This window comes from Ostrea edulis, chromosome 6 (genome assembly GCF_947568905.1).
Source record: "Ostrea edulis chromosome 6, xbOstEdul1.1, whole genome shotgun sequence".
Taxonomy (NCBI): Eukaryota; Metazoa; Mollusca; class Bivalvia; order Ostreida; family Ostreidae; genus Ostrea; species Ostrea edulis.
The window spans coordinates 86,342,140-86,414,228 of record NC_079169.1 but is presented as its reverse complement, the minus strand read 5'-3'; the positions used below and the strand labels follow the sequence as shown (position 1 = coordinate 86,414,228).

Genomic DNA, 72,089 nt, shown 5'->3' with positions numbered 1-72,089 from the left:
ATCTATTCTCTTATACATTGTATTTCTTGCAAACCAGTTCGATCAAATTTTTTGTTACCATCTGTCCGCGTAATCATTACCAAATATGGGGCGTCGTCAAGGTCAAAGGGTACATTGGCTGTTCCGTTTAAAGTAACGACATGGTCAACGATATATTTAAGTACTTAAATCTAGTTTATATTTTTATATATAAATTAACAGTGCAGAAAAAAAATTACGCGGGTTATGATTGTTTTCTGCAATGTTCGCTACCTTCATCACCCAATACAGCAACAGAGAAAGCATTTTATTGTTTAGATAAAGAACAATTAAGTTCCTGTTTATTATATGTTTATTTCCACAGTTTCCCAAAGCAATTGCTTATCATGAACTTCCCAGTATAAAAATGTGTCAGTGTAAGAGTAATTCCTGCAAACATACAAAAAGAAACAAAACATCCAGACGTCAGTGGCGTAGCTTCCATTGAGGCAACCGAGGCAGCTGCCTCGGTAAAAAAAAAACCCACACCTTTTACGTTGTTAAAACCCCCAGACCCCCTGCCTCGGTAATATTCGAACCCAAGCTACGCCTATGGACGTTTTATGTTTTACACACAATGTCAAAAAACTGAATTCAGCATAATTTCTATAAGGTAATAGATATTGCAATGATTGCATGATATATATATATATATATATATATATATATATATATATATATATATATATATCGTTATTTTTACACATTGAACATATCATTACGTATTATAAAAATAACACCAGCAAAATTTACATTACATATATTTAACTACTGAAAACCCTTACTATTAAAAAAAAGGATCAGACTTGAAAAACATCAATATCTAAAGCAATACTATTAACTGGTAAATAATCGTACATGCACTAATCTTTTTCATAAAGTAAATGCTACCGTGTTTCGACATATAACCTTTTTAGCTCACCCGAGTTGATGTAAATCGGTTAGTCAGCACGTCTGCGTGTCATCAGCTTTTCTTATTTTCTTTTCAAGAACTTTGAACTAACCATACTTGACACATAAAGCACTCTTGGGTAAAACGGATTCCAGTCTGTTCAAATGAAGGACCAAATTGCCTTCCAAGAAAGATCAAATGACAAAAATATGGGAAGAAAGATAAAGTGTATTGTGAATTCTTCTCAGGAAGCAATAAAAGCATCGGGGAAGCCAACATGAACATGGGAGGATCCAGGATTTCAGTTTAGGGCGTATAACAAAAATGTTGAGACTGAAGGCCGCATGTCGGCTCAGGGCGAAACCTTAATAGAACCAGGGGATGAGGCTCCCGGAAATTTCCGTGTTTTATTGTAATTTGATAATGACATCTGTTGTGAAACTAATAGCAATTCAATACACATGCTGCAGTCTAATTTGGGATGTCATGTTTGATAGAACTGCTGGCTCCGTGTCTAACATCGGGTTTTTTGTTGTTGGTTTTTTTTATCTGTTTTTTATAGACAGACTTGCAAAAATTTATTGATTTATATATTTGATAAAATGTTAATTGGGAATTGACACAAATTTTAGTCAGCCTATTCAGTATGTAGAGATATTCAATTTCTTCATGAAAAAATAAACTGATGTCATCATTAACCTTCACGAAACACGAAATCATTCTGTGACACGTCATTGCTAGGTACAAGTACTATGTCATTCTGAATTTTTGTTTTTAATATCCCTTAATCAAAACATAAACATTGGAAACAGAATTCATCAGGATGAATTTATAATTAAAACACAGAGGTGCTATGGTTGAATGACAAACACAAATCAGACTCAAATGCAGGAAAACCCTATCGTAAATATTTTAAATCCAAGCAGCCTATTGATTCAAGATTTTTCACTAGCCAGACAGTCTAATGCTGAAACATTTTCTACAATCCAATCGCTGTTTTTAATGTTCCGTTTCATTTTCAACAGAATAAAACCTAAACCGGTTTATAAACAGTGAGATTAAAGAAGTGATACGATTTTGATAATATTTTTAAATGCTCTATTCCGAAGAATTGATTCTAATTATTCATGTTCTTTCGGCTTGGGGTAATTTATGGAGTGGAGCGAAGTGGAGTCGTGGAGTCATGGAGAGGAGTCTCTGTGCTTCATAACTTTACTATCCCCCAACTGTCACTCTTTATTTTAGAGTAATGTAACTCAACACCCTCATCCGGTACAAATAGGTGTGTTGCATACACATCTGTCAAAGCCCCTTCATCCAAGGGAGAAACATGAACTTTTATTTCCATTCATCTTCTTTGTTTGGCTAGTTATGTACACTGTATTTATTTATTTATGAGGGGGAGGGTAAATTATGAAATAAAAATGAAGAGCATTAAGTATGTGTTGGGTTTTTTTTCCATTAAATATAAAATTGTTTTTACGTGTATTTTCTCAATTTTTTTGAAAGTATACTGGTTTATAAAATATGTTATAAATAAATATATAACTAGTTTCTGTATTCAGTAATGCATGTTTTTTTTATTATTTTATTTGTATGCATTTCTATATCAAAGTCCTGTGTTGTGGTTTGTAAATGTATATTTTATACATGATAAACATGAATATTTTATTGATTGACTCCACTCCACGATTCCACTCCGCTCCACTCCATAAATTGCCCCAAGCCGAACATGAACTTCATAAAAATTGTGAATTTTAAAAAATGTCTTCTGATAAAGGACACATAATACGGGATATCGGAACTAGAAAACTTTGGAACTCTTCAGAAAAAGAAGTTTGGAAAATTTGGGCAACTTTTGATGGTTAAAAACGACTCATTCCTAATACAAACATATCTGCCTAGTTTGAAGGTTATTTTTCAGAATGTTGCTAGTGAACGCCATAGTAACAAAAACATGAGTTATTGGATTAAATTTCCGATGTTTGGTAGCGGAGATGACACAAAAGAAATTATTTCCTCTACCGTATGCACGTATATACATATGTGGATATTTACTTCATGAGATTTATTTTCTCGATTCATTAAAACAACTGACCGCTATGAAATGATATATATAATCACAATTTATGCATCGATCTCCAAACACGTAGCAACATGTAACACCCCCCCCCCCCCCTTCCCGTTTTCTTGACGCGTGACATACTTATTACGTTATTATCACATACAACACTTGTTATTAGTCACTTGTTATAGTTGCGATGAAAGGTAGTAGAAATACAAGGTTGAGCCGATGTATTGAACTCATACATGTACTGAAGGAAACCCCCTCCCCCTTTGAGTTTACGATTTTGGGGTTTGGACAGAACTGCTTTTCTTGCTAAGATTTTTTTTCTCTACAAATATAATGACACCTTTCTTCTGTTTGTTCGCCACCCCTTAACTTTCAAAAATAATGCTAAACTATGCTGAACTCACTACATCTTATACTAATCATAAATAACTAAGTGCTTGTCTACTGAAAGTTGCACAAGTTAACGCAGAAGACGTGATCTCGTTGGGCATACTAAATATCAAAACCCCGACGGAATTGGAGACGAAATAATGGTTCCGACATTCCGTATTGCATCAAACTTTGAAAATTTTAGGAGCAGCACCCTTCTCCCCTCTTAAGTAAGTCAGTAATGAAGTTTCAAGTATGTTCAAGAAATGACCTCAGGCTAGTGTGAATCAACAATCAACTGTACAGATTCACAGATTCAAAGAACTACAGTGTAGGTACGGTTGTAATGGTACAAAAGCCTAAATTTCCTACATTTTTCATGTTGTTTACTTTGAATAGATACTAGCATAATCGCAAAGTAGATGTAAAGTGTGAACAATAAATCTATAAATAGAACCTTTAAAAGCCTTGCTAAGCAACATACGTAATAGTTAATCCCACCATATTTACCAGAAATTCACATTTTGGAGGCAAATTTTGCCATAAAAATGTAAAACTCATGTAGCCCACGTAACAGGGGATGCAGTTCTATTTAACTTGTAGTCATGAGGCAGACCAAGTAAGAAAAATATTATATTTTGAGCAAGTTTCAACACGTTATATAATTAAATCTTTTATCATTTTGATAAGAAAATGAGGCTGTAATTAACACACGACACATCGGCATGTGTGCACATGTAAGTGAATTTTTTTCACTCGTAAACAGTAAGAAGGTGTGGACGTACAGGCTTCCCGATTCAGTATAGAAGAATATGTTTACAAAAGTATACGATAATAAGATTGATTGATTAAATATTGTTTAACATCCCTCCCGAGAATCTTTCACTCATATGGGGACGTCAACACTGCTGGCGAAGAGCTGCAAAATTTAGGCCTATGCTCAGCGCTTACGGCCTTGGGCAGGGAGGGATCTTTATTGTGCCACACCTGCTGTGACACGGGACCTCGGTTTCTGCGGTCTCATCGGAAGGACCGCCCCATTTAGTCGCCTCTTACGACAAGCAAGGGTTACTGAGGACCTACTCTTACCCGGATCCTCACGGGACACGATAATAAGAATGTTTTACATCTTTAATATAGTCCTTATCAGTATTTATTTTTCTTTTCTTTTGAATATATAGGTTTACAATTAACAACATTTATGTTCAATGCAGACAGCCGAAAATTAAGTCAGATCGATAATGTCTTTATGATCGGCACTGAAGTATATGTCTGTAACCAACGTACACTATATATAATAAGTATATGTCTGTAACCAACGTACACTATATATAATAAGTATATGTCTGTAACCAACGTACACTATATATAATATTAATACTTTTTTTCACTTTCATGATTAAACAAACGTAGCAGAAAGTATTATGAATAAACTTCTTATGCCTCGTGTGTTTGTTTACAAATATTTGACTGGTTCCCTATCGTACTAACTTTTGACAAACAGTCAGTTTATGTTTCCATGAATGTAAAATAAAATGAAAGAAATAAATCCTTGATATATTGCGTTTTCATTCACAAGCATAGAATGGCATAGTTCCAAAACTTGGAATTCACAACCAAAATAACTTTGTCTCACATAGACACACCTGCAGGCCTACCTCACATAGACACACCTGCAGGCCCACGACTACAAAACGCAGGATTATTCCACTGCACACATATTTGAATATTACACTACATTATTTTATGAAGTACCATACTTATATCTATATTTTGGTACAATAGTGTCCATATTTGGAGATTAGGTCTTTTAAGCTATATATCGTACCTAGTTCTTTGCTCAAACCATAGTACGGGTGGGGTACAGTGAAGTTTAACGCATGATCATACTGGGTATATTGCAGACGTACAAACTACATTTATAACCCAGTGGAGAATTACAGACGTACAAACTACATTTATAATCCATTGGAGAATTACAGACGTACAAACTATATTTATAATCCAGTGGAGAATTACAGACGTACAAACTATATTTATAATTCAGGGGAAAATTACAGACGTACAAAGACAGGGTACTGCATATAACAGAAGTCGTCTTTCCAGTTAGTTGTAAGTTTTCCTGTGTCTATTTTTAGCCAGCTGAATGGTTTTCAAGACTGGCATGGACCTTCTGGGACAAATTGTTGAGACCAAACAGAATCTATAGTCGTCAACAAATCTCTTGTGTGGCAGCTTCTGTACTTTTGTCTTACATGTAGACAAATAAAGCAATCTTTTTAATAAACCCAGTTAATTTAGATAGAACCTTTAACGCAATTGACATTTTATTTGTACATCAATGTGATATGTCCGTTTAATGACCCATACCACATCAGTTCCATAAAACAATTACACATTTATGATGAATGTCCGCCGGACATTGATTGACTATGAAAACAGATTCGTCAAGACCATTAACTCGAGAATGGTTTAAAAGAGTAACTTTGATCACAGACAGTCACAAGACGTGACATGATTAAGGTAAATTGTAACGGTATGGCAATATAATTTCCACTATTACACTTACTGCGTGAATGTAATGTTGAGGAGAAGCAGCGCTGACATATTTATACAGACATAATTGGTGGCTGTTACATAATTTCTGGAATATCTTTTGTTGGTCAAACAAGATCAAGCTATTCCTTTTACGTGCGGGTTTTAGGTCTTCTAAATCATTTATTTATTTTGTTGTTGTTCATTATTTGTTTTAGGAAGATAGAGGTTTTGAATTCAGATACATGTATGTTAAGGAAAAGCGTGAAATTCTTGGCTGGGAAAATACGGATCAACAATATAGCATCATGATTAAAATAATCTATAATACTATATACATGTATGCATATGTAAATCATTTCCAATCTAATTGTCCAGTAAATGTTATTTATGGAAATTCAATGGAATAAACAATATAGGTACTAAAATTAGAAGAAATACAAATTTCCTTCTCCACCTAGTCATTTGTGATACACAAAAGCTAAGAACGTTATGGTTACAGAATTTGTGAGATGTGCAGAGTAGTAAATGTACTCTAGCGACCAGTACAGAGGGAACTTATACTGTTTCGCTAGTGAGCTAGCTTTTTTCTAGTGATGTAGTAGAGTCCCTATCTTGATCACGCAAGTTAAGCAACGGCGAGCGTGATCAGTGCTACAGGTACATCAAAGAGCATGGCATAGTGTAGCATGGAACATGTTCGTGGAATTATAAAACTTTATTTATATAATGCAGGTATATTGATTTTGTTTAACAAGAAAAAGAGGGTTTATTTCGGTATTTCGGTCGGACTTTCCTTTGTCATGCACTGATAGAAAACTACAAACAATTAAAAACCACACAGCATACTCTGAGGTCTTGATACACTGGGTGACAAGTATTAAACTAGTGTACATAGAAAGTGCTGCTAGAATCATATGTTCAGAAGACTCTGGGATATCGGTAAAACTAAGGTTTCTTTTATACAATGAAATGATTTTGTATATAACGAAGGTGTCCAGTAAAAGCTGAGAAAATCCATAACTGGTTCCCTGTACTAAGTTCAAATTCTGGGTCATACGTGGCAGAGATGGAAAAGGGAGTGAAATTGACCATCGGTAAACATGTGATGTACCTCTTCGTTATAGTTACATGTACATGTAGCGTCAACGGTATTTCATACAGTGTTCGTAATAGGAACACACACACAAAGAAGGACACGGTGGAAAACAAGAGAATCATTCCGGAATCAGTGTCACCCGCGTTATTTAATTACTGTCAAACAGCTCGCAGTTATCAGTGACAGCCAACAGTCATGCGCAACGGCATTAAGCAGTGACTGCTAAAAACTGTCATCATATGACACAATGTCATGAAACAGTGATGCCATTATCAGACAATGTCATTAGATAGTGACGTCATCATCAAACACAATGTCCTTAAGTATCAGACACAATGTCATGAAGCGGTGACGTCATTATTAGACACAATGTCATTAATCAGTGACGTCATTATTAGCACAATGACGCAATAGCAAAACTTGACACTAAATTGTGAACTTATGTTACTATAACTATGTTGAATATTAATTTTGTTCATATTATATCATAAATTTTGAGAAAAATTCACAAAATATGAAATAATGAAAAATTTCAATTTAATGGGGTCTTTTTTCAAAAGGTTAGTTAGTTGATTGTATTTTGTTTAACGTCACTCTCAAGAATTTCTCACTCATATGGAGACGTCAACATTGCCGGTGAAGTGCTGTAAAATTTAAACATATGCTTGGCACATGTTTACAGCCTTTGAACACGGAGGGATCTTTATCGTTCCACAACTGCTGTGACTCGGAGCCTCGGTTTTTTGTGGTCTCATTTAGTCGCCTTTTACGACAAGCAGGGATTCTGAGGACCTATTCTAACCCGGATCCCCACAGAATTTTTCAAAAGGCATCTGAATTAATTTAGTTTATATTGATGCGTACATGTATGAAGAGGCTATACAGACATGATGATTGAAGCATAAATCTCCACAAATGGATTGTTGTAAACCAACATGCTAATGAAGTAAATATGACAGTGGATCGAGTTTCCTCGGAGTATGCATCAGGAATAAATTTCGTAACCATCTGTAAGTTCAAGGGTTCCACACCTGTGATGATCGTTATGATTGTAACCATTATTTTGCTACTACACGTATCTAAATAAATGGAATTGCTAATGAATGGCATTGGTGGTTTTGCTTGATTTTATTTGAGCACAGAAACAGTTTTCTTCTTCCAGGGAGTTGGTTTGGACTTTGAAAATACCGGGGATGACGCGGACTCGAGTAAAATTTGGAACCTCTTGGCTTGTACAACTGATGGGACCAACAAGTGAATGAAAGCTTTGTAAGAACCTCCATTAGATTAAAATGTTCACCAGTGGCGGATCCATTAGCACGTGTTACAGAGAGTTTATTCATGAAACAAAATCAAATTATTCATATGCAAGTATAATTATACTGTATAGCAGGATACAGATAGGAATTGTAATTTATCATTGAACTACTACAATTGTGCGTAAATCTAATTATTCAAAAGAAGAGAAGCGGGTACATTTATATCTTTACAAGTCTTCAGTCTGTAAATGGTTGATTCATCGAAGTTTTAGCTGATCATTACGATGTTTATCAAATTTTAATCCAACGACTGAACAAGAAATGTAATATGGAGTAATATATATCCCCAAGAAAGCAAATCTTAATACCCTGCTTGACAAGAACATTGACTGTCGTCAATGACATAAACATTACAACATGAGGATCCCCGGCCTAAGTCCACATTTCGTTGCGATTTCTACGATTTTGGCAATGGAATGGAATTATTTGAAAGCAAATGAATAACCATGAATTCGAAATATTAACTCCTCTCCTTTACATAGAATGATTCGGTGACACAAGTAATCTAACAAAATTTCAACCAGGATTGTCTCGAAACGTTTGCAATCGACGCCATTGTTTACTTTTTTGTTCGAGTTTCGGTTTTTGCTATGACGTAACTACATGTATGGTGGGCGGAGTTTACGCTTCGGCTGTGGATCGGTGTACTGTTGCCTTCGGGCCCAGTCAATAACTATAACCCCTTGCTATATTGTGTTGCCACAACGCTTTGACATAAGACACCGTATATATCAAAATAGGAATACAGGTGTATTTGTAATCAGTACCGAACATGTATTATACTTACCATTTCAATGAAGCGTATTATAAAATAAAATATTTTAAAGAAACTAATAATTTCATATAATACATATCAAACTCCACTCCGTACTGTTATTGCAGAGTAAAAACCAAACGTGATAGATCTATTCAATCCAGTGTAAACTTTATTCACTTTAGAAAACTCATTTTTTAAACTAGAAAATGAATCAAAACTTTGTAGAACAAATAAGTCCTTACCTCAGAGTTCTTCGACACAAATATTAGTTCGTGGTTTGGTAAAATGTCTGTCTTGTTAATCTCGTCAAACGCCACTTTAAAGAGTATATTATAAAAGTTCGCGTACTTCGACCAACTATCACCAGTAGAGCCCAGTATTCCTCCCACATGAAGAGGCACTTTAGTTTTCACGCAACCCAAACTTGTTAAGATTGCAAGAGCGTTGATGACCAGATAAAAGTACATCGTTTACAGCTGCGCACAGAGGCTGCAACTCGTACAATGAAGATGTTTGGAAACTAGCTCGCCTTTTAACACTAGCCTAAATCGATTATCTGTTGGCTTCTATCATTGTCGCCCGTTATTTACTCTGTATATACGAAGTGTCAAACAATGATAAACAATTATTATACTTTTCTTCTTTTCTGTCATTTTCTCTGCTTTACGATTGCTGTTCTCTTATTGGTATTTTTTTTTTACTTATGTATTTTTAATCAATTTTCAGAGAATATGTAATATGTTTGAGGGCATGAAAAATAATATGTTGGGATTTACGACTTCAAGTAATAAGTCAACACTGACTTGGGTATTTTAGAAATATCCCCTTTCGGAAATACATGAGAACACGAACTGTGACTCGTCGTGCCGACATATGTACATAAAGCTCCGCGAATAGTAGGGGGCGTGAAGCGTGGCAGTTCATATCCTCTCATGCCGACATATGTACATAAAGCTCCGCGAATAGTAGGGGGCGTGAAGCGTGGCAGTTCATATCCTCTCATGCCGACATATGTACATAAAGCTCCGCGAATAGTAGGGGGCGTGAAGCGTGGCAGTTCATATCCTCTCATGCCGACATATGTACATAAAGCTCCGCGAATAGTAGGGGGCGTGAAGCGTGGCAGTTCATATCCTCTCATGCCGACATATGTACATAAAGCTCCGCGAATAGTAGGGGGCGTGAAGCGTGGCAGTTCATATCCTCATGTACAAATGTATTTTCCAAAATGAAATGCAATTCTTCTAGTTACATTCTACTTTCGTTTCTGTCGGAATTCCCTGTCGTAAAAATAGATGTAAGATTCATCCGCTCACTGTTCACAGCTGTTGTGCATTCATGAGGAAATGGCTGTCATTACAATTTGTGACGATACCAAAGACTAAAACATTGAAAATGTAAATACCATGCATTGAACGTGATATTCTATATAAATATCATGCATTGAACGTGATATTCTATATAAATACCATGCATTGAACGTGATATTCTATATAAATACCATGCATTGAACGTGATATTTTATATAAATACCATGCATTGAACGTGATATTCTATAAAATGTTTTGTACAACAAGCGAATAAAACAATGCTGGAGAACTAGGTGAATATTAGCATTTTCCTGCTTGATTCACTGATAAAGGATCCAAAACAACAATTGATGTAAAATATAAATGTACCTGTAGCGTCCTACATATGTAGGTATGAATTTAACTTGTACTTTTTTATATGTAAATCTCCTTACATACTTGTATGTATTTCTTCCACCATTGTTACATGTAAAAGTTATAGCTGAACCCTGGTAAATGGGATTTTGTCCAGATACCGAACCGATATCTTAGAAGTCACGATGGCTATCTAGCTGACATTACACATGTATGAAAGTTATGTTAACTTGTTGAGATAGCAGTAGTGACTTGGTGAAATAGTAATAGCGACTTGTTGATATAGCAACAACGACTTCTCGAGATAGCGATAGCGACTTTTTTGAAATAGCAATAGCGACTTCTTGAGATAGCAATGGCGACTTGTTGCAATAGCAGTAATTTTGACCAAATGTAATGTTAATGTCAGACCTCTTCCACCATGGTGCTGGGTTTGTGATGGGGAGGGGTCTTTTGATTGTGTGTTTGTGAACAGTCATATATACATGTATGTATGTTTTAGCAGTTATTTACTATGAACGCATTATTGTTCAGAAATGTGCAAAAACCTAAAATTCAGTTTATGTGAAATTCAGAAATATGTGAAAGAGGCAATATCGATAGTGATCAACGACACCTTTAGAATTAGACTTTCCCTTCGTTATGACTCTTCGAATACATGTAGTATACATATTACGTGAGTTGTTGCCTCTGGTAACTATGTGAATAAACAAAGGTCAACAATCATGAGCACCTGCTCCATGTCCTCGGAGCGTTTTATTTTCAATCGGCTGTAATCACATAAATTGATATAAATGAGATATTTCTAATTTCTGCATGTATAAATAGCTACAATACGAGTGTGGGAAACATACTTTATTTCTGAGAATATGTTTTCATTGTGGAACTTTATTTGCACCATGGACATATCATATAGATACTCGTGACAATTGAAACACGACAAAATTCAAAAACAAAAATGTATATGAAATGCTCAAAATTAATATTACAGAGAGAGAGAGAGAGAGAGAGAGAGAGAGAGAGAGAGAGAGAGAGAGATTTATGTAAATAATTCATTGCTTGTAACTTGATGATATGGAAAGGTAGAGAACTCATAGTAACACCACCCTTTACTAATTTGATGATATGGAAAGGTAGAGAACTCATAGTAACACCACCCTTTACTATAATGAAGATCTAGCTCCGTCACTTTGAAGGTATTGTATTCTAAATAGATGGGCCGGGAATGGAATGTATATGTAAATTAGCAAGTATACGTATTAATTGAACGCGCCTATTTCACTCTGTACGTGCATCTATCAAATACAACACCATGTTAAAGCTAGCAGGCACCAACCAGCGGCCAGTAAGACAGAAGTTAACAATCACTTAGGAAAATCTTCAATGAACTCGATACATGAACTCGATACATGTTTATATTCATCATGCAACATGCATGTAACGCATGTAAAACTCAACAGAGAACGAGGTTTTATTACAAAACCCAGGGAAATGCCATTGACATGTACTATTCATTTTCTGAAAATTGCACCCATTCATCCCCCATTTATTTTAACATAATAAATGAATGTTATAAATAATTTTGGTTTTGACATTCAAAGTTTTCTAATAAAGTTATCAAGGCATTACTACTCTCTGTTTCACAGTGATGTTTTAGTGGATTAGATTCGTAGACCTCGATAAGGGATACTCATACTTCTAGATCAACTGTATGCAAAAGACGTGCTTGCCAATGCGATTGAAACCAGATCCGCTCCAAATTTGTGATGTCGCTAATACACCGATCTGATTAAAACCAGATCTTAGATTCTGATGTCCGTAATATATTATTGTACGGCATCAGAATATTCGAGGCGATCAAAGATATGTTTTTAATCAAAATTGACGTGCTCGCTAAATGTATTTGCAGTAATTATTGGAAAAATTGGATTCAATGATCTTCTTACTAAATCATTGGTATTGAAGGGATAATTAAACACATTAAGCATGAACGGAAAAACTTACGATATTCATTCTAAATTATAAGAAAAGATTAATAATCTTAGTCATTGTAGTTAATATCATTTGGTGGGCGAATTTTCTTAGTTAAATACGGGATATTGGAACTGATAAATTTTGGAACTCTGCAGAAAAAGAAGTTACGAAAATTATTTTTCACATGGGTAACTTTTGTATAAAAATTTAAAGTTATGGCTAAATATAATGCAAATTTGATACGGAAATATCTGTAGTGCCTGTTTTAAAGATTATAATTCAGAAAGTTGCGAGCGAATATCCTTGTATCAAGAACATGAGTCATTATTCCTGATGCTTGGTAGCGGAGGGTGACTTTAAGATACTTCACAGCACCGTGCATTTCCTGTACAGTTTTTGGATATATACTCAGTTTATTAGATTTTCTCGAGTCATTGCTTATAACAACCGCCAGCCTCCTTGCAAATGCTATAGTAAATATTCAAATTATATGCATCAATCTTCAGGCACCTATCCACAGGGGAAGGTACCCACCACCACCACCACCACTTTGCTTCATATGTGACGTACCTTTATTATCACACACAAAGCTCATTTTCGCATACAAACTTTAATATTTTAGCTGGTTACTTTTTGTTAAAGTGATAAATGGTAGTGTAAATCCAAGGTTGAACTATACTGAGTATACTGAAGGTCACCCCCACCCTCCACGATTTTGGGTTTGCTTTTCTTGGTAAGTAAGAATTTTCAGACACTTGTGAAGACCACTTTTGTCTTCGTTTGCCCCCCCCCCCCCCCTCCCCCCCACTGCTTCCAAAAACGACGTTTAGTGCCTGAACTCATAATATCCAATACATGTCATGTAGTGTGTTTTACAAACTTCCGTCAGAGTTCATTTGCACAAAAACCAAACTCTCCCATGCAGACATTGTGGAATAGGGAATTCCCACAAACTACATTTCATAAAGATGACGATAGGGTCATCAGAAAGCAATGGCATCAACTGTAAAATGATACTTTTTCCATAGCCAATTGGTATTAGGCACAATGTCTCTTGCCTCTACGAAGCCACGAAGTGCAGCGACTTGTTCCGACTCTAATTCATACGAAGCCAAGAAGTGCAGCGACTTGTTCCGACTTTAATCCATACGAAGCCACGAAGTGCAGCGAATTGCTCCGATTTCAATTCATAATTCTCAATCGTGTTCCATGTTCTTTTCTCGAAGTGAAAATAGAAAAGTTGCATACAGTATATATGACATTTACTTCAATGAAAGGTGAGATAACGAACAGTGATCAATCTCATAACTCCTATAAGCAATACAAAATAGAGAGCTGGGCAAACACGGACCCCTGGATATACCAGAGGTGGGTTCAGGTGCCTAGGAGGAGTAAGCATCCCTTGTCGACCCGTCACACCCGCCGTGATCCCTATATCTTGATCAGGTAAACGTAGTTATCCGTAGTCAAAATCAGTGTGCCAATAAAGGCCTAACAATCGGCATGAAACACGTCGGACAGCATTTGACTCAATGGTAGGTTGTATTGGCAAATTAGATCGTTATAACGACCATAAAATTTGCAAAATGCTGACTTTAAATGAAACTGTTGGAATCCCAGCACCATCAACTTGTTTGTCAGTAGCCTGCTTCGATTTAAAAACTGACCATACGCAGAACAAGCTCCTGCGTATCGAAGCAGTTGAGAGATATAAACACCATATGCAGGTGATAATGGAATATTGCTACATAATTATGGGAAGTTGACGATGGAGAAGTTGAAATCATCTCGTTTGTCATCAAGTTGAGTTGTTAGTTTGACGTCAATATCTACTTTTAATAAAATATTTAATTATAAAGCAGAAGTGGACGACTCTGTGGTGTCTTTTATTTCGAGTTCACTGGGATATATCAAATCGACATATGAATGGAAATTATTATTGTTAATAAATAATACATCGTCGATATATCTAAATGTCAAATTGAAGACCATAGCAAGATATTGTTTTCTTCTCACGTAGAAGTTATTGAATAAATTCTGCTCCATTGGAATATAAAACAGCATGTATTGAAGCTTTTATAAAAAAAAAAAAATCCTGGATCATTGGTTCTGCTTTCTTTTCCCACTCGGGCAGCTCTCTTCTTCCTGTGATTCTTCGATATACTAGTAAATTGTTTTGACGATTGTGGATGCTCTTCTAATTTCCCCCCAGATTCTTTGCTATCATTTATATCTCTTTTTGGAGTTCTGCAATCTTTTTCGATGTGACCTTTTTTCCCTTCGGTTATGGCAAGTTTCTTTCACCCATCTAAATGTTTTGGGGATACCTTTATAGTCTTTTCCCGTCAGTTTTGTCTTCCTCCAGAAAATGTACTCTGTTGACCTCCGTCAGTTGAGTAGGACGGAAGTTTATTTCATCTGCTCTCGACTCTGATAATCTCTTCGATTCAAACCCAGAGTCAGTAGAGGCTCTTAAACTACTCACTTTTGGGGTAGAGTGTTCAAGGCAAGCTTGCTTCAGAATTTCACCTTCGAGCTCAAAACGAGCTATCAGGGTCTACATATCAGCAATAGTTTTCTCATATGCAGACTGGTTCATATCACCCATATTAAACTTTCTGCAGTCTTAATTTTTACAATAGGCTCAAAACACTCTTTCGCCTCCGACCAGCTCACTGTCTCAAAATTTCTATGTTACTCAACAGGTTTCAATTTGTTTTTGGTTTGGTTTTTTTTTTTTTTTTTTTTTTTTTCAATATGTGTTTTTGTTTATCCCTCCACTGCCACCATTAAATGTGGCTTGTAACCGAGCGGTCACCGAAAATATTAAAAGAACAACTAATACATTTAAATGAAATAAACCTAATATCCACAATCTATGTTGCGTTTACTGCTCAAAAAATGATTTCTTCTGATTCGTGGAATAAGCCCTGATAACTTCTGAGTACCGTTATAGAGAAAAATTGACAAAACACTTATTACAACTTTGAAAGATGATCATGATTAATTCTTAGCTAATACAAATTCTTAAAGGGGTGGGTACTTGTTGATTCAGTTGCTGACTTACTTAAGTAAGTATGTATCTTTTAAAATTAAAAAGATTATCCTTATTATTAGCGAGATTGAGAGGAAAAAGCTTGTTTAGCCTAATCCGTGTCTTACCTAACTTGTTGACAGCTTTCTTCTAACAGAAAAGTGAGGAGCTACAGTGACTGCGTTCTATATACATGTATATATGCCTAGACTGATTTTGTTTGGATGATTCTTGGTTTTTATTGTATAAAAGAGTTTTAACATTTTAATCTGAATTTTCTCTGATCATCACATATATTACATAGAAGAGTGATACACAATACATTGATGGGTGTTCAGCATGACTTAAACGTTGATATGAAAACGAAACATCACGACAGAAAGCCCTAGACATTTTATAGTTAGAAACAATCAGTCAGTCGAAACATTGTGAATACTTTGAAGATGTAAAAAACCGATTGCATTGGAGAAATAGAGCAGTAGAGAACAGTTAATAGAGATTTTTCATAGGAAATAACGAAGTGTATTCTGTAAGAAGACCAAAAAACAAAATCAGTGTCCTCAAACACAATCCAAGTCTGAATATAATTGAAGCTGAAATGCCTTCTACCTTTCACAATCGCTCTTCCTCACCGACCCATTCTTAAGAAAGTCACATTCGTCTTTAGAGTCCAGTAGCTAAGTACTTCGTTACTAGCTTGCAAATACGGATGTACAGTGTATATTTAATTGCTGTGATAAAATTTAGAAATTCATTTCAAAATTAAGGATTATCTCCCTCATGCATATCTCTGATCCTTAGATGAATTTGACTACAGTCTTTGTCACGTAGTTTTTCTTTTTAGTTCGTACAAGTTTATTGTTATTTCGAATTTTCAATATTTCGGCTTGAGCATCACTGAAGAGACATTATTTGTCGAAATGCGCATCTGGTGCATCAAAATTGGTACCGTATAAGTTTTACATTAGGAACTATTAGTTTTGTTCAAAACAAAATCGACAGAGGCTGTTCAACATTACAACCCTTTCTGTAAGTTGGGTTGACTTACGGAATGCGAAATGAAAGGTGAAGATAACGAACAGTGATCAATCTCATAACTCCTATAGACAATCAGAAGTGGAATCAGGTGCCTAGGAGGAGTAAGCATCCCCTGTCGATCGATCACACCCGCCGTAAGCCCTATATCCTGATCAAATAAGCGGAGTTATTCGTAGTCAAAATCAGTGTACCAAGAACGGTCTAGCAATCGGTAGGAAACACGTCAGACAGCATTTGATCCAATGATAGGTTGTACTAGATCGTTATAACGACCATAAAACTTGCGAAATGCTGACTTTAATCGAGACTGTTGAAAGCCATGTATCATCAACATGTTTGTCAATACCTATATGATGCGTTTTTATTGCTAACAACTTTATGAAATGTCTCTACATCATGTGATTGTTTTGTATGAACTATGGTTGGAATGTGAATTGCTTGTGCTTGTTGCTGCTCAAACTGTTTTAGAAGGAAAGCATAGTTGCTGTGGAATTAGGACCCATAAAACCACTGCCCAAATCCCTATAGAGATTCTGCTTCCCAGTTTTTTTTTTTTTATACGTAGCTAACAAAACTAAGGCTCATTCACGAATATTGAATGACATTATACAAGAGAAAATAGAATTTGGCTCTAGGTTAGAGAAACTACAGAATGCTGTATCAAATTTCATTTTAAAATATGAAATCCACTTCTGCTTCATACTTAGATATTTTATTGAAAGTAGACATTAACGGCAAACTGACAACTCAACTGTATGACAAACGGGATGATTTCAGCTTCTCCATCGTCCACTTCCCATATTTGTGTAGCAATATTCCATTATCACCTGCATATGGTGTTTATATATCTCAACTGATTCGATATGCAAGAGCTTGTTCTGGGTATAGTAAGTTTTTAAATCGAGGTAAGCTACTGACAAACAAGTTGATGGTACAGGGATTTCAACAGTCTCGATTGAAGTCAGCATTTCGCAAATTCTATGGTCGTTATAACGATCTAGTTCGTCAATACAACCTCGCATTGGGTCAAATGCTGTCTGACGTGTTTCATACCGATTGTTAAGCCGTTCTTGGTACACTGATTGTGACTGCGTATAACTCCATTTACCTGATCAGGACATAGGGCTCACGACGGGTGTGACCGGTCAACAGGGGATGCTTACTCCTCCTAGGCACCTGATCCCACCTCTGGTGTGTCCAGGGGTCCGTGTTTGCCCAACTATCTATTTTGTATTGCTTGTCGGAGTTATGAGATTGAACACTGTTCGTTATCTTCACCTTGCACAATCCAAATGTGCTTTTTTGTGGCCATTTATAGACTTGTTTCCCATTCTTTTCGTGTTTACAAAATCGAAATGAGAAGACTTGTGAGATGTATATTAATTTTGTTCTGTGCAATGCTTCCATGGTTCTTTAAATACATATAATGTATCATAGGTGAAATGGTGTTTTGCTGATTGTCACCACTTGCCTCGAGAAGTGTTGCAGCAAGGACATTCAGTAGTGAAGAGATTTAGTCAATTAAATCCAGATCAAAGTCAGGAATAGCTGAGCGCTACAAGCAAGAAAGGTGGTGCTATAGTTGGGATCACTAGGACTCCCTCTGCCCTCAGTAGATGCTCTTTTCTACAATTTAAGATAAGTCTTCTCACCAGAAATGCATACGATGTCAATCCAGACTCATCCCCAAGAACACATAAGAGAGTCGACAGGTCAGTGATTCACTGTTTTAAATTCACTTGTTGGTGCAAAGAAAACGTTTAGAGCACTTGACTGTCTCTACCAAAGAGATCAACCGTTCAATGTTGTTACAAAAGACAACTCCACTGATGTTGTCAGGAATACGTTATTGCCCTCTGTCCAATTGGGGCAAATGCAGTTGGGATGTTCCGTTGAAGAACTTTTAATTTCAAACAAAGAAACAGGTAGGTACTTGAACGTTCCTATGCGTCGGGTTTTGAAAAAGAATAGTCAATTAACATTTGATTGCTTATACAAGGTACGAATTCTGCAAATACTTCTTGTACACAAATCTGTAAGGAGGTTGATTTGGAGCGAATACTTAAGCCCGACCTCCTGTCAGTAACCATTTCAATTGCCGATATCAGGGGTTCATTGAGATCTGAGAATAGTACAAGAGGAATAATTCACTACTGATGGCATATTCATAGGAAGAGCAAACAGTCAATATTGCAGATTGCTAATGCTACACATGTTTCAGTTGTTTCAATGTTCAGGAATATTTTAAATTCATAGATATACGCGTGGAATTTGATATCTCGTAATTTCGCGAGACGCATCAACCGCAAACTAAAATCACTTAGTTTTGTTTTATATTGCTTAAAAATACATGTAAAAACAGTTGATCAATAGACCAATCGAGAATTCATGGTGTCGGTGAAGTTATAGTGTATTAACTAAAATATATAAACGGCTACACACCTGAACCCTTTATGAGTTTTTGTTTCATTTTAGGGACCTAGCACCAATTAACACCCAAATACTTAAACGGTGCTATAACGTAGTGAATTGACACCGAACTCCACCGAAATATTTACCAAGATGAAAACCTATATAATGTATAATACTTCCTCAGAGATTATTGTTAAATACGATCATAAGCCAAAAGTTGGGAATTTCTTGTGTTCATGTTACTTCTTCCTTGTTTCTGTTTTAATGATGCAAATATGCAAATAAATTGTAGAATACTATTGTTTGTATTTCTTAAAGGAAAATTCAGGTACATGTATATTTAATTGCACATCGATTTATTGAATATCGAGTTGAAGGCCAGAGCATGAAAATTTTTCTTCTCATGTAGATTCTTATGAATAAATTCTGCCTCATCAGAATATAAAAAACAGATCAGCTAACAAAGGAGCACAATTCGTGTCCATGGGAATTCCAACATGAATATGGGAAATTGATGATTGCGAAGCTGATGTAAAACTTAATACGGTACCAATTTTGATGCACCAGATGCGCATTGACAAATAATGTCTCTTCAGTGATGCTCAACCGAAATGTTTGAAATCCGAAATAACTATGAAGTTTTAGATCTAAATATAGCCAAAAACAGCGTGCCAAACAAGTGGAGCCAAATTCGTCCAAGGATAAGAGCTGATGTCAAGGTTTTGTCATAGAATTGAGTTGATAGTTTGCTCTTAACATATAACTATGGTCAATAATATATCCAAATTGTATCCAAATATATGAACCAGATGTGGAAAACGATGTTGTCTTTTATTTTGAGTTCCCTGGGATATATCTAATCGACATATGAATGAAAGCTAGTAGTGTCAATAAATAAAATGTCGCTGATGTATCTACAAATGGTGTTGAAAGTCACAGCAAGAGATGTTTCTTTTTGTGTTGAAACTTTCGAATAAATGGAATACAAATACAGGTTAGCTAATATCAATTTTCAATTGCATGTCGAATAACTCATCTAAATTTTTAGACGTACCTAATTCTTCATATACGTGTCACTCATTTCGTATTGGAGGGGCATCTTATTTGTACTAGAAAGAGGTGTCTGAATTTGGGAAGACGGAATTCTTCTTTGTTTAAAACTTAAAAAATATCGTATTAGGTTCGAATTTCATACTTAGATACTTTCAGATTCATTGCATCTTCTATTGTTCATTGTGGCCAACAAAATACAGAAACTGCTCTCAAAATCAATCAGGCCTTGGTGTAAAGCAGTTAGCCATTATATGGACGGGTACAATGGTATTGTTATCAAATGCAAGGTGAAGATAACGAACAGTGATCAATCTCATAACTCCTACAAGCAATACAAAATAGATAGTTGGGCAAACACGGACCCCTGGACACACCAGAGGTGGGATCAGGTGCCTAGGAGGAGTAAGCATCCCCTGTTGACCGGTCACACCCGCCGTGAGCCCCATATCCTGATCAGGTAAACGGAGGTATCCGTAGTCAAAATCAGTGTGCCAAGAACGGCTTAACAATCGGTATGAAACACGTCAGACAGCATTTGACCCAATGCGAGGTTGTATTGACGAACGAGATCGTTTTTACGACCATAGAATCTGCGAAATGCTGACTTCAATCGAGACTGTTGAAATCCCTGTACCATCAACTTGTTTGTCAGTAGCTTATCTCGATTTAAAAACTGACCATACGCAGAACAAGCTCTTGCATATCGAATCAGTTGAGATATATAAACACCATATGCAGGTGATAATGGAATATTGCTACATAAATATGGGAAGTGGACGATGGAGAAGCTGAAATCATCCCGTTTGTTATACAGTTGAGTTGTCAGTTTGCCGTTAATGTATCAAGTACAGTGCTCCCTTGATATACTGCCGCTTTTGGTCAAGTCCCAAATTGGGAATAAAGCGAGGGTGGTATGCAATATCACGAATTCACCGTTAACCACAATTCATTGAGCAGTCAAAAGAAATTCAATTCTGTAAATTTATTTGGGGTCCATTCTGTATTAACTTTTAGGTAAGTTATCTTCACCTTTCATAATCTAGAGCAATTATTTGTAACTAAATTGACCACCTGAATACCTTGTCCATACTGTCATACTTCACGGCACTGCAATTTGTCATTATTATCGAGGATAAATCCTATAAAAATTTGACAATCAGTGGCATGTGTCATTAAACGAGGATGGCATCATAACCGGGAAGAAGTCAGTTTTTAGGAATTTCAGGCAATACGCGGAGGTGGCATTATAACGGGGACGATATATTAAGGGAGGACAGTATGTTGAAGTCTAATAATGTCCCTTCTATTTTGATAACATTAAGGGTGATATAGATAACCCTTAAAACACTGTATTGGGTATCTAAATATTCAGGATACCACATATGTTGTATGATCCTATATACCATTGGAGACAGTCGAATACTGAAGATTTAGAATAAACAGTGATGTTGGTACATTTCTTTTTAAATAAATGTGATGATGCTTCTATTAAATCCCCGATATTCTGACAGAGACGTAGACAATACAGAAATGATGGTGTGCAATTAACAGATCTGGAAAATAATATCTTCATTGATTCTTTTGGAAATATTATTGTGCAATTTGTCATTTCAACCACTCGAACTTATTATTGTGATATATCGAGCGATTCATGCTTTGTCGCGTTATCTAAATACGAAATCTGCTGAATCTTCAATCATATAATTATGCATATAGGTGTATGTTTACAACTGCTTGTTATAGTCAATCCAAAATTCCTGGTATTGGCGGATGCATCTCTTGACGATGACTTGTGATCCAATTGACATAATTTTGCTTACAATAAAATCTCTTTGAGGTTTTTTTTTCATGCTCCTCACGCCGAAATACATGTAACATTTCTAAAATATTTGTATATTTTCACTTATATATACGTGATACATGTATATGCTGCCATATTATATTACATGTTGTTCATATACACTGTACATGCTCACCTGCATATGGTGTTTATTTCTCTCAACTGGTTCGATACGCAAGAGCTTGTTCTGCGTATGGTCAGTTTTTAAATCGAAGTAGGCTACTGATAAACAAGTTGATGGTGCAGGGGTTTCAACAGTCTCGTTTAAAGTCAGCATTTTGCACATTCTATGGTCGTTATAACGATATAGTTTGCCAATACAACCTATCACTGGGTCAAATGCTGTCTGATGTTTTTCATGCCGATATTTGATCCCACCTATGGTATATCCAGTGGTCCGTGTTTGCCCAACTCTCTATTTTGTATTGCTTATATGAGTTTTGTGATTAATCACTGTTCGTTGTCTTCAACTTTCATGATAGTGACCAACCTCTCTGTAGTGTAAGAAATACAAAATTAAGAGTTGGGCAAACACGGACCCCTGAACATACCAAAGGTGGAATCGTGTGCCTAGGAGGAGTAGGCATCCCCTATCGACCGGTCATACCCGCCGTAAGCCCTATATCCTGATCAGGCAAACGGAGTTATCCGTAGTCAAAATTAGTGTGACAAGAACGGCCTAACAATTAGTATGAAACACGTCAGATAGCATTTATTCCGATGCCAAGTTGTATTGGCAAACAAGATGGTTATAACGACCATAGAATTTGTGAAACACTTGTTGAAACCCATATTATCTATCTTTATTGTTTATTTAGCAAAATATGTTCTATATTACGTAGAGTATTTACCTTATATACATATTACATCTTTAATTAAACTAGCATGACAATTACACCAAACAAATTCAATCGTACGTTTGGTACAAATCATGAAGGGAAGAACATTTTGACATCTTTATATCTTCCTTGTAAGAAATTTCTCATGGCATTTTCAGCATAGGTCATGAAATAAGTAAATTGACTGTCTATAATGGACATGTACTACATGTTTTATTTGCAGATCTAACGTCATTAAACACGACATATTATAGTCTGACATGATGGTCATAATCTGGTTGTTTCGTAATATGCATGTATAACGAACAGGGATCAATCTCATAATTCCTATAACGATTACGAAATTAAAAGAAGGGCAAGCACAATCCCTTTCCTCGGTGTTTTCTTTCTCATTGCCGTTTTTACTTTATCGCCTGCCACTGGAGATAGGCACTTCATGGAACCCAATTATTTTAAAACGGAAAATACCTGTCTAAGGAAACTCTGGTTGGATACTTTCGAGAAGAAGTGCCTCAGTATCGACTTTTGCGCCAATATCACATGAGTCTCGGTTTGTGGCACTGTGACCAGTTCACAAAACAAACTTACAATTAGAACTAAAAGGAATCCCCTTACATATGATTCATCGCGTGCAGATTGACGAATATATCAAAAGATAAACTCCCTACTCATTTTTGATATAGTGATACTAAAGTGATGCAACTTATGTATCTTTGTTGTACTATGTTTTCAATGAAAAGGTGAAGATAACGAACAGTGATCAATCTCACAACTCCTACGAATAATACAAAACGCAGTGTATGGCAAACTCGTACAAACCTTTGACACACCAGAGGTGGTATCAGGTACCAAGAAGAAATAAGCATCCCCAGTCAACCGGTCACAACTGCTGTGAGCCCAATATCTTGATCGGAATAATCCATAGGAAATATCAGCGTGCAAAAAAAACAGTCCCAATTGGTATGTACATGTATCTGGTTATTGTAGATGCATATTGGTAATTCAACACCCATTTTCTCTATCCAAAGATACCCCAAGGCACTGGAAGAATGATTTACCAAGTAAATTCTATCAGACTGAGCAGGTTTTGCTCATACAGGAGATGCTAGAGGTTGCTATTCCATCCATTACCCAGTAGTATACCAGTAGATAGGGTGGTATAGCATATCCGCACACTCCGCGGTGAATTAAGAACACGCTGACTATGTAAATTCCTAACAGTCTTCAATTGTCAAGATTGGTAGCAATTGTTTCTTTGTCGAGCGCTCAGCTTTTGAAGTGAAAGTCACAGGTTCTTTAAAAGCGAGGTTTGGTACCGTAGCCATTAGGCATTGGAACGATAAGGAATCCTACTGTTATATGACCCATTGCGTTTAACATAAGTAAAAAATCGTGAGCTATTACCTGAAACAGGTGATTCATATAAGAGTGAAAGATTTACAAAGTGACATTCAACTCCAACCTAACATTGTATAATTTTCTAAAGATGAGAAAGCATATACATGAAAGGTGAAGATAACGAACAGTGATCAATCTCATACCTCATATAACCAATGCAAAACAGAGAGTTGGGCAAACACGGAACCCTGGATATACCAGAGGTGGGATCAGGTGCCTAGGAGGAGTAAGCATCCCTTGTCGACCGGTCACACTCGCCATGAGCCCTATATCTTGATCAGGTAAACGGAGTTATCCGTAGTCAAAATCAGTGTGCCAAGAACGGCCTAACAATCGGCATGAAACACGTCAGACAACATGTGACCCAATGATAGGTTGATACATCTAGTGCGAGCAGGAGGATGCATTCATTTACATGTATGTTGACCACATAGTGATAGTCTATAATGCTGAACAAATAGTGAGAGTCTATAATGCTGAACAAATAGTGATAGTCTATAATGCTGAACAAATAGTGAGAGCCTACAATGCTGAACAAATAGTGATAGTCTATAATGCTGAACAAATAGTGATAGTCTACGATGCTGAACAAATAGTGAGAGCCTACAATGCTGAACAAATAGTGATAGTCTATAATCCTGAACAAATAGTGATAGTCTATAATGTTGAACAAATAGTGATAGTCTATAATGCTGAACAAATAGTGAGAGCCTACAATGCTGAACAAATAGTGAGAGCCTTTAATGCTGAAAAAATAATGAGAGCTTATAATGAGCATTCACCGTCGATTTGAAATAGAACTCTTGAATCCAAACCCATGTGTATCACGTTACCATTTGACTAAGGATATTGAAGTTGTAAAATCCTTTTCAAAGAATGTTCATGATTTCGATCAAATTGACAAAAATGGCCTTTTCAAACAAATATGTCGTTTGAATTTTCAATATCCATTACGATGAAGCAAATGCGGTATCGTGTTCGTCCTTTGGTGTGATTGATATCGGCCTGTTGGAAATGCTGTCTCATGGAGGTAGTACAGAGGACACAAACGCAATGTCTAACAATGAAAAATCCGGGTCTAATTCTTTGATCAATGAAGTTTAGTTCAAAATCGATAGCAGTTCAAACTTAAACAGTTCATGAAAGAAAAGGAAGATTTTACAAGAAGGAAGCGAGAGAAAGGAAGTCGATGTTGCAGAAGTTTGTTTCTAATGATCATCACAACATTAAAGAGTAGCATGGTTTATATTGGGATCTAAACAAGTCTGATGAACAAAGGCGATATGGAACTAAATAGGATTTGCTTCCCATATTCTCATCAAACACAATAAATCAGGTTTGATCACTTGCTAATAGCAAATGGAAACGATTAGCAGGACAATTGCAAATACGAAGAATACATTTCAGTCGAGAAAAGTTATAAAGTTTGTAAAGGGTTTGTTTCTTCTAAGTATAGATTTAATTTATCTCTACATTGTACCTTACACATACATGTAGTCCAAGTTCGGACAGGTATGTATCTGGTCGATAATCAATATGTTATATCACGGCTTATCGTCAAAGTAGAGAGACAGTGAAACACTCCCGCAGAACGGCCTTATCGCCATTAGCCAGCTTACGACTATAACAGTCAGTCTAGCAGTAATACTTCGTCTCTTTAAGTATATACCTTCTGATACAGGCGTCTTTATCAGTGCAACATCAACGAGACCTTATGTTCCAAAGAGACGTGGCATGGATCGCAGTAGACGGTCGTTATCACCTTCAGAAGCTTTATGGGAGAGCCATTGATTTCAACATAAGAGTGATACAGTGATAGATTTTAACGAGAATGTCTTCCGAATTCTTGTGGATTGAATAAGCTTAGTTAACAGAAATGAAATGATAAACGCTAATAATGTAGTTTGTTCTCATTGCTGCACCCTTGCACATACTAATTAAGAATGTCCAGAATATTCCTTGGGTAAGTCACACTGCTGAGAGAAGGTTTCTCCCCGGTAACCAATTCACATTAACTCCTAGGAAACTCCCCTATAGCACTGTGACCCTGCTGAGGTAGACACCGCCCTTAAACCTTTCAAAGGGGTCCTACCTTATTCGATGATCGGGCTATGGACACTGAGGAACTGACTGAGCTTTGTTTACCTCAAGCTTGTGTCCACGTGTGATTATTATCTTTGCCTCTGGCATGTAGCCATTGTTGTTATTTTGTTTGCCTCTGGCTTGTGTCCACACGTTGTTATTTTGTTTGCCTCAGGCTTGTGTCATCGTGTTTACTTATTATTTTGTTTAGTTTTACCTCAGGCTTGTGTCCACGTTTTCTTACAAGAATTCTAGTACACTGTACATTATATTTCTCTAAAGAAAATTTCTCTTCGGAATTTGCAAGATTCCTTTAAGATATTGCTAGCATCTGAGAAAAATTGCAAATTCATGCTTAGGAAATCCTCCACGATTATCATTAAATGCTATTATTGAGTACATCATATGTCAGTTGACATGCACTAGTCTTACTAATATGCTTATGAAGATGTCTTACGTAATATTTATCCTTACCTAAGACATATCTTACTTATCGTAAAATTTAGATTAATTCTGAGCACTGATTGGCATAATACAGTCTTGATTACATTTTTAAAACTATTAATATGGCTTATATGGTATAAATATCGGAGTTTCTTTTCGAACTTAAATATTCGGCATGTGTCGAAGTAAAGAGTGTTCTGTGAATTATACCCTGATTCTGGTATCACTACCCCCGAGTAATCTCACCAGATGAAATGAAGTTACCTGGAAGTCATTACGTAAAACCAAGACAAAATTATAATTTCCACAACACCACATTCAATCTGTAATTGAAATATATATTTAACATGTAATCGTTAGTTGTTTCTTTTTAAAATCATATAATATCATAATTTTCATATAATCCTGGCATTATACAGAATTCTTGGTATCCTGGTAATACATAATTATACTTTTAGTGATTCCCTGGTGTCACTGAAACTCGTTGTCCAAATAAAAATTATGTAGTTACAAAATGTACAATGTACACGACATCAAGCGTTAAGTACATGTATCTGGGATATCATTTAATTTTACATGTTACACGCTTTTTCATTGGTTGAAAAATTATTGGAATACTGTATCCAACGAACAAAAATAAATGGCCGGAACTACTTTCTATTGGAATGTTGGGGATTCCTGTGGATGCTTCGTATTATATATAGTTAGGGAATCCTGAAAAGAAAACCTTAGCAATTCTATCGATCTTCATACTTAGATATTTTATTGAAAGTAGACATTAACGGCAAACTAACAGCTCAACTGTATGACAAACGGGATGATTTCAGCTTCTCCATCGTCAACTTCCCACATTTATGTAGCAATATTCCATTATCACCTGCATATGGTGTTTATATATCTCAACTGATTCGATATGCAAGAGCTTGTTCTGGGTATAGTCAGTTTTTAAATCGAGGTAAGCTACTGACAAACAAGTTGATGGTACAGGGATTTCAACAGTCTCGATTGAAGTCAGCATTTCGCAAATTCTATGGTCGTTATAACGATCTAGTTCGTCAATACAACCTCGCATTGGGTCAAATGCTGTCTGACGTGTTTCATACCGATTGTTAAGCCGTTCTTGGCACACTGATTTTGACTGCGGATAACTCCGTTTACCTGATCAGGATATGGGGCTCACGGCGGGTGTGACCGGTCAACAGGGGATACTTACTCCTCCTAGGCACCTGATCCCACCTCTGGTGTGTCCAGGGGTCCGTGTTTGCCCAACTATCTATTTTGTATTGCTTGTAGGAGTTATGAGATTGATCACTGTTCGTTATCTTCACCTTGCATCTATATAAATTTATTAAACAAATATCAAATATAAATAATGATTAATTATGCAAAATGAAATAAACATGACTATTTGAGGACACACACCCCCCCTAAATATAACAAAACACGTCTGCTTCTGCTACAGGAGGTATGTATATATCACTCTGATCAATCATATAACGGCTTATTGATAGAAATTCAAAGGCCTGTGGCTTCTGCAATTCCGGGCTGAGAGTTAAATGTATTCAACCGGGGATGACAATAGTCCAGTTTGCACCTTGCAACAACTTCCTTCATGTCACGAACCCAAATACCAGTTACACCGCCTTAGTGATACTGCAATATAGTAGACCTTTAAAACGACTATGGTTTCGAACTCCGTCATAATATGTTCTCCATAATCCTGCCAGGCACGGTAAATATTAAAATCATAAAAAAGGCCAGGAAAACATCAGATATTTCGGACTAAATATGTTTATGAGTGGGCACCGAAACGAGGCTTCCGTACGACGTCACAACAGTTGTGACGCCCATGGGCCACATCGCTCACCTGAGTCACCTTGGCCCATATATTAAGACTTTCCATATATATTTGCATGTAAAACCTTAGTCCCTATTATGGCCCAAAAAACTACCCTTTGCAAACTTGAATCTACACTATGTCAGAAAGCTTTCATGTAAATGTCAACTTCTATGGCCCAATGATTCTTGAGAAGAAGATTTTTAAAGCTTTTTCCTATATTCGTATGTAAAACTTTGACCCCCTCCACTTGTGGCCCCATGATTTGAACAAACTTGAATCTGCACTATGTCAGAAAGTTTTCATGTAAAAATCAGCTTTTCTGGCTCAGTGGTTCTTGAGAAGAAGATTTTTAAAGATTTTTCCTATATATTTGTATGTAAAACTTTGATCCCCTATTGTGCCCCATCCAACCCCCGGGGCCCATGATTTGAACAAACTTTAATCTGCATTATGTCAGGAAGCTTTCATGTAAATCTTAGCTTTTCTGGCTTAGTGATTCTTGAGAAGAAGAGTTTTAAAGTTTTCCCCTATATATTTGTGTGTAAAACTGATTCCCTCTTTGGGGCCCCATCTTATCCCCGGGGGCCATGATTTGAACAAACTTGAATCTGCACTATGTCAGAAAGTTTTCATGTAAAAATCAGCTTTTCTGGCTCAGTGGTTCTTCAGAAGAAGATTTTAAAAGATTTTTCCTATATATTTGTATGTAAAACTTTGATCCCCTATTGTGGCCCCATCCAACCTCAGGGGCCCATGATTTGAAAAAACTTGAATCTGCATTATGTCAGGAAGCTTTCAGGTAAATTTCAGCTTTTCTGGCTCAGTGGTTCTTGAGAAGAAGATTTTTAAATGACCCCACCCTATTTTTGCATTTTTGTGATTATCTCCCCTTTGAAAGGGACAAGGCCCTTCATTTGAACAAACTTGAAAGCCCTTCACCCAAGGATGCTTTTGGCCAAGTTTGGTTGAAATTGGCCCAGTGGTTCTGGAGAAGAAGTCGAAAATATGAAAAGTTTAACAGACAGACGGACAGACAGACGACGGACAAAAAGCGATCAGAAAAGCTCACCTGAGCTTTCAGCCCAGGTGAGCTAAAAAAAAAAAAAACCCTCTGTAACACTCACTTGTCCACCTGGAAACCGTGACAACCCTCAAGAGAACCCTACCTAGCATCCCGCATCTTGATTATGCACGTGTCCCACATCGAACCTTTGCACTTAATTCCAGTTCCACTCAACAAAATTCCTGCAATTTTCTCTCAACAGGACTTATTTCTAACTCATCCTTTTAAAAATGCATTCTTCAGTCCACAAGAAACCCGTTTGCTCAACAGTAAACAACAGTTCGTGGAAGTCGCCATTAGGCCCAACGGATTTTTTTTAAGTTGTGTATTTACAAATTACTACGCCCATCTCGAAATGACATAGAATGTAGTCCAAGAATAGCTCGTTAATTCAACTCAAATCAAATAATGTTTTATCATATACACTTAATGTTTTAAAATATTAAATGATAAGGAATGAATTTATTATTTTTTCGTTGGATGGAGGAATTCCACGGGGAAAAAAAAGACGGAAAACTTTTGCACCATGCGCTACGCGCAATGGGTTCGTACTTAGTGCTTGTTATACCAAAACTTTCCCCGTCTAGCAAACTAGCAAACTCACCCTTAATATGATTAATTACATCAATGCTCATAATAATTGTAATTGAGGTGAATTCATTTGCAAAAGCAACACTCTCTTTAATTTATTAAAGATTATCTTTGATTCTATTCATAATATAACAGTGGCGTAGCTTCCATTGAGGCAACCGAGGCAGCTGCCTCGGTAAAAAAAAAAAACCCCACCTTTTACGTTGTTAAAATGTCGATAGCTTCTGGGACCCCCTGCCTCGGTAATATTCGAACCCAAGCTACGCCTATGTATAATTTCTCTCTCTAAATAAATTAATAACAAGATACATTTGCAGACTTTTGTTGGGTTTGATACATTTTTATTTCATATAATTATTGACATTTTTAAGTCGTTATCATGCTTTTGCTAGTTTATATTTTTCTGTTAGCTAAGGCATCATATTGGTCCGGAAAATGTAAATCATTACTACATTATTGAATAAAATGAATTCGAAACATCGATACTGGTTACTAGACCCTGCGACAAGCACGGTACCTGGTCGGCCATCTTCATATATACATGTAGCTAGACTGCAACACAAAGTTGAAAGTGATTAGAAACTTCTTAGTAATTATTTGACTTTTCAAAACATCAAAACCAAATACATGTACAAAATCATTACTCTGAGACTGGGTCCCAGCAAGAGTTTGTGGTGCTCCGCGGTATTTTGTGTTTGAGTGGATTATGCAATGTAAAACTTATACGGTACCAATTTTGATGCAGTATTGTTTCAACTGAACTAGCGGAACATTTTAGATCAGTCCATTTCATAATTATCTTATTTGCAAATACAATTTATCGTTAGGTCGAATTGCATACCAAACGTTAGGCTCTTTACAAACTGATTTTGACTACGGATTACTCCGTTTACCTGAGCATGATAGAGGACTCACAGAGGGCGTCATCGGTCAACAGGAGATGCTTACTCCTCCTCGGCACCTTATCCAATCTCTGATGTGTTTGTCCTACTCTTAATTTTGTTTTATAGAATTTGTCATCTTCACAAGTCAAGGGGTATTGATTCGTTACCTCGCACTAACCCTTGACGTCAGTGACTATCAAAAAGTTGGACTCGTTCTGATTGTTTCCACAAAAGAGTGGGAACCAATGAGAATGTGGTTCTATTTATAACAACGCGAAGCGAGATTCAAATAAAAACATGTGTATTGATGCCTACAGTTATGGCTATTTCAATCATTTAAAGCAGTATTGTCTTAAGCAAAAAGGTTTGCAAACTTGATCTACTATCAATAAAAGTATTTAGTGGTGCAAATATTACAATTGAGCGTGTTTATCAATACAGCACAGGCGCGTAGCTGCCTATACGCAAGTACGCAACTGCGTACGTGTCATTTGAGAGAGAGAGAGAGAGAGAGAGAGAGAGAGAGAGAGAGAGAGAGAGAGAGATTTGCCGTTAAAATATTTGTGCCTAAAATATAACTGCATTATATTGTTTATGATTTGATCAACATCATTGTGTCCATTCAATCTTTAAAGTCCTTATAGAATTTCAAATCATTAACACCATGTCGAATATCACTTTTAAAAATCTACGTCATATATGTACATGTAGTAGACGGATTATGATTTTCTTTGTAATCAGTAACATTATATACCGGTCGAAAACAACGAAAAAAAAATCGTAAAACGAATGTAAAGTCAGTCCAAGTACATACGGTGAGTTGGCATAATAAAACAGTTTAGAAAATAATTTTGTGAATTCTTTTGGGTTTGGAAATTGACAAGAAAAAATTCAGGAGCTTCCGGTGGCTTCGCCCACTGGGGCCTCACGGCGGCCCCAGACCCCTTGCAATACTTTGCGTACACTTCATTTTCTTTCTGGCTACGCGCCTGCAGCAGTAAGAGATCGCGTCATGTGTATCCTGTACACCATAGCAAGATGCAGTGATTTCATTGGGTGTTTTATTTATACATGTAGTAGATTGCGTAATGGTCTAATGAGCCCAACTTTTGTATAGCAACTGATGTCAAGGGTTAGTGCTAGGTAACGAATCAATAACCCTTGACTTGTGAAGATGAGAATTTGTAACACAGCATATTTTCACTTTTCATCAGGTTACCACGTGCCGCTCAACCTTTTTATAATAATTTGAAGGACTGGACGAGAATACAATGTACACTAAAATAATTTTATGTACCGATGATGTGAATTTTACCCCAATAAATGAATAAAAGTAAAATGAAAATCAAATCATTTGTAAGTACTCAAACCTTCTTCCTTAACTGCAGTATAATTATTGAGTTTATTTTCTAAAGCATGAATAGTTCTTGTATTGGAGAGAGAACCTTTAGCTGAGTTTAGAAGTATGGATGTATCATGTTTAAAAAGATAACTACCTGCTTCAAACTGAACCACCGTGTGAAAGTTAATAAGATCAATGTGTAACGTGCACCCCAGCCGAGCGGTATATTTTCTGCAGGCACGTACCTGATTACACTCAGGATCTCTGGATTTTATATTCCAACAAATGATTTAAAAAGAAACTGTTACTTCACAGTTTGAATCAATGGCCAAAATCAATGAATTTATGTGCTATAGGCTAGATCTATTTACTAAATCAATATATTTACGGTGATTCTATAAATCAATTAACCCTCCGGAAGTCTATTGACATATAAAAACTTGTACCACTGGTACAGCCCAAATGACCCCGACACTTGGTCCTGACACTTTGTCGATAGCTGTACCTCTGGTCCTCTACACGTGGGAACCAACGTTGTTCACTTGGCCCTGACCACTTGTACACCTATGTCTATCGACCTACCACCGTGTCCCTTAACCCTGCCAGTTGGCTTACCAGTGTACCTAGCCTTTGGGTTTGGTCACCTGGTCCACCGCGACCAAGAGGTCTCTTGCCCGTAGGTGTTTCCAGTTCACTTTGTCACCGGGGTACAAACTTATTCAGTTTTTATTGCCGAGTGACAAAGTTACAGTGGCTAACCTACGGACGCAACCTATATCTTGAGACTTATTCAGCCCCTTACGTGAATGGCTTATTCAGCTATTCACCAAACCCTAAAGCTCTTTAATTTATTGTGTTACTTACTTTGCTTCGATCTGTCGCCTTCGACTGCAATTGCAAGAGTGTTGTTTCCACAGCTTTCAGTCGTATTTATACTGCCCGAGCGACTTAGACTCGTCCAACCCAAGGGTAGTCAGGTCAAATAGACTCCCGTGCCCGATTTCAATTCATTAAACCAAACCCGATTCATTACACTACCCACCTTTCCAGGTTCATACGTCCCGTATGAAATGTGACCAACAAAAATAAACATTTTTTTTTCTTTTTCTTTTATCTTCTACTTACAAGTAAAGGGTATCATGTAAATAACAAAGCGAATCATTTAAACATGATGCACAGAAACTAGACTACTTTATCTAAGTAATCGTTGATCATTTAACATTGTTCTCATAATAATCAAATTAACTTTTTCTTCTCCACCTTCTTCATTGTCTTGCCATCCTCTACCCATCTGGTGGTAATCACTGTGCTTTCAGTATAATACAGAGGATCTGTCTGGCACTGAGCGTCCTTGTATTTCTCCAGCTTACTATCACCCATGTCCGGCAAGAGGTCATCGGATATGCTCTTATCTGGCACTGTTGCTGTCACCAATTCCCTGTGGGGCGTGTGTATCGGCATTGGTCGAGTAGGCTTCCTCACCACCCTGCCAATCTCTACTATTTTACCGGCCTCCTCTCTAAGTGATCGTTTGATGGACGGTCCTGGTTCATGGTCAACATCTTCCTTCTCGTGTTCATCTGCCACTACAGGAAGTACCTCCACCAAGCTCCCAGGATCCTGACCTAACCAAGATTCTTCATCTGAATCCACATTGCCTAGGTCTTCACTGTCAATACCACCGTCCATCTGTTCTCTATCATCAACGAGATCATGTTTCCTTTTCATGTGTCTCTTGATATTTCTCGATGTCAGGGAACTGAAGTCACAGTGGTCACAGTAAATCAATGCCTTGCTGAAACTTGTTATGTGTTTGGCCATTTCTTCATCCGTATAAAACCTCAAAGGACACAATGGACACTTTCGACCTTTCCTCACTGTAGTCTTGGTTTTTGGCATATCTACAAAAATCACACAAAATATAATTGTAGTTTTAAATTTTGATTTACAAAGTTATATTGGATACCAAATCAAAACAACAAGAGGACAGTAATTATATCGTGTAATCTGACATCCATTTCGGTGGTCGTCTTGATCTTTTTGCGGCCATGTTTTCGTTTTCTCTATGCTCTAGCTCTAACCCTTCATCCTGAATGCCCCTTTCTACTTGTACCTCTGGAAGTAAATCTTCCACAATCTTATCATTATCTAGAAGGTCATTGGACACTTCTCCAGATAAGATCTGAGGATGTTTCTTCCTTAATCTATCAACATGAACCACCTGCTCTTTACCCCTTGACCCACAGTTGACACGGTAGGTCAAATCAGAGCATTTGTTTAGTATTTGAAATGGCCCATGCCAAAATGAAGTCAGCTTAGATGATCTACCAGGTTTTCGCACAGGGAAATACACAAAAACTTGATCACCTGCTTTGAATTTCTCAAAAGCAAGTTTTCTATCGTGATATATCTTTTGTCGACCCATGGCTTGTTTGACACTTTTTCTAACAATCTTATGCGCCTCTTCCATTTTCTCTTGCAAAATCCAAACCCACTCATTCCTAGGTACAACTTTTGCCTGATACGGTAATTCATACATCAAATCAAGAGGCGTTGAAACTTCTCTGCCTAACATCAGGAAGTTTGGTGTGTACCCAGTAGTTTCATGAACTGCAGAACGATAAGCTTGCATCACATAAGGAAGGTATTCGTCCCAGTCACTATGAAACTCGTTCACATAAGTACTTAGCATTGTGGCTAGTGTTTTATTGAACCTTTCTACCATACCATCACTTTGAGGATGATATGGAGTGGTTCGGGTCTTCTGGATCCGCAATAACTGACAAAGCTCCTGAAACAGCTGGCTCTCATACTGCCGTCCCTGATCCGAATGAATTTGGTTGGGTACCCCAAATCTTGCAATTACTTCCTCTACTAATATTTTTGCAACTGTTTGGGCTTCCATATTCGGCATGGCAAAACTTTCGGTCCATTTCGTAAAATAGTCGCTTACCACCAAGATGTAACGATTACCTGCATTTGTTCTGGGTAGCTCCCCTAAGATGTCAGTAGCAATGCGTTCCATGGGTACTCCTGTTTCGACAATTCCCATGGGTGCCCGTTTACTTTTGTTTGGGTTTTTCCTTTTCGAGCACTGATTACAGCCCATCACGTACCCTCTAACATCTTTTCGACAACCTGGCCAAAAGTATTTACTTTTGACTTTTTCCAAAGTCTTTTTATACCCTAAGTGACCTGTACCCTTAAAATCATGACAAAAGTACAAGACATTTCGTCTCTCACTTAGTGGAACTAATGCCTGATATATAGGACCATCTCTACCAGAGTCCCACTCCCTGAAAACCATATCATCTCTGAGAACCAACCTGTCCCACTGACCAACAAGATTTCTTAGGAAAGTACTTTTCCCCGCCATATTGTCTGCTTTCGGTTTTGATCCATCTTTAAGGTGTTTAATTACAAATGCTATGTCTGTATCCTTTTCCTGGAGTTTCTTTAAAGATGACAGATCAGGTAATTGTTCATTTGTCAGCATATTCACGTCTCTCTGTTCTTGGTCCTCCCAGTTTGAAGAAAAACCGCACTGTCTACAGGGTATTCGGCTGAGAGCGTCTGCATTTTTATGTTGAATACCGGGACGGTGTTCTATCTGCATATCATATGTGTTGAGAATCTCTATCCATCTGGCCAACTGTCCCTCGGGATGTTTAAATCGTAATAGCCATTTCAAAGAACTGTGGTCAGTTCTTACACGAAATTTTCGTCCCTCCAAAAAATGTCTAAATATTTTCACAAAGTGAACGACTGCAAGCAACTCTTTTCTGGTCACACAATAATTCCGTTCGCATTTTGACATAGTTCTGCTGGCATACGCTATTACTATTTCATGGCCATCTTGTACTTGGGATAGAATAGCACCTATAGCATCCTGGCTGGCATCGGTGTCTAATATAAATTCTTTAGCAAAATCAGGATGACCTAACACGGGTGCTGATGTTAACTTTTCTTTCAATTTTTGAAACGCATCGTGACATTCAGTATTCCATACAAAATTTCGGCCCTTCTCTGTAAGTCGATGTAGACACTTGGCAGTCTTGGCGAAATTTTCTATAAATTTACGATAATAACCGCAAAGTCCCAGGAAGGAGCGTACCTCGTGGGCATTATTCGGTACTGGCCAATCTCTAATGCTTTTCACCTTTTCTGGGTCTGTACTAATACCCTCTTCCGAGATTACATGTCCCAAAAATGTTACAGTCCTTTGAAACAAGTGGCACTTCTTGGCCTTCAGGCGCAATCCAGCATGCTGAAATCTATCAAAAACTTTCGTAAGATTATGCAACATGTCTTCGAACGATTTTCCCATGATAATGATATCGTCGAGGTACACAAGACAAATATCCCAATTTAAACCTGCTAGAACTGATTCCATCAACCTCTCAAACGTTGCTGGTGCACAGCAGAGTCCAAATGGCATCACTTTAAATTGAAACAATCCTCGTCGGGTAGTAAACGCTGTTTTATGTTTATCCTCTGGATCCAGTTCCACCTGCCAATATCCCGAAAACATATCCAGGGTTGAAAACCAGCTATACCCGGACAGTTGATCCAAAGATTCATCAATTTTTGGCAGGGGATAAGCATCTTTTACTGTACATGCATTAAGACGCCTGTAGTCCACACAAAAGCGATACGTGTTGTCTTTCTTCTTAACCAAAATAATTGGCGAAGCCCACGCACTTACAGATGGTTCTATAATGTTGTGTTCTAACATCTCTGTGATATTTCGATCAATCTCCTCAGACAAATGTGCAGGCGCTCTACGAACTGACTGTTTTACGGGTCTTGAATTCCCAGTGTCAATTTTATGCTTCACAAGAGTTGTTTTCCCCAACTCTTTGTTACTCTTGGCAAACACATATTGATATTTTTGAATAAACTTTCTGACTAACTCTGTCTGATCTTTGTTTAGATTCTTTGCCGACTCTTCTTCTAAATCCTGCAAATCTTGCCTCTCTTTCCAGTCTACACTAGTACTTTGGTTCATAGGGCAATCCACCACATTGGTTTCTTGATACTGTCCAATTTCAGTATTTTTGTAAACAACCTTTGGCTCGGGGGTGATATTTAGGAGTCTCACTGGAACTATGCTGGACTGGTATGGATGTACAAGTGTTCGGGCCGTCAATGGGCGACTTTGATCTCTAGTTGTAATACCCGGTTCTACAATTCCTTCCTTTGGAACGTCCCTTCCTTCTTGCGTGCACAACTTCCCTGGCACTACCCGTTCACTTCGGGGTGGAATGCTAAAAGTTTCCTGTGCCACTATCCTGAAACACCCAAGTGTTCCTTCAAAAAGTATAGGAATTTCTACATCGTCAAAAGTCAAAGTTTGGTGTTTAGCACTTATCATCATCTCATGACTTCGAATGATATCTAAGCCCAGAATTCCATCTGGCTGGATGTCGGAAATCAGAGCCGTAAGTTCAATTCGGTTTATACCCAATTCTATCTGAAGGTCTAATTTCCCTTGAAGTTCCATTTGAGTTCCATCTGCAGTGAACACTTTCATCTTAGTCTCTTTAATTTCATAGCAGCTGTGATCTTTAATTTTGTCGTAAAGTTGTTTGGACAGCATGGATACTGTTGCCCCTGTGTCTATCAAGAACTTTGTCTGAATGTCATTTATCGCAACATTCACAAACATTCCGGATTCACCTGTGCAGGATCCTAATCTACCTGTCATTTGGTTACTTTTAGCTTTTTGAAAATTTGATGAATTCTCTCTTTTTGTTGACCCATGAGTTTCCCCGATGCTCTTGGTATTTTCTGGGCAGTTTTTCTGATAATGACCCTTCTTATGACAAGCATAGCACTCGATTTCCTCTAATTTTCTTCGTCTTTTGAATGGTGTTTCGTTGACCTTCTCTCGGAATTCGGACTTAGGAATAGAACTTTTGCTTAAGAATTCAATTTCCTTACTCAATGTCCCAATATTCTTTTCCATTTTTTTCATCCAATTCCTAAGGTCCTTGTCTATAGTGCTGTGGCCCTGGCCCTCTTGTTCAATGACTTGGCGTTGATGACCCATGGTACTGTGTTTATTTTCTGCCTTCAAATATGCTTCAAGTTCTACTGCATGCCTAGTGGCATCATTTAGATTCTGAGGACGCGCCTGTTTTATCCTTATTCGCATATCTGAATCTGGCAATGCATCAAGAAACTGTTCCATGGCCAGAGTTTCTTTTACCTCCGTTGGAGCCCTAGGATAAGCTAAATTCGTCAATCTTCTAACAGATTGTCCAAGCTCAGGTATCGTTTCTGTCGCCCGTTTTCTACGATCTCGTAATTGCACTCTATACAATTCAGTTTGATTCGGCGGGGCAAAACGTTCCTCAAGTGCCTGTACTAAATACCGATAATCATTACTGTCACCAGGCAAATCACCGAGAACACTCTGTGCTTGACCCCGTAGTGAAGCTGCAAGGAATAGCCCATTTTCATCTTCTGTCCACTCGTTCAATTTAGATACGGTCCTAAAATGCGTATAATAGTCAATCCAGGGACCAGATCCGTCATAGGTAGCAGGTTTCACTTCACGTCTGCTCTTATATCCCCTTGACTCACTATGTCCTCTTTCATTATCAATAATACGCCTTGGACGTCTTTCGGTTATATATTGCCCATTGGCTGAACTTGGTCCGATATTACTCAATCCAAGCATGTCACCAAATTGCGGTCCGGTTCGTCTGTGTCTCTCCGGGTCTAATCTAAATTGAACACTACTTTGTGGCTCATTAACTCTTAAATAATTTGCCACCGGGGAATCAGAAGTCCACGTACTTGGTCTCTGTCCTGTAACTATCCCTGAGTCAGGCAAACTTTGTGCTTGGGGACGCGGAGTCGAATGAATCATACTTTCTGTTTGTCTAATACTACTTTCTAATTTCTTTATTTCGTCCTGAAGGACAGTGATTTCTCGATCTACGTCCCTATTAGCCATAATTCAAAACAAACACAAAAAGTTTTCTTTCTTTAATAATAACTTTTCTCTAAATACCAGAGATCCCACCGCTGCCACCAAAATTATGTAACGTGCACCCCAGCCGAGCGGTATATTTTCTGCAGGCACGTACCTGATTACACTCAGGATCTCTGGATTTTATATTCCAACAAATGATTTAAAAAGAAACTGTTACTTCACAGTTTGAATCAATGGCCAAAATCAATGAATTTATGTGCTATAGGCTAGATCTATTTACTAAATCAATATATTTACGGTGATTCTATAAATCAATTAACCCTCCGGAAGTCTATTGACATATAAAAACTTGTACCACTGGTACAGCCCAAATGACCCCGACACTTGGTCCTGACACTTTGTCGATAGCTGTACCTCTGGTCCTCTACACGTGGGAACCAACGTTGTTCACTTGGCCCTGACCACTTGTACACCTATGTCTATCGACCTACCACCGTGTCCCTTAACCCTGCCAGTTGGCTTACCAGTGTACCTAGCCTTTGGGTTTGGTCACCTGGTCCACCGCGACCAAGAGGTCTCTTGCCCGTAGGTGTTTCCAGTTCACTTTGTCACCGGGGTACAAACTTATTCAGTTTTTATTGCCGAGTGACAAAGTTACAGTGGCTAACCTACGGACGCAACCTATATCTTGAGACTTATTCAGCCCCTTACGTGAATGGCTTATTCAGCTATTCACCAAACCCTAAAGCTCTTTAATTTATTGTGTTACTTACTTTGCTTCGATCTGTCGCCTTCGACTGCAATTGCAAGAGTGTTGTTTCCACAGCTTTCAGTCGTATTTATACTGCCCGAGCGACTTAGACTCGTCCAACCCAAGGGTAGTCAGGTCAAATAGACTCCCGTGCCCGATTTCAATTCATTAAACCAAACCCGATTCATTACAAATGTACTTAATTAATAATGATGGGGGAAATTCTGTAAATGTCAACTGTCAAACATGATCAGGAATTAAATTATCATTTTCCCCCCGAGTCTTTCAATTATCCGTGTTAAATACATGTATGGTCAGATTAATGAATTTTGCACTTAGAACATGAGTCATCAAGTGCATGTGCACTAGTAAGTAATTATCAAATCCCCGAGGTCATTATTATAATATAGAATTCTGCGGAGGGTTTTTTTTATACTTCCCTACACTGACAATGATCATTTCATTTATAAAGGAAAAGAAGTTTTCATTTCCTAATTTATTACAAAGAATTTCATTTCCTAATTTATTACAAAGAATGTGCCGCCCCTATATTTCTTTTCTCTGTTGTGTGTAATCAGCTAACCCCCGTTGTCCCCTGTTCACCACGGGGAGACGGAAGTTGGAGTTTTGAGCCGGATAAATGTCTTAAAAAAACAATATTGAAATACTAAAAGGATACTACAGTACTATCGGTTAAAATACAAGCACTATTCACAATGTTTTATTACACAATCAATTAGTAGTCAGTTTCTGAGGTGAATTGGTATCCAAGGCAGCAGATATAATGCAGTATCGTCCGCCTACCCGCCATGTACTCTGTGTTAAGATTTGACAACTTGATGTATCTCAAAGAAAATAAAAATATTTGGATGGTCACTGCTAAAGCATGGAAAGACTCTGGACCGTAATTTTCTGTTGACCTGACGCCCACATGTGACGCGGACAACTCCATGCTTCACTGATATAACCCTCCAACACCCAAAAAAGTCTTCCCTCATCGGGAGTATAGGGCAATAGGTCCTCAACATATAGGCATTCTACCTGATCAGATGGCAAAGACAAGAATTTAAAAAAAAAAATGACAACCACTCTCCAATTTCAGATCTTAATCCTGAATACCTCGAGGAATCCTAGCGTCTGAAAACAGCGTCATTAGCTCTGGCCACAGGGGCTAAGCCCGTTTTGGGCCCGAACTCTGTGATAGTTCGGGCCCAAAACGGGCTTAGCCCCTGTGGTGTGAATCATGAAATTTACAGTTTTTGTAAAGGACAACCTGCTCTTTCTAAATATCCATTTACTTTCAAATCAGTATCAATAGCATTAAATAAAAATTCATTTAAATTTTTTACGCATAAACACTATATGTACAGTATATATATCAAGTTTGGCCCCAACCTGGAGTCAGAATCTCTACCCTGGGGATTATGAAATTCACAATTTTGGAGGGGACCTTCCCGCTCTACATGACTATGCTGCAGTTAGTTTTTCTTATACATGTGCGGTTATACAGATGAGTTTTTAAAATGTGTCTATTTTTTGCAGTTTTTGCCCTGCCCCTAAGCCCCCTCTTCCTGTTTACAATTTATGTACCCATTGTCCCAAAACATGCTTCATACCAACTTTGAAAAGAATTGAAATGGTAATTATCAAGAAGTTAAAAAGGTTCAATGGTTAACATACATACTGTACGACGCACGACAACGGATGCTGACCAATTGCAATAGGTCCCCATTACAATAAGAATTAGTTCTTATCAACTTTGTAAAGACAAACTAAAAATGTACCAATTATTATATGAATATCGGCAAGCACAACAACAAAAAGTCAAAAAAACTGATAATCCACACTATTTTTCGAAGTCTAAGGGCCGTAATTCAGCTAAAAATCACAAAATTAAAACTTGATTTGCAATATGTTATGGCAAAGCAATGTACCACATATGAAAAGAAAATTTGCAAGCACAACAAAAAAGTCTGGAATCTGATAATTCACACTATTTTTCTAAGTTCAAGGGCAATGACATAGTGAACAAGATGTGTTTGTGAAACACAAATGCCCCCAATAATGGCCAATTCTGAAGATGGCCGAGGTCACAAGGGCAAATATCTTGGTACCAGTAGAAAGATCTTGTCAAAAGAAATGCTCATGTACAACATGAAAGCTCTAATATTTACCATTTAGAAGTTATGACCAATGTAAAAAAAAAAAAGAAAAAAAAAAGTAGGTCAAATGTCAAGGTCAAAAGGTTCATTACCAACGGAAAGGTCTTGTAACAAGGAATACTCATGTGAAATATCAAATCTCTATCACTTATAGTTCAAAAGTTATTAGCAAGGTTAAAGTTTTCAAAAAGTAGGTCAAACTCCAAAGTCAAGGTCACGGGGTAAAAAATGTTGGTACCCATGGAAAGGTCTTGTCAAAAGGAATACTCCTGTGAAATATCAAGCTCTATCACTTACTGTTCAAAAGTTATTAGCAAGGTTAAAGTTTATGACAGAATGACAGACAGGACAAAAACAATATGCCCCCCAATCTTCAATCTCGGGGGCATAAAAATCAACGGACCGAAACAATATTTACACTTGTTCTGTAACTTTTTATGGCAAAGCAATGTATCAAATATGAAATAAATGTTTGCAATAACAGAGAAAAAAGTGCATAAGACAGAACACAAACCTAAACACCCTTCAAATTCATCAGCAGGGGACTAATCAGAAGATGACAGAATAGTTCCGATTGCAAATGCATGTAGCTGCGGCTGTCTTAGCACTGTGAAAAATGCTAGATTTCAAGTTGGAAATCTGATACATGTACTTAGAAAGAAGAGAAATGAAACACACAAGCCCTGTCAGTTTCAGTTAGAAGAAATGGTACATGTAAATTGATGTAATAGTATTGTCTGTAAACAGATAATGCCTTTTTTGTATAAGTAAATAGAAAAAGAAAAAGAGTTCGATAAGAATTTATTTATTTACAAACATTTGACAAAAATTACCCACATCAACATGTCACACTTTGTTTCAAAGGCTTACATGAAATTAATGTAACAAATTCAGCTATATAGATATAGAACATTTAATATCCTTAAATTTTGTCTATGAAATGAAAAATATTTACCACACAGTAATTGTGAAATTTTCACTACAAATTTCTAAACATCCTTTTGTTAAGTGTTTATATTTACTTGCATACAGAACTGAGTTTGCAATTTTTCTCTTCAATACTAATGTTGACATATATGCTGTTGTGATAACATAAAACAATTAAATTAAATGTTAATTCCTTTCAGCAGAACCTCCTATATACTTAATATAACAGACTAAGACACAATATTGTTTCCATCAGAAACAGTATCATAAACCTTTCAAAAATATCATTTTATGCATGTTCATCATAAATTCAAACAATTCAACAAAACTGGCCATCCACACCATTCCTAAGAATTAACCAGAAAACTGACTCAGTCACTGAAAGCCCTGCAGAGAACGTCACATGTCAAATGTTGTAGTAAACATAATGGGAAGGTCTGCTGTAACCTTGACCTTAAGACCAAACTACCTATTGGTGTCTTCCTCTAATGATAAAGCTTTTTGTTGAAAACTGTTCCAGATATTGCTGTAAACTGTTCCAGATATTGCTGTAAACTGTTCCAGATATTGCTGTCACAATGAAAGTGATACCAAATCCACATACAGCCACTTTATTAGGCAGCTTCCTTTGATAAACAACAGTTACTAATTTTCTGTATCATATTAAAGCTGTATGTTGAATACATTTCAAAATATTGTCATAATGATACAATATCAATCTTAAATTGCAGGTCTCCTGTGACCTTGACCTTAGACCACAAAGTATGTATATGTCTTTCTTCTATAATTTCGTTGAACTACCTACATGTACATGTATGTTGGAAATGTGAAAGGTCTATGTTGAAGACTTTTCAACAGTGAACTGATATTTTGACAAAGAAAATACATGTATAGTCAACATACAAAGCTTTGTTGTGACCTTGACCTCATGATCCCACTATCTCTAGGTGTCTTCAACAACATATGTACGATATATTTGATATATCATGTTACAAGGAATGTGATGACAGAAAGTAGAATAATGGACAATGAGATTCCTAGAGTTCCCCCACATTTTCAAGGTGAGGTGGTAATTATAGCTGGCGGTAAATTAAGTAGGTAATTACTAATTACGAAGTTTGTTTGATTGACAAACCCCATGAATTGCCATATACATATGCATGTCTAAAATGCATACAAGGTAATGCAAATTGGTTTGTCCAGAACAACTATATAAAACCTCATTTTGACTCCACAGAATTAATGTAAAGTGAAGAATACAGAAATGGTAGCCTCTCCTTTGTCACATCTTACACTACAGCATAGTCCTCACACTCCAGCTACAAACAGAACTAGGCCATGATTGCAGCTCCGTCCTTCTTGACCTCCAGTTGATGTCCAGATCCAGAAAATCCAGATGCTCCCTGAAAAATAAAGACAAACTAATCACAAAGTTTTATTCATAAGTGATGATTCCTTCTAAAAATTACTTTGATATATGATGCTGTAACCTTTAATAAAAAAAGATATAATACTGTTACTGGGTTTTCACAGGGGGCCTGTCAAAAGCTGACCAAAATCTGCTCTATGTAATTCATTCAATAGTTTTTTTAATAGTCACTAAAGTGATAATTTCAGTTTATCAGTAAAACATAAAGCAATGCATTATTCTTTAAAATAGGAGGGAAAAAAGCATTTCTTGGGAATAAGATCTTGCAGAGCCCATTGTAAAGTATTTTTTAGTTTGTACATGTAATATAAATTGACAGGGGTTTCTTCTAGTAAATTTATAAGTATTAAGATATCACATTAGAACTGGTGAACACATAATTGACAAACTAACAATTTTCATCAAGATGAAATATACATGATATAATTTACATTATATATATGATGAAAACAATCATTTAGTAAATGTAATTAGAACAAGTTACATAATTTTATCTAGATATGTCAGTAAGTTGCCATAACAACTACATTTTGGTAAGTGTGTTGTACTCTGTAGATTGCTTAAGGATTGGAATTAGGCTTGTCATCAATGCCTCTGCTACTCCCTTCAGCCTCTTCAGTCTCTCACATTGATCTCATCAAGTAAACCAAAAAATCAGCTCTAATTTAATTTGTAAAAGCCAAACCTTTAGCTGAATGATGTCAGAGTCCTTCATGAGTTTGTTGTTTATCGGATCAAGCATGTCTTTCTTCAAAAGCTTTTCTACACAGTCAAGAGTTACCACACTCCCCCTACAGATAAATACAAAATACCAGGCTGAAAAATCTAACATGTGTATATAATGATGTTGGTGTTTAAAGTATCATTATGTCTAGAACTTTTTAAAAGAGGCCAACATGCCACAATGCTTGTCTGAGTCACATTGACACTGCTGTTCACTTTATATTTTACCCTTTTTATCCCATGAAGAATTTATGACCTAGCCCTACAATCATATGACTTCACTGAATTTGAATTAACACATCAAAGAGATACATCAATATTACTAACATAGTCTTTCTGCTCTGGAGAAGAATATTTTTGAAAGAATATTTTTTTACTATATTATCTTATAAGTCCCAAAGTCCGCAATTTGAAAGAAAAAAAAACCTGAATCCACACAAATTGGGAATGTTTGCATACTAATATGATTTGTGACTCTTGAAAAGAATTTTTAAAATTTCCTATAATTATATATTCTCATGTAAAATTTTAATCCCTGTCTTAGCCCTACCCTAATCCCATGTGCCATGATTTCATCAAATATGAATCTGCAATACATTGGGATGCTTGCATATCAAAGTGGCTAATCATGGCCAGTAGTTCTTTTGAAGATTTTCAAGATATTTTTAATATAAATTCCTGTGTAAAATTTTTATCCTTATTGTGGTCCCAACCAACCTCCCAGGACCATGGTTCAAACAAACCTGAATCTACACTACCTGAGGACGACTGCATGCTACTCATCACTCTGTTGTTCTGAAGAAGATTTTCAAATTTTGCCCATGTATTAAAAATTCCCATATGAGACTTTAAATACATGTACATATTGTGGTCCAATCCTAGCTCAGGGGCATTGATTTGATCAAACTTGAATTTGCACTATCTAAAGATGCTCACTAATAAATATGACTAATTCTAGTCCTGCTGCTTTTGAAAGAAAAGTTAAAAGGTTTTCTCCAACATCTTCTTATATAAAACTTTCCAATTGGGGCCCCATTCTACCCCAGCTCAAGATTTGAAGAAACTTGAATCTGCAGTAACTTCACTTCCTGGTAATGCCACCGCAGTGGTCTAAATGTTAAAGCGTTCACCACGCATGCAGAAGGCCGGGGTTCGAATCCTGGTCATGACAAACCTAAGTCATTAAAACAGGAAGTGACAGTTCCATCGCAAAAACACTCGGTATCAGGTGTGAATGTCACCGGTCCTGAGAGATGACCTTAAAAACGGGATGTCCCGTGTCACAGTGGGTGTGGCACGCTAAAGAACCCTCACTGCTCAATGGCTGTAAGCGTCGAGCGAAGGCCTAAATTTGAAGCCCTTCACCGGTCTTGGTGATGTCCTTATGTGAGTGAAATTTTTTCGAGAGAGACGTTAAACAAGATACAATCAATCAATCAATCCTGGTAATGCCTGCATTTTTACATAACTAATCAATTCCTGGTTATGCCTGCATGTTTACATAACTAATCACTTCCTGGTTACGCCTGCATGTTTTTATAACTAATAAATATTTTTACAACTTTTTTACCTAATAAGGCTATATATTCAATATAAAACTTTGTTCTCCTATTGTGCCCCCCCCCCCCCCCCCCCCCCCCCTTCCAGTGGACACAGTAGGCATGGTTTGAACAAACTTGAATCTACACTAAGTCTTCCTGAAGATTCTTACATATTAATATGACTAACCATGGCCCTGCGGTTCTTGAGAAGAAGATTATTCTTATACACAATAGTATATCCCCACGTAGCACTTTAATCCCACATTGCAACCACACCCTACCCATGGGGCCATGATTTGCACAAACTTGACTCTTCATTATGTCAGAATACTTCACCATATTTAATAGAGTTTTATCTTGTCCTTGCAAGGGGAGATGACCCTTCATTTGAATAAACTTAAATACCCTTCATCCAAGAATACTCTGTGCAAAGTTTGGTTGAAATTGGTCCAGTGGTTCCAGAGAAGATGAAATTGTGAAAATGCCAACAATGCTGTCAACAGACAAATTTTGATCAGAAAAGCTCACTTGAGCCTGTGGCTCTGGTGAACTAAAAATTAGAATACTCAGTCTCTATCCAATGTACTGTAAATGAAACATTTTTCTTACAATTACTTAGCAGATGATAAGTATAAATTAGTATAGTTTGTCATAAAAAACCAAGAACTTTTCATGATACTGTAGTATATGTTGTTTGGAATCGGCTTCATGAATTTTGTTTAAAGACTTACGATGTTTTTAACACAGCACATGGCACAGAGTTCCCTAGGACATCATTTGTTACTGCGCAAACAAACCTGGCCTGAAAAAATTACAGAATAGAAGGACTAGAGATTGCAAAACAAACACAATGTTCAAGATCATTTTTCTGCAAACTTAAAACCATAGTGAATAAAGTAAAATCTTAGATGAGTAGCTGTCATATTTAGGTCATTTTCTTTTTGATGTACATGCATGGGTTGGACAAAATAAATTTTTTTTTTTTTTTTTTGGATTTTTTTTATTTACAGAGATTTGTAATCTTGGTTTTGTCACCATCATCAATGTGTATAAAGTACAGCAAAGTTGGAGAATTTGGGGGCTTCATCCCCAGTCTGACGTTTCTCACCCAGTTTAAAACAAGAGATTTTAACTCTCTAATGACTGCCTTAAAATGAACTAATTACTCAACAACACAAACACATAACTGTTCATGAGTTTTTTCAATCAAAAGTCACTTATGAGCATTTAAGAGACAAAGTGACTGCCTATATCTCGCCAATAACTGAGATTGGTGGCGAAAAATCTGAAGAAATAGATTTAACTGTACATCATGAAATTAAAACGATCACAATCGGAACTTTATAATGAATCGTAAAATTTGGCAACATGGAAGTAACCAACTGACAGTATTTTGTGAATCTGAGGTAAATGTATGTAAATACAAAGTATATGTACTTTACTGCACATTGCTGAGATCATAATATTTGTGCAACGAACTACACATGGCGAATCAAACACTTCACACTTTTACAGGTAATGCATTCTACATGTAAATAGTTGTAACCTACAGATTCATATGATGGTCCTAGTACAATGTACTTTTATAAACACAATTCATTTAGATCAACAAAAGACTCATTCTACAAAAAATGACTGATCTTTTCTTATTCTGGAAATATTTACAATTCTTCAAGGAATTAGCATGACAACACATTGTATTATGCTGCTTGCTGTTCTCTTTATTAAGATTTACATTCCAGCTGTTTCTCAGTGGCACTGACAACATTAAACCTGATCGATGCTCATTAAGTATTTCCTTTTCTCATTTATCTTAATGCTTATTATGCCCATTAATAATCTCAATTATTCCCTGCACAATTTCTGTTGACACAATATATTAATTTTCAGTACATACTCCTACCACCTCTATGCAATTATAGCATATCAAAATAGATTATGGAAAAGATAAATTCTGGGAACTCAAACATCAAAAGTTTTGATTGCAATGATTGGACTAAAATGTTTAAAGTTTTGATTTGACTGCATGAAACATTAAAAGTTTTGATTTGACTAAAACATAAAATGTTTTAATTGGACCAAAACATTAAAAGTTTTGATTGAAACAATAAAAGTTTTGAATTGGACTAAAATGTTAAACCCCAACGAAGGTACATGTATAATCTTAGTTATCAACATGTTTACATTTATCAGCTGTTTTTCACTTGTTTATCTCTATCACTTGGAAGTTTATTTGTTTACCTGCTAAGTTTGTCACTCTATATTTAGTCATGCTGTAAGCTGGGTCATCCTATGTTGTGTCCCATTTATCAAACTTAAAATTTCCATAATTCTTATGTATGTTACATTGTACGTATATATGCCATTTTCATTCTCATATTTAATTATTCTTTTTTGTTAGAAAATTATCATTAGTACTGGTCTCTCAATTCTCAATTTCTGTATAATTGTGTGTGTGTGTGTGTGTTCGTGTGCGTGCGTGTGTGTGTTTGACCTCATCCTGTTGAATCAGTATCCCCCCCCCCCTCCTTTCCCCCATTTATTTTTGTACACTACACTCTATAAGGAAGCTTACATCTCTTTAAAAGTGTAGTGCACAAAAAGCTTTCACATAAGTTTTGTCTTTTCTGGTCCTGTGGTTCTTGAAAAGAAGATTTTTGAATTACATGTACCTCAACCTATTTTAAGAAATTGATAATTATTTCCCCTTGCAAAGTGAGCTGAAAATGTAAAGTAATAGAACATAATTTCCAAACTAGAACTCCAACAAATTAAATGAGCATTTGTAGACAGAAAGAATGAATAATACTGCATGTACATGTAGTACTTATAGCACATTTTGTAAATCAAGAAAAATAAGAATAGGAGTTCCCTGATACATTGTATAATCTAATACTCTACCACACACATTTATGTCATTGTCGCTAGTCATGATTACCGAGTCTGGTAGCACCTACCCTACCTCAAATAACAGAGACAATAGGTGTGATTTGCAATGATGCATTTATGTATACTTTTTGTAATTTCTTTGGGAAATTTGGAATACTGACTCAAAGCAAAAATTAATTATCACAAAAACTTCTACACATTTGTTAGGGAAAGATACAGAGACAGGGAAATTCATTGTAAGATACAGAGACAGGGAAATTCATTGTAAGATACAGAGACAGGGAAATTCATTGTAAGATACAGAGACAGGGAAATTCATTGAAAGATTCATAGTATGTGTATCCTGCATCAGTCTTCATTTTCATGCATCCATTAAAATTCTCAATCTCAGGGTTGCATATTTTCATCACAGAGTCCCTATATAACCTAAATATTCTACCCAAGAGTGCCATTTTCCTTATCACTGATAAATCAACTCATTATAGAACAAATTTTCTCTATTCACTTGTGAACTATATTGATTGATTTAGGAAATTCCAAAAGAAACAGAATTATTCAATACCTTCTTCGTCATTCGATTTGGAAATACCACAATCAGAATTAGTAAACCCAAAAATGTGTAAACCTAAAAATCAAAAGACTTAGTGTCTATTGCATAATATGAGTCTGCGAAGACTGCATGCAGCTCTCATCAACATAATGGGGAAATTACAATGTACCATAGTGTAGAGCTCCTAGATTTCTATTGTAAGACTTGGGTGTATCCATACTGACAAATACAAATATCTTCTACATAACAACTAGGTACAGGGAAATATATTCGATACCATTTTATTTTGGCCCCTTTCATCCTCGTTGTCAGTGGGTGAATTTTAAGACTGATGAAAGTGAGTGTTTACTCTCTTATCTTTCTTTTAACACAACTTTGTCTGGAATAATTTAAGATGGGGGCAAAATCAGTACCAAATGAAGATCGAAGGGCAGAAAATAACCCTGTATACATCATTGGAGTCTCTGGGAATTCATTATTTCAAATCAAATTTGACCTGAAAATTTAGGTGTGCCCAAATATCTCAAACTTGGGCATCCCCATTTCATCTTTTTTTCAAAATAGCATCTGACTCTCAGACTTGTTAGCTACCATTAATTATGAAATCATAGCAACAACACACAAGTTTATCTGTTTATGTTAAGATGATGAAACACCTATCAAAACATTCAAAAGTACACCTTGTTGGCACCATAACCAATCTCAAGCGTTATGAGGAGTACCACTAAGACTTGTACATCTATATCCAGGTGAGCTATGATAACCTGCGTTTAATAAAAACATTAATACAGGATATCGAAACCATTATTTCATCTCCAATTCCGTCGAGGTTTTAATATTTAGTATGTCAATCGAGATCACATTTTCTGCGTTAACTTGGACAACTTTTCGTGAAATAAGTGCATATTCAATATCATCAGATTCAGTGAGTCTAGGTACTTTGCATTGTTTTTCAAAGTTGTTGGGTGGGGAGCAAACCGAGAGAAAAATTTGTCACATTATAAGTACCCGGTATGTCACATGTCAAGAAAACCTGGGGGGGGGGGGGGGGGGGGGGCAAAAATGGGGTAGGGAGCTACATGTACATGCCTGGAGATCAATTTGATGCATAAATTGGGATTAGTTTTGATACATCAAAAACTTGTATCATTTCATAGCGGTCAGTTGTTGTAATGACCAGAGAAAATCTCGCTAAGTAAATATCTACATACGGCATACAAAATAAACAGTACTGTGAATTTTTATATTATGTATTCGCTACCAAACATCAAAAATTTAATCTGATAAATTTCTTTTTAATACTAGGGTATTTGTTTACGACATTCTGAAAAATAATCTTCAATCAGGCTGATATTTCAATATGTATCAGAAATGAGTCATCTTTAGCATCACTAATTTGTATACATGTACAAGAGTTGCCCAAGTGACACAAATAGGGGGGGGGGGGGGGGACTTCTTTTTCTGAAGAGTTCCAAAATTTTATAGTTCCGAAATCCCATATTACAGAAAAGTAATGCGAACTGGTCAATATTTCATATCCATAAGACCAGAGAGATATTAAAGGAAGAAAAATATTCTGTATTCAATATCAAAAGACTCTGAGACTTTTATTAAAATGTTAAGATGTGGAACTTTAGAAATATTTTAGTGATCTTAGTAAAAAAAAAATTACTTGGTCAACATGGATAACAATCAAAACACAAAATCTCCAAAATGAGTTCACATATTCAAACTTATTCTAACTCTAGATTGATAAAACTAACTCAAATTTTGTTCAAATAATCCAATTAAAGACGGATCTCAAGTTGTTAAGAAACCAAACATTTGGCTATTTACTGCATTATCAAAGGGGATAACTCCAGAAAGGCAAAAATTCTAATTCGCTCTGTGTTAAGTTTTAATAGTAGTACCTAATAATATCTCCAACTTTCAAATAATTTGTTCAAAGCTTGCATCACTTATAATCATCTATCGAATAAAATATTTACAAAGTAATTATCTTCTAAAAACCACAACAGCAAAAGTGATTCTCACATGCATTGATCACACAATTTTAAGTTTCTTTTTTAAACCAGAAACTTTTTGATCCCGATTGTATTAGGTATCCATTGACATCATGATTTATTTGTCACACTATCAACATAATTATATATTTACATATGTATTTGAATACAGACACTGTCACAATTATTTATAACCAATTTACCGTCCAACCCGATGGGAAGTGCCTTTAATTGTGTTACTTTTCTGTGATATTTTCGTGAGTGTCCATTGATTAACCAGTTAGTGTGGAATGGTTTTAGGACTGAAATTACCCAAAGAATTACATTCCAACAAATCAGTATATTTTGGCTATACCCCTGAACATTGGCCCCCATGAATTATGTTGCAGCTTTTCACACACCCTCAATATATAAATGAAATATTATATTTGGAGCACTCATGTACTACAAATAATTATTTCTACTAAACTAATTTATCATCCTCTGACATTCAAAACTGACTAACTCACTTACAGGAAGAAAGAAATATTTACCTGTTTTGCAATTAAAGCTGTTTTGTCATCACGGTCTTTGATGGGAGTAAAATGAACTGGAAACAGGTCTTTTAGTTTGATTGGTTTTCCACTCATGGGACATCGGACTTTTTCATCCTAAAATTCAGAAATCAATATTACAAGAGGCCCACTTGGAACAGTCACCTGACTAACACACAATGACTCTAGGTTTCTACTCTTTATCCATTACAAAGTTATGAGCTAGATAAAATATCATTAACATTTTTACCTTGTCATTGATCAACTGACCTGAATCCAAGGTCACATCACACTTTATGGTCATAAGCAACTTTTGTACAATGAATTTCTAATGTTTCTTTATCACTAAGTTGTGTCCAAAGGATCTATGTCCAATGTTTTCATAGTGACCTTGACCTTGGTGAAATAATCTACACCGTAGGTTCAAATCCATCTTGTGTCACACAGTCTTAAGGAATATTTGTGCCATTTATATGCTTTTGACATACCTCCACTTCAGCATTATGACTCAAATAGCATATCAGTATATGGTAAATATAGCCCCACCTTATGACCTTTGCCCTTGACCTAGGGCCCATGAATTTCAAAACATTACTAAAACCCTCCAGTCTCTTTGTACCTTTGTAGCCATTTTTGTGATAAATGTTAGAAAATACAGAAGATTAAACTTTAAATATTTTCACTAGCAATTTTTGTAACTCTATGTCTTCATGCTTATCATTAGAATGTTCTGGGTCTGGTTTTTCAATGTACATGTAGCAAAGAAAAATCTTGAATAAATAATGCATTTTCACTAAAACCAATGAAGCCATCCCTTGGGGGCCTGAATGCCTGGCAAAGAATTTTACAGGCAGACATTTACAAGTAGATACATGTACTCCCATTTAAAGAATGTTTTAAAGATTGCACAAATTTCTTGAAATTTTGCCCCTCCCCCTCCCAATATTTGTCCTGCTAACCCCACAAATGCTATAAATTGAATTCAGAAAATTACCTAGGAGTATCTTATAAATTTTTCAAAGTAATAGATGTATAATAAAAAAAAAAAAAAAATAAAAAAAAAAAAAATAAAACCCACTTCTTGTGAAATTCTAAAATGATTCAGGTTCAAACTCTGGACATATTTTGCAAAGGATTTCTGACATTTGCAAGTTACAAAATGTCCGCACAGTAGAGAGGTGCTGCACTTGCTCAGTATCTGTTTTAGTGCTGCTCCAATTTTTAAACTACTCACAGGTCTGTCCATTTTCGTGGCATTTGCTGCTGGGGTCATGGACGGGATCCAAAAGCTTGGAAGATCTTTGTTTTTACCCTCTTGCATATTGCTAATACTTGAAGTAGATGGCCCATCTCCTGTAGAATGAAATATCAGTTAGGCCAATTAAAATTAATTGATAATTATCATCCCTGCCCGCTCCTCAAAAAAGGGCCTGTCCCGATTTTTTTTATTTTCGCAAAAATTACAATTTCAAACAAACTACATGAGTGAATGATTTCAGTCACAGAATATTGGTTTTATATCTTCTACCAAGGATTCTTTGACTGTTAACTTGATTAACACTTTGTGTGATGCCTTTTGTCATTATTTTTTTTCTCGGAAAATAAAAATAAAAAAATAAAATCCTTCCACCCTTCCCATATTTTTTGTGACCCCAGATGATAATCTACTAATTTAGTCAAATTGGCCTTAGATAAATCTACTTTTCATGTACCAGTACGTACGTGTGATAATAAAATTAACATGCACTGGAAAAGTTTGCACTATTACAAAACCTACTATACAAATGTATTTAGTTATTTCTTATTATTTCCCTAATTTTGGTTATGATTTTTCATATCATTATATATTCCAACTGTTTCTTGTTCACAGAATTCATTGTTACATGGTTTAAATGGACTGGTTCACGGTTTTTAAATTTTTTTTTTTAATTTTTGGTGTTAAACATTAAAAATATAACTCATTTAATGTAAACAGACAAAATTCTGACCTTCTGAATTCAAGGATGAGAGCAATAATTGAGCCTTAACTCTGCATTATATAAACAAAGATGAGAGTCTTTTTATCTTTACAAACAATCCAGCGGGATGACACTGTTAATTTTGTGATTTAAAGGATCCTAATTTTACACAGTCACAAATCTAACTTAGATTACACATTTTACCTAAAGAATGTTTGAAATGTGATAAATATAATAAACTTGGATCGATATCCATTTCTTTTGAAAAATTCATAAAAAACATAATGCAATCTTTGTTTACAAAACAAATAATAAACTCTCTAAAATGAGCTGCTGTGATAATTTATAAAAAAAAATTTGTGAAACCTTTTACACACATTAGACAGTAGATTTCGGTCGTTAAAAGTGAAGGGAAAAAAATGGAAGGAAATAGTGAATCAGTCGCTTTAAGTGTTTCAGTGATGTTCAGGCATCAAGATGTTGCTTTTTCTTTCACTTTCAAGCTTGGTAATATCACTGAGAACGATTTACTGGAAGTTTTACAAAAAAGAAATAACAAATTGCTGTAAATATTGTTATAAGATTAGATTAAAAGAAATACTGAATTCTTGCATGTTTCTTATTAATTACAGAATTGAAAAATACATAGCAGTTTACATGATAAAACAGTTACTGTATAGCTTCTGGGGGTACCAGTCAAATGTTGTCCCTTGGTAGGGGAGAAAGGACTAGAAAACTTGCTCTCAGCTCTCTGTCTACCTCTGCACAACAGTTTGACTGTTCCACGAGAAGTCATACAAAAGCATATACTGTTTTGACTTCCTCATCATCAGTTTCCACAAACAAATGTAAATTATATCCCAGAAGTAGAATGAAGTATGTCATAAAAAAATCACAACACAATGCTACTTAGGTATCTTGAATTCAGAAAGACATGTATGTATCTGAAAGACAACTCTTACTCTATATGTACACATTGTATGTACAACAGTATTTGAGGATAAATAATACAACCTTTGGATAGCCTTAAATAAAATGCATCTGTTTCCCACTTTCTTGATGTTTCATATATGTTAACAACATGTTATTCAAAATTCACATCTATTACAAAAAATATCACTCACTAACTCAATGGAAATATCATTCACAAGATTTTCTCTATCATAACTCAATGAAAATATCACTCACTAGATTTTCTGTATCCTAACCCAATGCATTGCTTTCATCTCTATACATGTTTTGAGTAAGGAAAATTCCCTCCCAACTCTCAAACTGAGCTTACCACTTTAAATACCTATTACATTGTAGCTGATTCCCACATGCTGAGTAGTTTTCATTAAAGCCTGTATCGTTGAAAGAAATGCTTCAATGGCCATATTTTGTGTCTTTTTGTTGTTGTTGTTTTGTTTTGTGTTGTTGTAGTATTGTAATATCTCAAGTAAATCAACAAATGAAATTTAAAGAATGCTTCGATGTGGCCATTAAACAATTTTGTACTTTGTTATAATTATTAACTGCCTTCAAAATTCAAAGAGAAAATGTTTTAAGTACAATATAAGTCTCATACAGTTCTGTATGGAAAAAAATACCAGATGGTTTTCATTCATTACAGGTCTAAAACTGTCTGATTTATTTGCATACACAACTGTATTTGGCATATATCATATGGATGTCCAGTATTTCTGTGTCTCTTGTTGCTCGAGGATCAAAATTTTGAATTTGTGTGTATGTCTATAGATATACATAAAAAATTCCATAAATTCCATATCAACTCCCCATCAGACTAATCATCAATATAGATACTGCTTCCTGTGTTTCTCCAAATGTAAAACAACCACATTCAAGGAATGGTATCTTATCTGTAAAATATTTGATATGTTTCCTTGGAACATAAAATATATACAATCCACTCACCCATCTGTTTAGCAACTGGAGCTTGAGAATTTGCCTTCATGAATTCATTTTTCTTTGCCTCGTTTTCAGCTTTAGCCAACTCCGCAAGTTCTTCCTGTAAGACAGAATTTTAAAAAAAATGTAGCCATTAACAGTCAGATGAATCTCCGATTAGATATTAATTAGTATACAGCCGACAATCGATTATGAAAAATAGAATCAATAATCGGAATTGAAGAGCCTAAAACGATTGACAATCGATTGTCGGCGACAATCGTTTCATCACTACTCTCCATAAATCGATAAGTGGTCAGTTATTTGTCATTTCATTTCACTTCTACAGGTAAAGGTACTTACAATTATTATATACTTTCAATTTCATCTCTTCTTTTTTCTTTAAAAGTTTGCGGGCATATATCACATGATATATGCCCGGAAACATTCCGGCTCGCAAACATTACGTCACAATCAATACACAAGTAAATTACTATGCCGTTAATTTTAAATTTTTTCATGTTTTTCATCTTTACTCAGTTAAACCAATAAAGAAATTGTTAAAAATAAAATTATTGTTAGTTTCTAAATGAAATTGAAAGTATATAATAAAAAGGTTATAGACTTCGTATGGGAAAATATGACGACCTCGTTTTTAGTCGCGGACGGACCGAGCTTACGCACCAAAAAACTCGGTCTTCATATTTTCCCATACAAAGTCTATAACCTATAAATATAGCATGATCGTTTAGGGTGTGTTAATTAGTCTTGTTCTAAGATGTTTGATAAATAATCATTATAAAAAATACATACATTAGAATATGTATAACAAGAAGCCCATGGACCTAGAATCACTCTTCTGGTACATTGTAGAACAGGCAAAAGTTCTCACTAACCAAGATTCATCAGTTAACAAAGTTTGATGATGTTAAGTCAAATAGTACCTGAAAATTTAAATGTAACTGTCCAAAAGTAGGTCACGGTGACCTACTTTTGGTTGACACACTGAAGACTCAAGATGCATCAACTGACAAGTCAACTGGTATTTAAATATAGCCATCAAATTCCAAAATAAGGCCACAGTGACCTATTTTTTGGTCGACACACTCCAAAGACTCAAGATGCATCAACTGACAACGTTTGATAATTGAAGTCAAATAGTATCTGAAATATTCAGATATCAACGTCAAATTCCAAAAGTAGGTCACAATGACCTACTTTTTGATCGACAGACTCTGAAGACTCAAGACTCATCAACCTACAAAGTTTGATGATTGTAAGTCAAATAGTATCTGAAATATTCAAATATAGCCGTCAAATTCCAAAAGTGGGTCATGGTGACCTACTTTTTGGTCAACAAACTATGAAGACTAAAGATGCATCAATTGACAAAGTTTGATGATCCTAGCTTTCATAGTGTCCAAAATATGCATCTAAAATTGAAAATGAGAAATTTGAATGTCTGCAAAATTCGAAAAGTAGGTCACTGTGACCTACTTTTTTTATACATATGTTTCGAGGCCTCTAGACACATCAACTTACAAGGTTTGATGATTCTAAACCTCTCACTATCTGAAATAACAACCTAAAATGTATTCATTAATGATTAGCCATAAAATTCAGAAAATAGGTCATGGTGAGATACTTTTTACATGACACACTTCAAGGTCCCATGATCCATCAACTGACAACTTTTGATGATCATAGGCTCAAAAGTGTCCAAGATATGCATCAAAATCCATTTAATAATAACCTGCGAAATTCAAAAAGTAGTTCACCATGACCTACTTTTGAGACAACATGATATTAGGACATAAGATGCATCAACTGACAAAATTTGATGATCCTAGTCCTTATACTAAGCAAAATATCAAAGTTTTAACAAAACAAAATTTAAGGTCAACTTTGAAGTGACCTTGAGACCACACCCTTTGCCCCAGGGTGATGCCTTGAACAATTTTTCATTTACAACCTATCCTCATCCTTATGCATAAGTTTGGTGATAATTTGCCCAGTGGTTCTTCAGAAGATTTTTTAGCAACCACTATTTTGTTTGCATTTTCCTAATTATCTCCCCTTGTTAAAGGGTCACAACCCTAGTTTTAGTACAAATAAAAGCCCTTGGGCCAAGGATACCCTGTGACAAATTTGACAAAAATTGGCCAAGGGGTTCTTAAGATATAGCCCTTTTTCCAAAAAGTTGACGCACACCGCACGCAAGACATATGGTTATATGATTAGCTCTTTGAGCCTTCGGCTCAGAAGAGCTAACAATATTCTACAATTGTGTACTAAAATGAAAAATAGTTGGCACAGCATTTTGTTTCAGATAACTTTTCAAACACTTATTTTATTTTTTTTAAAACTATTTTGGGAGTTTACATAATGAAATTTAAAATTACAAGAAAAAGTGTATTTCATAATTGAACACATTATCCATCTAAACCAAACTCTGATGCTGTCTAGGTGTAAAATATTGACAGAATAATTTGACTTGTCTCTACTGACACTGCTCATTCTAAAACTGACTTATATTTTTGCATGTGACAAGCAGATATGACCTTTTACTTAGCAATCAAAATAATAATGTGAGGGAGCTTTACATAAAGACATAAGGACCTCTTTGGGACTTTGGGAAAAATCTTGTATATGTATCAATCTTATATAAGCTTGGACCATCCTTCGATAGTTAATACCATATGTATGCCTTGTCACTTACATGAATTGCGTAGCGCTGGAATTATGCGACAGGATTCAATCCTTTTAGTTGTATATTCATGATATTCTGTGATATTTTGTACCAAAATGAATTGAAATATAGTCAATACAGTATGTCTTTAATGTCTTGTACTGATCTTTTCACATAGAACATTAATCATAACATACTGTATAAAAATAGCTGTATTTCTGCCACACTACCCACATTGTATAAACTTGTGATGAGAGAGGTGCACTTTTTTCAATCCTACTGACATCATCATTATCATATCTTGTAATTTACCATGCAAACCCTGACACATTACAGTGTGTACACCCTTGTGTAATTTTGACGGTACCTTTTCTCTGTTCTTCTGTTTTTCATATTCTTTCTGTTTACGAGCAATTTCCTTTTTCTGCTTCAGAATATATTCTAGAATAGCTTCTTTGTCATAGAGATAGCCTTCTTGTCTGCAATCCGTGAAAAAGAAGTCTGGTAAATGTCTTACACAACATACAGGTACTTGTATGAATAATGATTCATTTGCTACATAATAATGTTCATAGCATTCCTTGTCTGGGTTTTTTCTTCATGCAATAATTAGAATACTAAATATGTAAAAAGGACATTTTTTCTGTGTCTACTATGAAGCTATTATAGATTTTGAAGAAATATTTTCAAAGAATAGTATACCGATACTAGTAATTTTGATACTTACACCCATATACATATTTTTAAATACGGAATCTCCCCCCCCCCCCCCCCCCCCCCCCCCCCCCCCCCCCAAGTACTTACGTTACAACTGGGTTTCGGCAAGGTTGTAGTGTAAGATTGCAACAGTCAAAATCCTGCCAATGTTCAAACACAAATTAAGACAGCATTATATCATACACCATATGATATTAATTTTCATCAGTAATTTGACAGAAAATAACATTTTCATTGTTCAGACTGGTAAAATTATCAAAATGTCCCACATGCAAGAATCAGGTGTTTTAAAAAAAATGAGCCCTTATTTTTTAGAAAGGAAGGGGGATAAGACCACTTCTAAACTCCATTTGGAAATCATAATCTTATGAAAAGTACAATTAGCAAGAGGTTCATGGGCCACATTGCTCACCTGAGTCACCTTGGCCTATATTTAAAGGGGTTCCCTATATAGATTTGCATGTAAACTTTCATACCTATTGTGGCCCCAACCTACCCCCAGGGGCCATAATTTTGACAAACTTGAACCTGCACTATGTCAGGAAGCTTTCAAGCAAATGTAAACTTTTCTGGTCCTGGACCAGTGGTTCTCCAGAAGAAGATTTTTAAAAGATTTTCCCTAGTATATATTTGTACCTAAAATTTTGATCCCCTATTGTGGCCCTAACCTGCCCCCGGAGGCCAGGATTTTAACAAACCTGAATCTGCACTATGTCAGAATGCTTTCAAGTAAGTTTCAGCTCTTCTGGCTCTGTGGTTCTTGGGAAGATTTTTAAAGATTTTCTCTATATATTAGAATGTAAAATTTTGATCCCCTATTGTGGCCTCAACCTACCCCCGGGGGCTATGATTTCAACAAACTTGAATCTGCACTATGTCGGAATGCTTTCAAGTAAGTTTCAGCTCTTCTGGCTCAGTGGTTCTTGAGAAGATTTTCTCTGTATATTAGCATGTAAAACTTTCATTCCCTATTGTGGCCCCAACCGACCCCCGGGGGGCGATGATTTTAACAAACTTGAATCTGCACTAGTATGTCAGAAAGCTTTCTTGTAAATCTCAGCTTTTCTGGCTCAGTGGTTTTTGAGAAGAAGATTTTTAAAGATTTTCTCTATATATTTGTATGTAAAACTTTGATCCCCTATTGTGGCCCCATCCTACCCCCAGGGGCCATGATTTTAACAACCTTGAATCTGCACTATGTCAGAAAGCTTTTATGTACATTTGTACTTTCCTAGCCCAGTGGTTCTTCACAAGAAGATTTTTAAAGATTTTCCTTATATATTCGCAATTAAATTTTATCCCCTATTGTGGTCCCAACCTACTCCTGGGAGTCATGGTTTTAACAAACTTAAATTTGCCTTATGTCAGAATGCTTTCATGTAAATTTCAGCTCTTCTGGCCTAGTGGTTCTTGAGAAGATTCTTAAATGACCCCATCCTATTTTTGTATTTTTGTGATTATCTCCCTTTGAAGGGGACATGGTCCAACTTGAAAGCCCTTCACCCAAGGATACTTTTTGCCAAGTTTGGTTGAAAATGGCTCAGCGGTTCTGGAGAAGAAGTAAAAAATGTGAAGTGTACAGACGGATGATGGACAATGGGTGACCAGAAAAGCTCGCTTGAGCTTTCAGCTCAGGTGAGCTAATAAAAAAACTACTCTGTTTTAATAATAAAACTGTTTGAAAGACATTATACATCCCTGTGAACACACCTTAATGGAGTCTTTACCGAGTCTGGACTTCTTTGAACCATAGCCTGACTGACTTGTGTCCTTCTGTCGTTCGTGGTACGAGTATACTGTTCCCGCCGTACAATTCCTGGAGTGACGCGTCATGGTATCTTTAGCAAAAAGAGATCAATTAAAAATATCACATTTACATTTTTATCTCATTATTACGAATGCAAAATTAAATGAGTTCAACTGCTCTTCAACATTATAGATGATCTATGCATAGATGCTATTCATGAACCTATCAATTGAACTTTGCATTTTCTATACCTCTCACAGGGAAGAAAACTCTCTTTCAACAAAGAAAGTGTACATGTATATATGCAAGAATATATGGAAAACTATGAATAGAATTACTATAACTATGGAACTGAAGTTTGTTGACAATATCATGACAAGAGTTTGGTGTAGCATTTGTAGATCGTGTTGCAATGATAAATTAAATTTTACTAAACATAGATAATCAATGCAGTCTTCACGAAAAACTTTGTAAAGCACAGGCCCTTCGGGCCTCACAGTATAATAATTGTGCAAGCCCGAACACTATTTTGCAGGCCCAAAATGTTTTTTTTCTAATTTGACCTTTTGTTATTTGCTGATTCTACTCTATAGACACATGCACAGTTATTCTACTGTAGGAAAATACAGGTCAAGATGATCATAGTTAGAGAACAACTGACATTAAAAGGATTATTATTCTACTGTAGGAAAATACAGGTCAAGATGATCATAGTTAGAGAACAACTGACATTAAAAGGATTATCTTATTTTTCAACATATTAATCCAGTATATGCAAAAGTTTTTGGACCACACAGGACATTCGGTCCAGTGTAATCAATGAACACACCGGACCGAACCAAATTTTGTCAGACCGAAAAACCTAATGTAAAAAAGTGAAACACGTGAAAATGCAAAACCAAGGGAATCTTATTTATTATACTAGTAATACTATACCAGGAATCCCTCCTGTATAATACTTTAGACAGTCCATGCGGTTTTAATCAATTCATTTACGTATTTGGATGTGTGCTATTTTTTTTACTTATAACAAACTCCGCATGAAGATAGTAAAGCTCAAAACCGGACATTGAGACATCGGACATTCCGGTCCGGTGTAAAAAATGATGCATCGGACCTGAGACACTGCACATCAGTCAGGTCCGACGGTCCGATGTCTTTCGCATAGACTGATTAATCTCGCAGATACATCAGCAGCTCATGTTCAACTCTGTTTTGTATACACCACGTACAAAACATTTTGTTTTCTCCAGAATCACTTAAATGTTAGCCAAGGCCTACCCTCGCAGTGTTCGAAATTGGTTTAAAACTTGGTATAGACCACAGGTCTATGCCAAAATAAGATGACTTAGACCTCATCGAATTGGCATAGACCACAACATTGAAAAAATAATAACACAAATTTAAAATATTTTCATTTACTTCTAATATACTTAGAAAGTGTATTTTCTTTCCATTTCTGTAATATCATCCTTTCCTCATAATGTTTATCAGACGTCGACTGACCATGCAAGGCCCTCTTGGATAACTTTATTGCTTTAAATCTAGAAAATTGGCATAGACAATTTGGTCTATCTCAATTACAGTTGGCATAGACCAGTGCCATTTGACATAGACTCGGTCTATGGTTAACTTCGAACACCGCCCTCGGTCCAATGGGGCATGAATTTTCATTTTTTTCTCCTCGTACGACAGTTTTTTGGGGGGTTTTTTTATCGGATGGTTGTGATTATGAAATACGCTTGGGTGGTTTTGAATTTCCCGGACGAGCCCCCTCCCTATACTTCAGAAAAGGCAGCATGGTTGATAATTTTTCTATGCGAAATTTGACTACTAAGTCATGACATTTAGTCTGAGTCAATCTCACGCTTTATTTGTAATATATACAGAACATATCAGAAAACATTTACAGGCCCACCGGACTCCAGGGTTTAATATTTTAAGAAGTCCGATCCCGATTTTACTGGCCTCGGGCCACTGGTTACAGTCTATGCGAAAGTTTTTTGGACCACACAGGACATTCGGTCTTGTGTAATCAATGAACACACCGGACCGAACCAAATTTTGTCAGACCGAAAAACCTAATGTAAAAAAGTGAAACACGTGAAAATGCAAAACCAAGGGAATCTTATTTATTATACTAGTAATACTATACCAGGGATCCCTCCCGTATAATACTAACTTTAGACAGTCCATGCGGTTTTAATCACATTCATTTACGTATTTGGATTTGTGTGCTATTTTTTACTTATAACAAACATTTAAATGACTCCGCATCAAAATAGTAAAGCTCAAAACTGGACACTGAGACATCGGACATTCCGGTCCGGTGTAAAAAATGATGCGTCGGACCTGAGGCACTGCACATCGGTCAGGTCCGACGTCTTTCGCATAGACTGTGGTTAACGTCGAAGACTGGTCAATGTAAAATTTCCAGTATCCATTAAGTTAAACCAAGATTTCATATGAATTTCTGGTAACCCTAGTTCTGCATACCAGTACTTTTCATTTTTGCCTCTCTGATCTCCTTCGCTATACATTTTTATCTGTCAGGTCGATGACAAATGGGGATATGCATATAGGGATTTAGTATTCTCTTAAGGTATTCCATGTATAATGAAAGGATAATGAACAATTTTGAAGGATTTAGATCAACATAAAACTTTATTGCTAAACAGTGATGAAAGTGAAGCAGATGAAATTCACATGACTGGTAAATGAATAGAAGCTGACCTTTTTGCACTTAAGACTTTTTGGAAGAGTTGTCTGCCCTTTGTAAAAATAAGAAAAATCTGATTTTCTAAAAACGTGTGTGGTCAATGATTTGTGTGGTCAATTTTATTTCATGTTTTCATAAAAAGAAAGTGTATGTAACTTCCTACCAAGAGATTAGTATGAAAATATAATTTGTTTTTAGAATATTGTAATAAAACATGCTTTTCCCATATACTTCAATGTTAAATTCTAGGTGAAATAAATCAAGCAGTAAACAAAATTTTGAAAATTCCTATGGTGGATTATTTTTATTTGATGAACCCTTCAAATTGATACCATGATTTCAAATATTCCACCATCCATTTATTAGAGGGCAAAGCCCTCTCACTGCCCAAACCCTAACCCGGCCCAAAGGGCCGTGAGAGCAGAGCTCTCCCTATAGGTAACACGTATATATACATGTTTAAAAGGAAAATATAGAAAACTAGTGAAAAATTAAACCATACCTATGGAACTTGAAAATTTTGGTACCAATGGCGTCGATTCGAATACTATCGCGTGGACATGTATTTCTCCATTTTGAATCTCGTGTACCCATGTTCACGTCATTCTGAGATGTTACATAAAATCCATAAAAGCATGTAAATCTTATTTTCTTAGTTAATCATATATAATCACTACCTGATTAACGCGAATTGTACAACGTTTCCTCTGTTTGTGTATTTGCTAAACACTGACGCTGATATGACGTCACAATGCACTGTTTGCATCAGTTGCATAGCGTTTCCCGCGTTCAATGAATAGGCAGATCAAAAATGTCCAACGTTAGAATACTTTGATTGAGCTGTCCTCACATGTTAGGTGCTAATATTTCGGGATATTTTTTGTCCTGTTATGGATCTAGATACTAATGCCAATATTTTTCGCTTCACCCTCAAACACGGTCACGCCGCAAGACATATTAGATATGAAATATGGTCATTCAATCTAATTAAAATTAGATCTTTGATCCGCTCATGCAATCGCTGAGCGGATCAAAGATCTAATTTTAATTAGATTGTATGGTCATTATACATTGAATACCTTAAAAGAAGTAGACATACGTAGCGTACACCAATGTAGATCTGTAGATTTAGGCTAGTCTGCCTGCAGAGTTGTCGAAAACTGTCGGTCCTGTCGGCAAGGCCGGTAAAAAATTCCCTGGACCGATAACTTGCTCTAAAATGTCGGTCCAAATGACCGTTTGAAAATATCAGCTGTGGTCCGATTATTTTAGAGCTCGGGTTCGGGATGCACAAGTGAAAGTCACTCAAACAACATGGCCACACGGCCGATCAAATTTGTGAAAGGTTCTCTACCCAGGAAGAAAAAGCTCAGTGGTAGAGCGCTCGTTTCATAACTGGAAGGTTGTGAGTTCGAGTTCTGCTCGTGCCATGGCCATGTCAGATCTAAGATGTAAAGATATGCTCGCCAAACGTTCGGCATTTAGCAGCGAGAGTCACAGGTCTTTCGGATATGACCTCCAATGTCACGGCAGGTTTTAACACGTTAAAGAACCCTCACTACTACGGTCTTGGAGTCAGAGTACAAAGCATAGGTCTAAATTTGTGGTATTTCACCCACAGCTGTCTCAATATGAGGGGAAATTCCTGACGTGATGTAAAACAAACAACTTCGTAAAAAAAGAAAAAAATGTTGAACCTGGACCACTTAAAAAATTACGAAGTCTTCCGTGGTGTTACTGACTTCCAAGTTGACTGGAAAACTGACCGTATTTGGCTAGATATGAGTGGAAGATGCATTTCTGTTAAAACAATAAAAGGCATTTTGGTGCAGTTCTTTTTCTTTCTTTCTGTGCAATACAAGGTACATGTATCTGGTCTGAAAAAACTTTGTACGGTCTGACAGAACCTTTAGCTCTACCAGACCGAATGTCTGACAGTGATTTAAAAATTTCGACAACTCTGTGCCTGTATATTTCTCTAAAGAGTGTACGGTTTTTTATTGTATCTAATCCATCCTGCTTAACGTAAAACATATTATCAAAATTCTAAATTTGATTTAAACTTACTTTTACAGATATTAGGTTTGCTCAAGTTATTTTTGAGTCTCTCGAACTGTGTCCACAGCTCAGTCCTGAAAACAAATTGTTATAAATCGTAAAATCAAACCGGATGATGAACGTAACACCTAAACCTCGATTAACATGAACCAACCATAGGAATCCGGAATGATACGTGTACATCCATAGGCTTCTTATTTTGATTTCGAAGTGATGAATGATAAGTCAAAATATGTCTACCCCTTTATGCTATGTTGATTTTAAAGTATTCTTCATTTACGAAATCAAATGAAGAGTGTCTATGCTCTTTTTTGTATGTACAGTACCTGGTCATTTAAGTGAGTCATCGTTTCATTTTTGGGAGTTGATTTTATCAACTCCTCTATGCAGTCACTCAGCTCAAGGTGCAGTGGTGTGGACCTTAGCACTTCTTTACAAACAGATGTAATTTGAAGCGCTAGCACCAAATAGGTCGTAAAAACTGTTTACGTATTACACGTTTAAATGCATAATTTCTGTAAAATTGTCTTTTCTACCGTCGGTCAATTGAGTATGTAGGCCCTAAATTGAGAAACAACCAAAACATCACTAGAAATACAATCTAGTGTCAACAGCGATAATTCACACAATCAAAAACTCCTACACGCAGACAGAAAATCACCGATCATAGTACAGTGCAGGTCAAAAACACAGGGCCTCGCGGACTGCAAGTTCATGCTTTAGCGCATCTTCGCTAGTCAAGGGTGACGTTTCTCTATAGAAACACCGTGGATCGTCACCCTTGGCTATAGCGAAGATGGCTTTAGCGTGGACATAGAAAAGTCGGTGTCTTTGAAGTCGCGGTTTTCTGCGTATTCTATAACAGCTGCGAGGACTTTTCAAATTCAAGGACACATATAAATGTACACACGTGTGTCAACACACGTGTCCACAATCAGAGAAATCAATCAATCGGCGATGATATTAGTGTTAAAAATACAAATTGAAGCAAACCAAAAATATCGTGCATCACTACATTCAATGTTGGAGTGGCTGTATTCATTTTCCATCTTAGTGATAAAACCAGGAAATGTGTTTATGAGCTCGACAGTAAATTCATTTTGATTATTTTAGGGTGCAAGCAACCAGTTATGCAGTTCAAACTTTTCCAAACTTTCAGTTGTAAATCAAATCAAATATTGAGAGATAGAAACCCAGATATTTTGTTGTGTATTTTCAAGAAAATTTGTCATGAAAAGTTTGAAAATCAAACTACACGCAATAGAATTTCAGGTTTCTTTGGGTTTTTTTAAATACACATTTCCCCGTGGTCGGCAAAAAAATGCACTTCAAGATAATATTCCACACCTTAAAATTCCCAACACTGATTTAGAATATTTCACAAAATTATATGTAAATTCTCTATGGCAAATCTTTTGGGATTTCTCTGACACAAGTAAACTTTATTCTATTCATTACAAAATAAGCAAACCGTGTAACATTGTAATGAAACGCCAGGACGAAGGGATTATTTCAAGATTACGCATCGGACATTTAAAATGGACCCATTCTCACCTACTAAACAGAGAACTTCATCCTGAATGTATATTTTGTGACTGTCCATTAACTATATATCACATTGTTTTAAATGCAGTGATTTTACGTCTTTAAGGGATATACTTTTTGGTAATGTGCAATCAATGCAAAAACGTTGTACAAATATTGACAATCGTTATATTATACAATATTTACAAGATGGGATTTTTACAGAAAAAGTTGAATACTTTGACAATACAACTGTTGATATACATGAAATGATCTGCATTTTTACCTGCGTATGTATTTTTAACTTTTATATTTTAAAGGGATAGGAACACAGCCCCTTGGCACGTAAACGATCGTTTCCCTGATTTTCAAAAAAGAGTAGCTAGGCTCCTAGGAGGCCGTCAGGGAAACTCAAACATATTTCAATTATTTAATCGTCATAAAATGGCTGAAATATTTCAAAACGGCGTAAAACCGCATTACAAGTCAGCTAATTGACAGATGGAGCACATGTACCTCGTGTGTAACAATCGGTACATATAGTGAATAAAATACCAGTTTAGTTTTCCTTTACTGAATAGTTAGATTAAAAGATTTTACTGTCTTTTAGATTCATAATGTTGAAAAAATTTCCATTTTACCCGATTAATTAATATTCAATCAGACTTTTACAGCACTCACTATGTAGAATTAATCATACTCACATTCTATATGCACTTCTCGCTTGATTTACGTAATCTTCATTATTTATACACAAAGTTGAACCCATTAAGTTTTAGTCAAAATTGCTCAATTTAAAAGAGGGAATAAAAAACATGAATTTCTTGATATTCTGTTCATGTTGAATAATATGATGATAAAGCCTTATAACTGTATACGCATCATTTAGTTAAAGTTTAGTTTTACTATAAAGTCACATCTTAAAATACAAATTGAATTCTCTCTACGAATCAGTTAGATGAAAATATATTGTCACAGTAAACTATTAAACCCGAGATGATGTTTTCCAATTGCAAATACATGTAACATCAACAATTCATTACACGCGTACGAAAAAAGTAAGAGAATACCTTGCCTCTGGGTTTGTTTTTTTTCGTTCTAAAAACAGTGGGCTGGGATAGCCATATCTCAGCATTTCATTAAGTGCTGAGGTTAAAACGATGAAATTTAACGGGTGAAGAAATTCTGGCGCACTAAATAGCGATATACTTAATCCAAGAATCATCAGTAGATTTTGAATGGCCGTTCTTTTCATTTAGTAGTTCATTATTGTTGCTCTTTCAATAGGATTTTTCAGCAAAGTGCATTTTTTTTTTCAAAAACGTCACCGACTGTGTTGTTCGTCTTGTTAATTTATTATAATCGGTGATATATTTTTTAAAAACCGGTTTCTTTGCGAGATTTATGATTGATTGATTGTATATTGTTTAACGTCCCTCTCGAGAATTTTTCACTCATATGGAGACGTCACCACTGCCGGTGAAGGGCTGCAAAATTTAGGCCTGTGTTCGGCGCTTACGGCCTTTGAGCAGGGAGGGTTCTTTGTCGTGCCACACCTGCTGTGACACGGGGCCTCGGTTTTTGCGGTCTCATCCGAAGGACCGCCCCATTTAATCGCCTCTTACGACAAGCAAGGGGTACTGGGGACCTACTCTAACCCGGATCCCCACGGGATGCGGGATTTATGTATTCTAAACATTCTAAAATTTATGTATTCCATTTAAATGAAAACATTCTAAATTTTAATGTTTTATCAGAAATACGCCTGAATAGCATTACAAGTACAAGGAAGGGGAAGGGGACCTGAAGTCCTATATACAAGCACCTGTACGTTTACTTGTTCAAGATATAAGGCTACTGTACATTTTAAATAAATCTTAATCCCAGAAGCATCTGGTGTAAACCTACATAAAATCAACTCGCATCAGTACTTTCAGTACTTTGATTTCACTATATATTTAACGCCATCATTAAAATTTTTGTGGTTTGATGTACTCCGACCCATTTTTCAAGTCGGGTAGGTAGGTCGGTATTGGGTTTTTTTTTTTGTTGTTTTTTTTTGTTGTTGTTGTTGTTTTTTTTTTTTTTTGGAATGTCATGAAAATCAGATTACAAATTTTCTGATGTTTTCATTAAACACATATAACGTACGTTGCCAGACAGAATAGAGTTTAGAACATTCATTTTGTACACATTGTTTATAATACACGTAAATCTTCCAATGTCTCCTGAAATTTTCTCAGGACGTTTTGTATTCGTCACAGATGAGGACCTCTACAGTTGTTAATAAATAAATCAACACCCCTTTTTATTACCACCGATCGATTCTTCTATTTGTGGTTTGACATTCATAATAGTAATCACTTCAATACTTTAATGTGATCCATGAATATCCAAGTGAATTGCATGATTACGGCAATTTACAATAAGTTTTAATATTGACCAATATAATTTTAATGCTTACTTCCCCACATCGTTAAATTTGTTGTGACAATCGTGTTCCATTCGTGTGTCTCAGTTTAAGAGCAAAGTAAAAGTGCCTTTCACCTATTAAATCGTCATAACATTTAAATACCATATATACTCGCCCATAAGTCGGATTTTGGGGAGTTAAATTTTGGTTCAAAACTCTATGTCCGACTTATAGGAGTGTCCTAAGAAGATTAGTATTTATCTGGATGGCATAATGTTTAGCCTGGTATTTTTAAACAGTAAAAACATGGACGAAATAAACAAAATAGTAATTGATTGATTTGTTGAGAATAAAAAGTGAAATATTGATGTCATATCCCAAAACATTATTGGAACACAGATAAATATATAAGAGTATTGATATGAAATTCATTTGTTAGGGAAAAAATATCAAATATCGGCGAATTTCTCAAAATATTATTTGAAACACAGGTAAAAACATTAGAGCATTAATATGACATTGTCAACCGATTCTTGAAAAAAGTTAGACCGACTTATAAATGAGTTAATGGCACTTCTCTCCAAAATAACCATAAAACTATACAAACGACTTATAGGCGAGTATACCCAGTAATCCAAATCAAAGTAATATGCGTGCTTTTTCCGAAATACACTGTATAGACCATCAACTTGAACACGGACTCGTTCTCCGCCATAATTTTGGTGCGCTATCCCACGTGGTTTTTGATTTAAGCAACATGACTTTCAAACTTTTTGTATTTATATCCATAAAAATGATTTAAATTTAAACAATATTTTATTCACTAATAAGTGATTGGGATTGGGCAGCAGACATAGCCTATTTCAGTCCTCTCCCTTCCCCATAAAAATGATCTACAAGTAATGCACGATAGGTGTTTTACAAAAGGCATTTTTCAATGATCTACAAGTAATGCACGATAATTGTTTTTCAAAAGGCATTTTTCCATGATCTACAAGTAATGCACGATGAGTGTTTTTCAAAAGGCATTTTTCCATGATCTACAAGTAATGCACGATAAGTGTTTTTCAAAAGACATTTTTCAATGATCTACAAGTAATGCACGATGAGTGTTTTTCAAAAGGCATTTTTCCATGATCTACAAGTAATGCATGATGAGTGTTTTTCAAAAGGCATTTTTCCATGATCTACAAGTAATGCACGATAAGTGTTTTTCAAAAGGTATTTTTCAATGATCTACAAGTAATGCACGATAAGTGTTTTTCAAAAGACATTTTTCAATGATCTACAAGTAATGCACGATGAGTGTTTTTCAAAAGGCATTTTTCCATGATCTACAAGTAATGCACGATAAGTGTTTTTCAA

At 36.0% G+C, this 72,089-nt stretch overlaps 3 protein-coding genes across 4 annotated transcripts in view; all 3 read right to left on the bottom strand.

The window, feature by feature from the left end:
- LOC125646667 (gamma-aminobutyric acid type B receptor subunit 2-like) overlaps nt 1–9,568 on the bottom strand; it is an 89,697-nt gene extending 80,129 nt beyond the window's left edge. The window contains exon 1 of the mRNA XM_048873155.2: nt 9,306–9,568. Within this exon, the coding sequence (XP_048729112.2) occupies nt 9,306–9,530 (225 nt within the window). The 5' untranslated portion in view covers nt 9,531–9,568. The remainder of the gene's footprint in view (nt 1–9,305) is intronic.
- Nucleotides 9,569–33,797: 24,229 nt separating this feature from the next.
- On the bottom strand, nt 33,798–34,460 carry LOC125676722 (zinc finger protein Pegasus-like). The gene has a single exon (XM_048914545.2). It carries the CDS (start codon nt 34,458–34,460, stop codon nt 33,798–33,800), a length of 663 nt encoding a protein of 220 aa, XP_048770502.2.
- Nucleotides 34,461–43,201: 8,741 nt separating this feature from the next.
- Nucleotides 43,202–66,922, bottom strand: LOC125646318 (nitric oxide synthase-interacting protein-like). Of its 2 annotated transcripts, XM_048872549.2 has the most exons (11): nt 66,797–66,889; nt 65,232–65,335; nt 61,974–62,101; nt 60,351–60,403; nt 59,914–60,025; nt 56,885–56,978; nt 54,247–54,365; nt 53,013–53,129; nt 47,769–47,839; nt 45,459–45,564; nt 43,202–44,747 (listed from the first exon to the last, which is right to left on the bottom strand). In XM_048872549.2, exons 3-11 carry the CDS (start codon nt 62,094–62,096, stop codon nt 44,676–44,678), a joined length of 867 nt encoding a protein of 288 aa, XP_048728506.1. In that variant the 5' UTR covers nt 62,097–62,101; nt 65,232–65,335; nt 66,797–66,889; the 3' UTR covers nt 43,202–44,675. The 2 variants fall into 2 exon arrangements, with proteins under 2 accessions (XP_048728506.1, XP_048728507.1); XM_048872550.2 differs by lacking the exon at nt 65,232–65,335 and having other exon boundaries at nt 66,797–66,922.
- Nucleotides 66,923–72,089: the final 5,167 nt, after the last annotated feature.

Coding starts and splice junctions, on each gene's coding strand:
- LOC125676722 (XM_048914545.2), bottom strand. CDS start 34,460: ATGCCAAAAACCAAGACTACAGTGAGGAAAGGTCGAAAGTGTCCATTG.
- LOC125646318 (XM_048872550.2), bottom strand. CDS start 62,096: ATGACGCGTCACTCCAGGAATTGTACGGCGGGAACAGTATACTCGTAC. Junction 60,026..60,350: donor TGCCGAAACCCAGTTGTAAC/GTAAGTACTTGG, acceptor CACGGATTGCAG/ACAAGAAGGCTATCTCTATG. Junction 53,130..54,246: donor CCACGAAAATGGACAGACCT/GTGAGTAGTTTA, acceptor TCTGAATTTTAG/GATGAAAAAGTCCGATGTCC.